The sequence below is a fragment of the Saccostrea cucullata genome, unplaced genomic scaffold, assembly GCF_032062105.1.
Source record: "Saccostrea cucullata isolate Sc308-1 unplaced genomic scaffold, CSIRO_AGI_Scuc_v1 ctg3434, whole genome shotgun sequence".
NCBI classification, from domain to species: domain Eukaryota; kingdom Metazoa; phylum Mollusca; class Bivalvia; order Ostreida; family Ostreidae; genus Saccostrea; species Saccostrea cuccullata.
The window spans coordinates 58,817-122,642 of record NW_026940491.1 but is presented as its reverse complement, the minus strand read 5'-3'; the positions used below and the strand labels follow the sequence as shown (position 1 = coordinate 122,642).

The 63,826-nt window shown below is 31.5% G+C and overlaps 1 protein-coding gene and 2 long non-coding RNA genes across 3 annotated transcripts; 1 reads left to right on the top strand and 2 right to left on the bottom strand.

Annotated features, from left to right (window-relative positions):
* The first annotated feature begins 7,487 nt into the window (after positions 1-7,487).
* LOC134255495 (uncharacterized) lies at positions 7,488-8,912 on the top strand. Its single transcript, XR_009989565.1, has 3 exons — positions 7,488-7,600; positions 7,943-8,014; positions 8,808-8,912. It is a non-coding gene; the product is annotated as an uncharacterized LOC134255495 (long non-coding RNA).
* A 12,066-nt stretch (positions 8,913-20,978) lies between these two features.
* LOC134255496 (uncharacterized) lies at positions 20,979-24,627 on the bottom strand. Its single transcript, XR_009989566.1, has 4 exons — positions 24,515-24,627; positions 24,105-24,176; positions 23,181-23,308; positions 20,979-21,608 (listed from the first exon to the last, which is right to left on the bottom strand). It is a non-coding gene; the product is annotated as an uncharacterized LOC134255496 (long non-coding RNA).
* A 4,043-nt stretch (positions 24,628-28,670) lies between these two features.
* LOC134255499 (uncharacterized) lies at positions 28,671-31,035 on the bottom strand. Its single transcript, XM_062738030.1, has one exon. The coding sequence runs from the start codon at positions 30,770-30,772 to the stop codon at positions 30,230-30,232; it is 543 nt and encodes a 180-aa protein (XP_062594014.1). The 5' UTR covers positions 30,773-31,035; the 3' UTR covers positions 28,671-30,229.
* Positions 31,036-63,826: the final 32,791 nt, after the last annotated feature.

The window sequence follows — 63,826 nt, the reverse complement described above, 5'->3', positions numbered from 1 at the left end:
GTCTCATGTCAACAACTTTTCGAGGTGAATTAAATGACGTTGTCGTTTTTACTTCTGATGAATGTTTTGTCAATAACAATACAATGTCTAATTTGCTTCATTGTAAGGCGTTTTCCATCGACATTCAAAATACTATATTGTTTACATGTTGCTACGTTTGTCCCAGAAATCCACAAGAATTTTACATTTTTTTCACTTTCTCGGGAAAAAATCCAATTACATAGGCCTCGGAAAGAAGGGGGGCTGAGGGGACTTTTTATGCAAATATATACATCATATAGGCATTGCAAATTGATTGAGAGATTGATTGAGAGATTTTATATTGTTTGACGTCCCTCTCGAGTATTTTTCACTCATATGGAGACGTCACCGTATGCCGGTGAAGGGCTTCAAATTTATACATGTACCTATATGTATATAGGGCCCTTGAGCAGCGAGGCTTATTTATCGTGCCAACGCCTACCGCGACACGGGACGTACGTTTTTTAAAGGTCATATCAGAAAGACCCGTGAATTTCACTTCTAATGCTGAGCGCTTGGCGAAGGAACAGTCACTACCTATTTTTACATCTTAGTTTTGATGCGGCGCCGCAAACGAGAATCGAACCCGGGTCTCCCGATCACTAAGCAAACGTTCTACAAATAGGCTACCGTGAACGGTATATTGAAAATTGAAGATAACCTCTTTTTGCTGGTTTAGCCCCCCCCCCCCCCCACACACACACTTGTAATTTGCTTCCGACACCTATGCACTAAGAACAATTACTTTTCCATGGTGGAAGTAGACAGTATTTTGTAGAAATTAAAAAAAGAAATTATGTAATAGTTCTGATTAGCAGAAGCACTTGAAAAATTTGATACATAGAAAAGAGACGTAAAGACGTAAAGGTATCAGAAAGTTTTCGCCATCATTACATATTACACTTTTAAGATATTGGCATAAAAATAAAGCATCTTTTGAAGGATTATCATTTAGCACAATCATACAAATGTAGAGAAAATATGCCGATGAGGCGATTTCTAAATTTCCACTTACTTTTTTAAAATAGAGCCCTTCATTTTCCATATGATGTAAAACGAAAGTTCTGGAAATTTGGAGGAAACAAAAATTACGTAACATATGCAGATTATTAAAATAGTGACAACAGGTGTTTCTCCTGATTATCTGTGCTGTTCCATATTTTAATCTTATTATGTTGACTCATAAAAGTACAACCATTATCTTTTCAACTGATAAAAACATTCAAACTGAAAGTATGTGATTATAACTGGGTCTGGCGAACATCACACGTAACATCAACATGTAATTAGCTTCATGATTATGTTTTATCTAAACCAACCACAATCTCCTCAAATGATGTTATATCTGAATATTGTTTTCCGTCACTTTGATTTACTCTTAATGATACTACATTGAAGTAGGTGATCAAAAAGTTCGCGAGCTATACTGTATATATACAAAACAACAATTCAAGTTAGAATACGATTTGGTACATACATAGTCATACACAAGTTCTATAAATAGCATATGCTTTATAAAGTTTTGTTGCCTGTTTGTAACGTCACGATATGAAAATGACGTCACTATGAAGATCATTTGTGACAAAAAATGGTTGTCTCAGTCGAACGCGTTCAAAGAACAACTCTAAAATTTATCATGTATTTTGGAAATTTTGATCACTCTTCGTATTTCTATTCTTAAGTACAAATTAAATATATATAATTAAAAGCACATTTTACAGACCATATAGTGAATAATATAATATAATATATATATACTTACACTTCATAGTGATAAAAATTGATTTAACTTTTAAAAAAAAAACAAACAGTAAGTTATTCTCTCCTCAATGTCATCTGACCCCAATTTTGATGTTGTAGAGGTCCGTGTTTGCTCTTTTCTTATATTAGAATTGTTTAATGGACTTTTGATCTTGAATACTATTGGTTATCTCTAAATGTTTCATCTTTGAGCAGTCTAGATTAACACAATCTATTTCTCTATGGCTCTGTAGCTAATGTTTAACATAACATGATGACGATAAACTCGTTTAATCTTTTAGGTTCCCTGATCATTTTAGGAATCTTATAAGATACTCTTCTCATTTTGATCCTTTAAGTAGAAATATGCATTAAGAAAGAATATATTAAATGAGCCGTCCCATTCAAAAAGGGCCCTTAAGGTTAAATTATCAAAATTGACTTTTCAATGGATTATGGTAGCACATAGTGTATAATACCCAAATATCAAGTTTCATTCAAATATTCCAACTAATGATTGAGATACAGGCATTCAAAGTTTCAGAAAATATTGAAAAGACGCTATAAATGACGTAGAAAAATGACGTTCTAAATGACGCTTAATCATTGAATCATTTTATATAGGTATCGGTTCCTGGATTTAAAGGTCTTAAGCGGTTACCTGAAAACATGAACACAAATGTTACAAAAATAATATTGCTTGTGTTTAACATGCAATATTTGAAATAAATGTTTTCGTAAAATTAATTCTTAATCATGCACTAGTTGTCAAAACCGATCAAATGATAAATTTTAAATAAATATGATTGTATACTCGTATAAAGCCATACAGGACTCAATATCAGACAAGACGTGTAAGTACATTTAGGAAGTGTCAGCATTTTTGCAAGTTAGAGAAATATTGTCACTCTGGTAATACAAAAAAAAAAAAAAAACAAAACATTAATTTGAAAAAGAAAATGATTAAAAAAACCTTTTAAATGAAGAATTTTTCATTGATAAAACACAGGTAATGATTTTGCACCGGTTAAAATGCTTTTGGTTTTTCCTAATAACGTTATAAGTTTTAAAAAATGTGACGTCATGTTTGGCATGAATATTTAAACAGGGAAAAAGAAATTAAAAAAAAAAATGAGGAAAAGCTATTTGTTAAATATTTTTGACATTCGATACATATTTTACATACTTGTATTTTACTTACATAAAAATATTTTCTTAAATAAATAATCAATTAAGATAGTACATATAATACTATTATATACGATAGCTATTCATTGTACACGTAATGGTTCATACGGCCATTATAAAAATATATCTAGATTCTCATCTCTGCCCAGCCAGATTTTTTTTTACTCGTGCCTCGACTTTTATACTTCCATTTTTCTGAATGATGATCGGGATCGGTATTCAACTATACCTGAACTCTTGTTTTAAATCCTGCAAATATCGGCATTAAGGTGGAATATCCTTCTGATAAGAGAGATAACTCTTCTGATAAGAGAGATAACTTTCTTGAGACATTTTGTCATGAAATCCAGTAAATTGTCATGTCAGAGTTTACAAGTTTCATTCATGAGTACCATTTTATAGTCAACTCAATCAAACCTTTACTATTGTACAAATGTTGATTTCTAGTTTCTATTGCTTGCATATTTATTAATTATTTATAATAGTTTACTTAAAACATTTATACCCAGTTCCTTTAAACAGAGTAAATTGAGAAATCTCTATCTCTTAAAGTATAATTCTTTTAAATGTACAGAAATTTTAGATGCACTATTGTTAATATACATTTAATTAATATTTTGTTTCGTTAAAAAAAAATCAAGGGCGATAATGGAACGATAACTCTTGTTTATGGATGCATGTTATTTTACATGCACAGAAAACAATTTGTTATTCTGATTTAAAAAGCAGCGCTTCAGTATGTTTTCTACTGGGAATTAGATAGGTATGAGAGTAAATATTATTTTTATATATACCTCATATTTCTAATTTAATTGTGAGATAAAAGATAATTAATCTTTCTATTTACCATATCAAATTTTCTTCACATCATGATTTGACATATTATTCATTTCTGAAAAAGTAAGCAACGCTTCATACTTCAAACTATTTTCCATTTGAATTTAATGCTGTAGTTGTTGCTGAAAATCAAGGTCTGGATTTAAAAAAAAAGTCTTGAAATACAGAGCAGAGAGATATTGTCCCTTAATGCATTTTACAACTGGGTCATTGAAAAATTGTTGATTATGTGAAGTAAGAAATAAATGTACATCTACTATGACTTTTATTCGGATTTTCTACTTAAATCTGCACCGATTGACCAGGTCAATAAAAAAATCTGCAAAGTTTAAAAAATATATATAGGATCTCCCATGATTTGTAGTTGGATTTTATTTAATATGGCTTAATCAGTATGATTATTTTTAATGTTTAATTTTTTTCAATTTTGTGATTTGAACTAATATCTGAAGGGATGCTTCTAGAGCGAAACAGAAAATTGATTGATGGGAGGGGGTCCATCTACATTCATTATGGATGGCGAATCCAGGAATTTTGTAAAGGGGGGCGCATCTGAAGGCAGCTGGTCTGCGGCACACTATACCATTATTGTCATACACTTAAAAAATGATGGAGATAAAACATGCAATATATGCCAAGAAAATCCTTCAGGTCACATTTTATGTATGTTTTTTTGTTTTTGATATTGTACACGTTATTAATTCTCTTCAATATTGTCGGCCCCATCCTTCACAATATTTGTACCGAGTATTTGAACTTTTTTCATCAATTTCAGCTCGAATATTCAGCAAAATTTAACCTGCAATTATGAGCGCGTCAAAATTAGATTCCTCCCAAATTTTCTGAATCGGAACTATAATTATTAGCGAACCGACTTATAATTGAGTATATTCGGTAAACAACAATTCAATTTTATTGAAGACGCTTCTTTGGGAGTTAAACATAAGAAATGAACATTCGTATATGTCTTGCAGAAACATGCAATCTATCGGATATTAAAGATGTAATATTAGATAAATTATCATCTTATCCTCGGACCGTCATAATGAGTTCACAATATATTTTGAAGTTTAAAAGTCACTGATTCATCAAGAGCCCCCCTTCTTTCCGCCTAATTTAGTTTGAACCCTTTTTACACGGGCGTATTCAGGCGTAAGTTTTTACGCACAAACGTCCACATCATTTTAAAAAAAAATGAGAGACGTAATTTCCATGTATGGCCTTAAAACGTACACATCATTTTGCTAAAATAAATGAATAAATAAATAATTAAAAAAAAAATACATGTACTTCGAAACAAATTCGAATTAAGATAAAAAATGAAAGAAAATTAACATAATCAATAAGACTGTCTTTTGTATCATAGAAAATCTTACATATCCATGCCTTTATATTGTGACTTTCTGATTTGTGCATGCCGTATTTATCTAAAATTATCTAAAATTTACTTAAAAAACATTTGAGGAAACCAGCTTAAAATAGCCATATATATATATTTAGGCATTGAAAATTGGGATTTACCTTTTTCTTTTTTTTTTGGGGGGGGGGGGGGGGTGGTTTAGCCCCCCACTTTCGATTAGCCCGACCCCCACCCCCCACCCCCACTTTCAATTTCCTTTCGTAGCCCATGACATGTACATTGTATCAAGTGAGTCATCTCTGGTGGTATCGCCGACATTAATGAACATCACTGCCGTCTTTGCTCATTACCGCTACATTTTCGAAATTTTCATGCATTTCGTATATACTACTTGTTAAATCTGCTGGAATTTATTTCTAAGAAACTGTGTGAGCATTTTTGTGAAAAATAAAAAAAAAATATTCAAACGATATTGTATTCAATCTCACAGATAAATTTTCCAGGATATAATGTTTGTTTAAAAATTTTTTTTTTGAATTAATTGTGTAATTAGAAGCAGGCATGCACATCATGTTGTACATGTGGTATTGTACGTCAGCAATGGGGGGAATTACTTCCAAATATAACATTTGTTAAATTAGTCTGAAGATGTTTTCTAAAGAACCAGTTGCCACAATCCCCTTTAGTAGTATAAGGCGCCTGGATGGCTGGGTCAACTGAGTGCACTTTTGGGGTTGGGGGGATAGGTGGGTCAAGGGAGTGCAGCCCCTGGGGGATAGGTGGGTCAAGGGAGTGCAGCCCCTGGGGGGGATAGGCGGGTCAAGGGAGTGCAGATTAGGGGGTTCTAGGGATAGCTGGGTCAATTCAGTACATATGTTGCATCATCTTTTAGATCTATTGCATCATCTTTATATATCTATTGCATCATCTTTATATATCTATTGCATCATCTTTTTGATATACCTGTTGCATCATCTTTATATATCTATTGCATCATCTTTATACTTGTTGCATCATCTTTATATATCTATTGCATCATCTTTTTGATACCTGTTGCATCATCTTGCAAAAATAGGTTGGACTTATCTTTCTGTAAACTATCTAGTCAGCGAGCTTACCTATGCATTGTGACGTCATAAACTTGGCAGCGACGTCATGTTAGTCCTTCACAAGCCGCGATGGCTGCTTATTTTGACACAATAACACAGACTTTCACAGCGCTTGAGACTTCATGTAATAACAGTATGGTCCTATGGATTTCAGTACCAAAACTGATTTTCTACCTTTTTTCTTCCAAGAAAGTTCTGAACAGCTGAATCCTGGATCAGCCTAGATGTTATTTCACTGGATTATTTAATGAATATTACTCTACTGAGTTACCTGGTTACATGGTAAGTTTTAACAAACTTTTCTTTATACATTTTCTATGAAGGTCGTCTTTGTATTTATTCATTATTACTGTGTTATATACCTTATGTTTAGAACATTCATATAAACACTGCCATTGTTTACCCTGAAATACACTAGGACACTAAAAGATCCTCAAAATGTTGATAAATCTTTTTTGCATGAGTTATGATCATATTGTCTCAGATTCCTTTTATTGGATCAGTATTCTAAATATTCTTATGAGGAGACTCCTAGCATATCTTATAAAATACTGATACATGCTTTTAAAACAACTAAAGTGATATTCTCAGTTGTCATTTCTAATATTTCTATGAATCTTTAATCACAGTGACCAAAAGAAGGATATGGAGATAATCAATCAGATCATATTATGCCAATGAATCTTTTGTCTCAAATCTTTTTTAATGAAATATACAGAATCTTTTGCCTTATTTGTCACTCATATTTTTACATTCTGGTGCAAAGTGGCCCAATGAAAGTGGGAAAAACTCAGTCTGAGCATCTCTGTAAATCTATAAACATGTGTGCCCCCCCTTTTTTTAAACCTTCATGTATATACATGTATGTATTTTATTTAGTCAGTGACTTCAAACATCAACATGTAAAATATATATTGAGTCCTTTAAAAGTGAATATACATGATTTGTACACCCTGAATATTCTGACATACTAATGGTGACATCAGTTAAAAGAGTAATTAGTTATGTAAAATTCAGTTTATATGAATGTAAATGGGGTATTTATTCTCAGTTCATGTAAGGTATAATTTGCATGTAACCCAGAGTGTATTTAATATTACTATGATGGGTCATTCTGTGATTAAATTTAAATCAGAAAAAATGTTTACTAAATTTTGGTAAAATACATATGGTATCTTTTACATTTCTGTCCTGTTTGTCTGTCAGTTGTTGCTTTACTTCCTTTGTAAAATGAGGTTAATTTGTGTATCACTGAATTGTATGATTTTTTCAGGATCAGCTGAGATGTTATTTCACTGGATTATTTAATGGATAGGCTTATTGGGCATATGGTTGGATATCTCTGGTAAGTTAGTTTTGTTTTAATTTTTACATTTACTATGAAGGTCATCTTTGCATTTAACTATTATTTATATGTAAAGTTCTATTTTGAATGGAAATGCTGTATTTATCCTCATTTCATGTGATTTACAGTTGTATAACCTGCATGTAACTCAGAGTGCATTTATTATTTCTATGATGGGTTATTCTATGATTGAATTTCAATCAGAAAAATATTCACTAAATGTTGGTAAAATACATGGTATCTTTTACATTTCTATCCCATTTGTCTGTAAATTATTGCTTTACTTACATTGTAAAATTAGGTTATTTAAATGTGTATCACTGAATTGTATGATTTTTTCAGGATCAGCTGAGATGTTATTTCACTGGATTATTTAATGGATAGGCTTATTGGGCATATAGTTGAATATCTCTGGTAAGTTAGTCTTGTTTTAATTTTTACATTTATATGATGGTCATCTTTGCATTTAACCATGATTATATGGTTACTTTAATTACTGTGTAATACTTATGTGATCTAATGTCTCTAACTTACATTCATATAAGCACACCCTTATTTAACCTAAAATGTATCAAGGGATCTTCAGAATATTAATAAGTCCTTTTGTATAGATTATGATTTAATTTCATAATTCATTATGTATGTTACCCATGGAATTCAGACTTACTAAATGGTGATCAAAGAGATATTGATTGGGAATGTAATGAGAGAAAAGGAGGAATTTACAAAAGATTAATCCTAAGTTATTTACTTTTTGTTTTGATTCTAAATATGTGGGATATATGACATACATATATTTTCATTTTCATTTGTTTCTTAGTAATGAGCTTTTCAAAAAATTAAGGACTACATGTTGTACTGTGATGAGGCTAAAAAAGATGTATTTTTCTGTATGCAGTACTGACAGATATTAATCAAAATTGAATCTGTTGTTAATAAAAAATCTTTTAGTGTCTAAATAATTAATTTGATAATCATTTTATTTGTGATATCAATACAGTAATTATGCTTTTTTTTTATTATCTAAAGATAACATGATGAACTTTTCTCATCTGGAGTTAATGTTAAAAACAATTTGTTTTGAGATTAAAAAACAAACATTTTCATGAACTTTTTTGGCATTGTACATGTTTGTTCAATTTTTAAACATGTATTGTTTCACACAGTACTCTGTCATATTAACAAAATGGTTTTATTTTCTATACAGTCCTCAACCTGGAAGATATGTTTTGTTCCTAACCATCTATAATCCATTCTCTATGAAGTTCAGACTGTCTGCTATTCCTTTGGAAATACACAGTTAGTCAAAAAATGATCAACATAGAAACACACAAACTTGAAGGTAAACTTTCAATGAGATACAATTGTAATTTTTATTTATTTATTTATTTATTTATTTATTTATTTACATATGCATTTTTATATTTTGGAATTGATAAGTAAATGATATATGATTTTTTTTTTAAAATAAAGAGGGCTTGGTGGTCATGGTCATGTTTAAACCATATTGATATCCTTCACAAGAAAAGGCATAAAAATCATGATCAAATTTTAAAACTAAAATGTATGAAGTTTTTCTTTCCAAATGATAGTCAACAGCTGAAGATAGCATATCTATAGAATAAGTTAAATATGGCTAATTTGTTAACCCCCAGCTTCCTTAATAGCATAGTTGGTAAAGATAAGAAGTTTTGACTCCAATTGCTAATAAAATTTCTGAATTTTTCATTTAATATTAACGTTATATCACAGGGTAAAAATACTATAATGTGGCCCATCAGGATGACCATAAAAGAAATCTTAATGACCCTCTTGATTATGCATAAAGACTGTAACCATATAACTGATGTAAGATGATCTGATTGTTTGGAAATAACATTCCCTGGTGTTTCTACTACCCAAGATCTTCTTATGAGTGTATGGGACTGCTGTAAACCTTCTCCTGTTTATAAAAATAATACTTTGGAGCATGACACTTTATTCATTTAAGGTACTTTCAATATCATTTCTATGAGTTTGTGTTCTTTCTTTTATAATAATCTAGTGTTATATCTCCTTTAACCTCATTAATATGTATGCTTCCAAAATCTTAGATCTGTCTGTATAGTTTCTTCAGCTCTTTGAACACAAATACCCTGATTCAAACTTTTGAGGTAGACATCATAGAGACATCATAAATGATAATATCAGAATGTATATATCACAATCTTGATCATAAGGTCAATTTAAATGGTCTTAAGCACAACAAATGAAAGTGAAAACTTTTTTTTTTTTTAAATTAGAATACATAATTTTGTAATAAACAAATACTGGAAAAGTTACTCTCATAATAAGCCTTAATGTCCTCCAAGAGTTCAGTTTGGACTTCCTCCATTAATCCTTATATCTTGTAATCCTTGTATCTCCAATGGTTTTGTGGGCTAAAAATCATGTGTCTTTAACAACATTTTTTTCTGACAACTGTTTTCTCTTATCATCTATAAACTAGACTTCTTCTCTAGTCAAAGGTCTTTCAGAGTAATCCAAGTAATTCTTACCCTCTTTTGGTAATAAATGGTTATATTCTTCATTTGCTTCTTCTGCAATCAAGGGTCTTTCTATGTAATCTCTGACAACATTAGGTACACCCTTTTCTGGACATAATTGATTATATTCTTCTTGAGAAATGATCTCAATAGTGCCATCTTTTTATTTTAACTGGTATACCTCTGTCTATATCTTTCTCTGAAAGAATTCTCTTTCCAAACTGAATTTTACTCATTCCTTTACTCTTTTCTTTACTGGAGGTGTTACCCATGGTTAATATGAAAAGTCAAAATCTGATATTACACCTTGTATTTATACCCTTTTTGTCTATATTTAGAATTCCATCAAGCTTATATTACATTAAAAAAAAAATTTAAATAAGACATTATTTTTTATTTTCCAGGATATTCTAGTGAGGGCTTATGGAAATGATCTATGTCTACTCTCAGAATGGTGAAAGACTATCAGATTATGCAAAGACTAACAGAATATCCTCTCTTGGAACACTGAAACAAGAAAATCAAACAGGAGGAGGATGGAGGATTTAAGAAGAACATAGATAAATATGATTTCCAACTAATTTAACCAGTACGATCATAGACTGTGGTTAACAGGATGACAAAGAAAGGACCCAGGATTGTATCTTTTACTGTCAGACACTGACTATGGATAAAGTGTAATCATTTATCAAACTGAGATCTAGTCAATCAAGTATTGAAAATATGATTTTCTGATAGCATGAGCTCTTTAAAAACTAATTCTCACTGACCTCAAAGTATGTGAATGTGACTTTTATTTTTTACCATTTCATATTGAAGACTGTTGTTATGTATGGGAATTACACATTAAAACCTTTTATTTTTCATCTAATTTTTACAACCCCCTAGAAATTAACACAGATATCCAGATGCTGGATTTAATGTTATTATTTAACTTTCCTGGAATTGTAAATATATTTTGTTTGTGTATGTATCATGTTTAATTTTGAATTTAAATTGGGTCTCAATAAGACCCCCAATAAAGATGCAAGTGTCCCATAATCTGTGTTTTAATAATATCTTGAATATCTTTATCATCCATCATACTAATTACATATAGAATGGTTGTAGGAATACACTTTGTTGTTAAGGACACTTTGTCAAGGTCAAAGCATAAGATTATTGAGATGACTTCTTTGACAATAATTTGTAACTTACAAACTTCACATCATAAGTACACACTCAGATTTAAGAATCAGTAAGATATTTCTATAGAGTTTTTGGATCATTTACTCCTGGGTAAAAGTTAATTACTGAGATTACTGATTTGAATCCTGTAATGCAATAACTTAAACATTGTGTAATAACTTATAGACTTTATAAAAATTAGGTGCAAATTCTTAGGAAAGGAATGAAATGTTAATCAAATGTACAATGTTCAAAGGTGTTTATATGACTATTACTATGTAATACCTTGGGTTTCTGTAAAATTCCTATATTCACTACATAGATAAAGACCTGTATAATATATATTTTAAACTATGCTGAAGGAAAAAAAAGTCAAAAGCTCTCCCCTTCATCTCTTTCATATTCTGTCATACACAACAATAGATAAATTGCAGTCTTATAACAAACTGATGTCTAATCAAATCCTAGAATTGATATTGTGATTTTCTGATAGTATGAGATCTTAAAAAAAATAATTCCCAGACTTCAAAGTATCTAAATGTGACTTTTATTTTTACTAATTCATATTGAAGACAGTTGTTATGTATGAGAAGTATACATTTAAACCTTTTATTTTTCATCTTATTTCTACAACCCCTAACAAATTACACAGATGTTTAAAAGCTAGCTTTGGTGTAATTATTACTTTCCTGGAACTGTAAATACATTTTGTTTGTGTATGTATGTTTCCTATTTTGAATTTAATAGGTCTCAATAGGACCCCCATAAAGATGTAAGTGTCCCCTGATCTGTGAATCTGATGTAATAATATCTTGAATATTTCTATCATCCCATAGACTTCATGCTTACTACACAGAACAGGTTAGAGTAATACACTTAGTTTTATAGGACACTTTGTCAGGGTCAAAGCATGAGATTATTGAGATAACTACCTTTGACAATAATTTGTAACCTGCAAACTTCACATCATAAGTAAAAGAAAGATTCGGAGATGATCTATAGATTTTTGGATCATTTTCTCCTGGGTAAAAGTCAGTTGGTAAGATTACTAATATGAGCTTTGTAATGTTGAAACTTTAACATTTTGTCATAACCTAGAGACTTTATATCTGTTATATTGGGTGACATGGCATATTCTTTGGAAAGAATTGGAAATGTAAATCAAATGCACAACAAGGATGTTTAAAGACTATTACTATGTAATACCTAAGAATTCTGTAAAAAATCTTATTATCACTGCATAGATAAAGACTGGTTGGAATAATATAAGTTTTGAACTAAGGTCAAGGGGAAAAACCCATTCATAAATAGATCTGCATGGGGAAGACTCCTCTAGATCTTCATTCAAAAGTAAAGAACTTTTTTTAAGTTTGAAAGATTAAATGGCAGCTTATCATTTGCTTGTGAATTAAAAAATAAATCCAAACATATACATCTTTGGATGATAATTGTAGAATTTTATCAGTCTTGATATCATCCTTTAATGTCCTTAAAATTTTAAGGACTGTCTTTTAGTTTTAGTTGAATTAGTTTCTTTTCTACATGTGAAAATGACATCATCCAAAGAAGTTCTTCATCTGCATGTTCTATGAAAAAGACAATTTTCATCACAGTGAAAGAGATTGTTTTGTTAAACATATTGCATTGATGCACAAATATACTTTTAGATTTTTAATAGCTAGGGTTCATATTTCTTAATATGGAATGCTAAGTACTGTTGATTTCAATTTTTTGTGAACAAAGAAAACTTGTAGAAAAAAAAATGTACATGATGTGTTATAAAAGCATGTGTAAACCTGATGACTTTATAATTGCTGGTTAAATCAATTAGGAATTTCATCTTTGTTACATTGTAAACATTTCTAAGTAGTGCACACATCAGAAACTCTTAAAATTCTGAGTATCAGGGTTTAACACAACATTTCCAAATGATTTTTGGACGCTTTTTATGTATCAATAAGACAAAACAGAATATCTGTTCACAGATGTTTCAAAAGGAAAACAACCACAAAGAAATGATTTGACATGTTCTTTATGTGATTCATGTAAAATGTATTTTAAAATTGTACCCTAACATTTATCTTTTGCATAAATACATTTTTTGTGGAGAATTTCTCATAACTTTGAAAAAGTAGTCTTATTGTATAATATGGTTAACTTAAAATTTTGTAGACTTAAAAGTTGTACATGATGTGTTACACATCTTAAATATGTAACCATTTTATTTCAGGGCATTCAGCATATATTGTGTTTTTATCTTAAATTTGTTTGTTCATGTAATCAATAATTTGAGAATACTCAACTCAAATTAGGTAATGCATGAGAGAATAGGCAAGAAAATCAGGTTTGAAAAATGGTTTTTACTATTCATAAGGGGTTCTTCTATATATTGAATCTATAAGTAAATTCAGTCTATACAATTAAGGTATTTCTGTATGAAATAAACTTGCATTTAAGCATTTTAAGTCAATTGTAAACATTACTTTAACCAGTTTTTAAAAATGATTAGATTCACTGTCAGCATGTTATTTCCTATAAAATAAATGAGAAAACAAACAATTTAATTTGAGTCAGTTACTTAATGTAAATACGAAGCATTGGAAATTGGGAATATTTCACAAAGTTGATTGAGCATAATTAATTTATACAAAATTTTATTCACATAAGTGAATGACATGGGCAGCAGGCAAAGCCTGTTTGAGCCCTCTCCCTAAAGAGAATAATTGAGCATAATTCTCACTAAGACAGTTGGAGTATTTTGATTTAAGCATTAAAGAAACCATTTCAATTTTCAATATACAAATCATGTTTAGTCATGCAGTATATAGTTTACACTTGCCAAAAAGTAAATGGTTATCTCAATTCAGGATCAATCCAAAGGTCAAAAAAAGGAATGAAAAAAATATATCTTTTTTATGTATCAAACATGTAGGTATTGCAATAAATTCACTGTATTCATTTTTTTTCTTTCTATGTATGAATAGCTCTGATTTAGGAAATCAAAATACAAGAAGTAAATGAATTATGTCAAATGATGAAGGTATACACCAGAAAATGACATGAACAGAGAATTTTGAGTTTCCCTCAAATATGGTTGCCAAGGGATGTGAAATAAAAACAAAATGTGGATTCATTTATTAGGATTGAGACTTGTACATATTATGAATGATGGATACCATGACATTAAGAATGACATGAAAGAAATAAGTTTGATTCAATTATATAAACAGTTCTTCATCCATACAGTCAAAATGGAGGGCATATATTTTTCTTTATAGGCATCAAGTGTAACAAACACTCACCCAATCCATTAAAATTTTACCCTTTGAAGAAAAGGAACCTTACTTGCTTTTTTAAGTTAACATTCATATTTTTGTGTTTGACAGGTAGAGCAATGGTTTCTAACTAGTATAGTGAGAACTTTTTATTTAAGAATCATCAGATTGTTCTGATAATTTGATTAAAATAACTGCATGACATCAATTAATTTGTTCATACAAAGGAATACAAGCTTTTTCAGGTTTCCTCTTTACTCAGATTAGATTGTGTTTTGCTAATATATCCAACATATAAGATACTCATCAAAGTTACACAAAGGTAAATAAATGACCTTATTAAGTTTTTAGTCAAAAGGTTAAAGAGATGTGGACATCTGCTAAATTTAATTGTTTAGTTAATATTCAATAAACATCATGGATAGGTTAATTAAACAAACTTCATATATTTTGCATTCTTAGGTCAAAGATCAGCACAATTTTTTTTTGCTATACCATTGTTGTCCATGAATTTTATAACACCTCTATTGACTTTTCAGGTTCAAGGTTAATGTATTCCTGCTACAGTAAAACTTCATTATAAGGATCTCATAGTGATATTTTTTTTATTGGTAAGGAATTAGATATAAAATCTCCCAACTCTTTCTATAATATGTCACTGAATGTGCTTCTTCATTTTAGAGAGTTTTACAAGCAAATCATATAATGACTTTCAATCCTTCAAAACACAATATGTATGATATGAATATGAATCTTGAGATTCAGACTTTCAGCCTTTTAGGCTTTCAGACTCTCAGACTTTCAATCTTTAAAAACTTTCAATCTTGAGGACTGAATATTTTAATATTCATTTTGTCTGTCTTGTCTTTTATGTCATTATGTTTAATCCTTAGTAATTTAAACTTTTTATGTTTGTAAAACCAGAGTGTGAAAGTACAGTGTTTGTGTAATCTTCTTAATGTTTATCTATAAATACTGATTTTAATACAATCAAATATAATTTTCTGATGATCAATATTTCCAACTGAATTCAAAGACAAACTGCCTGACTGACCTATACATATTTAGAATTTCAACATCATACACTCTTGAATATCCATAAATATCAAAATATAATGATTCAGCATTAGCTATCATCCATACACTTGTTAACCTAAGGAAGGCTCTTATCATAAGTTAAACCCATGAAATTCCTCATGCAATTTGAAGAATTTCTGTTATAAAAGATGCTAAAGACAAAAGGCCCATAAATTTCCAAAAAGTAATAATTTTTAAAACTATATATCCACAATAAATTGGGGAACATTTGAAGAACCCCTTTTCTTTATAACTCATGACATTTCATGCAGATAATGGCTATAATGTGTGAACAATCTTTATGAAAAAAGGATGGTGTAAAGTTAGTCTCACCCAACACCCAAGGGAGAGGGGAAGGGTGTTAAATAAAAAAAAAAAGAAAATTAAAATGTTAAATTAAAAAACTTTTAGAAAAATTAATCTTATCAATTTAATTCAATTTTATTATAATTTTTTAACTTTAAAATTCATGTTTCCTGGACAAAAGGGTTCAACCCCTTCCCCTCTCCCTTGGGTGTTGGGTGAGGCTAACTTTACACCATCCTCTTTTCATAAAGATTGTTCACACATTATAGCCATTATCTGCATGAAATGTCATGAGTTATAAAGAAAAGGGGTTCTTCAAATGTTCCCCAATTTATTGTGGATATATAGTTTTAAAAATTATTACTTTTTGGAAATTTATGGGCCTTTTGTCTTTAGCATCTTTTATAACAGAAATTCTTCAAAATTGCATGAGGAATTTCATGGGTTTAACTTATGATAAGAGCCTTCCTTAGGTTAACAAGTGTATGGATGATAGCTAATGCTGAATCATTATATTTTGATATTTATGGATATTCAAGAGTGTATGATGTTGAAATTCTAAATATGTATAGGTCAGTCAGGCAGTTTGTCTTTGAATTCAGTTGGAAATATTGATCATCAGAAAATTATATTTGATTGTATTAAAATCAGTATTTATAGATAAACATTAAGAAGATTACACAAACACTGTACTTTCACACTCTGGTTTTACAAACATAAAAAGTTTAAATTACTAAGGATTAAACATAATGACATAAAAGACAAGACAGACAAAATGAATATTAAAATATTCAGTCCTCAAGATTGAAAGTTTTTAAAGATTGAAAGTCTGAGAGTCTGAAAGCCTAAAAGGCTGAAAGTCTGAATCTCAAGATTCATATTCATATCATACATATTGTGTTTTGAAGGATTGAAAGTCATTATATGATTTGCTTGTAAAACTCTCTAAAATGAAGAAGCACATTCAGTGACATATTATAGAAAGAGTTGGGAGATTTTATATCTAATTCCTTACCAATAAAAAAAATATCACTATGAGATCCTTATAATGAAGTTTTACTGTAGCAGGAATACATTAACCTTGAACCTGAAAAGTCAATAGAGGTGTTATAAAATTCATGGACAACAATGGTATAGCAAAAAAAAATTGTGCTGATCTTTGACCTGAGAATGCAAAATATATGAAGTTTGTTTAATTAACCTATCCATGATGTTTATTGAATATTAACTAAACAATTAAATTTAGCAGATGTCCACATCTCTTTAACCTTTTGACTAAAAACTTAATAAGGTCATTTATTTACCTTTGTGTAACTTTGATGAGTATCTTATATGTTGGATATATTAGCAAAACACAATCTAATCTGAGTAAAGAGGAAACCTGAAAAAGCTTGTATTCCTTTGTATGAACAAATTAATTGATGTCATGCAGTTATTTTAATCAAATTATCAGAACAATCTGATGATTCTTAAATAAAAAGTTCTCACTATACTAGTTAGAAACCATTGCTCTACCTGTCAAACACAAAAATATGAATGTTAACTTAAAAAAGCAAGTAAGGTTCCTTTTCTTCAAAGGGTAAAATTTTAATGGATTGGGTGAGTGTTTGTTACTTTATGCCTATAAAGAAAAATATATGCCCTCCATTTTGACTGTATGGATGAAGAACTGTTTATATAATTGAATCAAACTTATTTCTTTCATGTCATTCTTAATGTCATGGTATCCATCATTCATAATATGTACAAGTCTCAATCCTAATAAATGAATCCACATTTTGTTTTTATTTCACATCCCTTGGCAACCATATTTGAGGGAAACTCAAAATTCTCTGTTCATGTCATTTTCTGGTGTATATCTTCATCATTTGACATAATTCATTTACTTCTTGTATTTTGATTTCCTAAATCAGAGCTATTCATACATAGAAAGAAAAAAAAATGAATACAGTGAATTTATTGCAATACCTACATGTTTGATACATAAAAAAGATATATTTTTTTCATTCCTTTTTTTGACCTTTGGATTGATCCTGAATTGAGATAACCATTTACTTTTTGGCAAGTGTAAACTATATACTGCATGACTAAACATGATTTGTATATTGAAAATTGAAATGGTTTCTTTAATGCTTAAATCAAAATACTCCAACTGTCTTAGTGAGAATTATGCTCAATTATTCTCTTTAGGGAGAGGGCTCAAACAGGCTTTGCCTGCTGCCCATGTCATTCACTTATGTGAATAAAATTTTGTATAAATTAATTATGCTCAATCAACTTTGTGAAATATTCCCAATTTCCAATGCTTCGTATTTACATTAAGTAACTGACTCAAATTAAATTGTTTGTTTTCTCATTTATTTTATAGGAAATAACATGCTGACAGTGAATCTAATCATTTTTAAAAACTGGTTAAAGTAATGTTTACAATTGACTTAAAATGCTTAAATGCAAGTTTATTTCATACAGAAATACCTTAATTGTATAGACTGAATTTACTTATAGATTCAATATATAGAAGAACCCCTTATGAATAGTAAAAACCATTTTTCAAACCTGATTTTCTTGCCTATTCTCTCATGCATTACCTAATTTGAGTTGAGTATTCTCAAATTATTGATTACATGAACAAACAAATTTAAGATAAAAACACAATATATGCTGAATGCCCTGAAATAAAATGGTTACATATTTAAGATGTGTAACACATCATGTACAACTTTTAAGTCTACAAAATTTTAAGTTAACCATATTATACAATAAGACTCCTTTTTCAAAGTTATGAGAAATTCTTCATAAAAAATGTATTTATGCAAAAGATAAATGTTAGAGTTCACTTTTTAAAATATATTTTACATGAATCACATAAAGAACATGTCAAATCATTTCTTTGTGGTTGTTTTCCTTTTGAAACATCTGTGAACAGATATTCTGTTTTGTCTTATTGATACATAAAAAGCGTCCAAAAATCATTTGGAAATGTTGTGTTAAACCCTGATACTCAGAATTTTAAGAGTTTCTGATGTGTGCACTACTTAGAAATGTTTACAATGTAACAAAGATGAAATTCCTAATTGATTTAACCAGCAATTATAAAGTCATCAGGTTTACACATGCTTTTATAACACATCATGTACATTTTTTTTTTCTACTAGTTTTCTTTGTTCACAAAAAATTGAAATCAACAGTACTTAGCATTCCATATTAAGAAATATGAACCCTAGCTATTAAAAATCTAAAAGTATATTTGTGCATCAATGCAATATGTTTAACAAAACAATCTCTTTCACTGTGATGAAAATTGTCTTTTTCATAGAACATGCAGATGAAGAACTTCTTTGGATGATGTCATTTTCACATGTAGAAAAGAAACTAATTCAACTAAAACTAAAAGACAGTCCTTAAAATTTTAAGGACATTAAAGGATGATATCAAGACTGATAAAATTCTACAATTATCATCCAAAGATGTATATGTTTGGATTTATTTTTTAATTCACAAGCAAATGATAAGCTGCCATTTAATCTTTCAAACTTAAAAAAAGTTCTTTACTTTTGAATGAAGATCTAGAGGAGTCTTCCCCATGCAGATCTATTTATGAATGGGTTTTTCCCCTTGACCTTAGTTCAAAACTTATATTATTCCAACCAGTCTTTATCTATGCAGTGATAATAAGATTTTTTACAGAATTCTTAGGTATTACATAGTAATAGTCTTTAAACATCCTTGTTGTGCATTTGATTTACATTTCCAATTCTTTCCAAAGAATATGCCATGTCACCCAATATAACAGATATAAAGTCTCTAGGTTATGACAAAATGTTAAAGTTTCAACATTACAAAGCTCATATTAGTAATCTTACCAACTGACTTTTACCCAGGAGAAAATGATCCAAAAATCTATAGATCATCTCCGAATCTTTCTTTTACTTATGATGTGAAGTTTGCAGGTTACAAATTATTGTCAAAGGTAGTTATCTCAATAATCTCATGCTTTGACCCTGACAAAGTGTCCTATAAAACTAAGTGTATTACTCTAACCTGTTCTGTGTAGTAAGCATGAAGTCTATGGGATGATAGAAATATTCAAGATATTATTACATCAGATTCACAGATCAGGGGACACTTACATCTTTATGGGGGTCCTATTGAGACCTATTAAATTCAAAATAGGAAACATACATACACAAACAAAATGTATTTACAGTTCCAGGAAAGTAATAATTACACCAAAGCTAGCTTTTAAACATCTGTGTAATTTGTTAGGGGTTGTAGAAATAAGATGAAAAATAAAAGGTTTAAATGTATACTTCTCATACATAACAACTGTCTTCAATATGAATTAGTAAAAATAAAAGTCACATTTAGATACTTTGAAGTCTGGGAATTATTTTTTTTAAGATCTCATACTATCAGAAAATCACAATATCAATTCTAGGATTTGATTAGACATCAGTTTGTTATAAGACTGCAATTTATCTATTGTTGTGTATGACAGAATATGAAAGAGATGAAGGGGAGAGCTTTTGACTTTTTTTTCCTTCAGCATAGTTTAAAATATATATTATACAGGTCTTTATCTATGTAGTGAATATAGGAATTTTACAGAAACCCAAGGTATTACATAGTAATAGTCATATAAACACCTTTGAACATTGTACATTTGATTAACATTTCATTCCTTTCCTAAGAATTTGCACCTAATTTTTATAAAGTCTATAAGTTATTACACAATGTTTAAGTTATTGCATTACAGGATTCAAATCAGTAATCTCAGTAATTAACTTTTACCCAGGAGTAAATGATCCAAAAACTCTATAGAAATATCTTATTGATTCTTAAATCTGAGTGTGTACTTATGATGTGAAGTTTGTAAGTTACAAATTATTGTCAAAGAAGTCATCTCAATAATCTTATGCTTTGACCTTGACAAAGTGTCCTTAACAACAAAGTGTATTCCTACAACCATTCTATATGTAATTAGTATGATGGATGATAAAGATATTCAAGATATTATTAAAACACAGATTATGGGACACTTGCATCTTTATTGGGGGTCTTATTGAGACCCAATTTAAATTCAAAATTAAACATGATACATACACAAACAAAATATATTTACAATTCCAGGAAAGTTAAATAATAACATTAAATCCAGCATCTGGATATCTGTGTTAATTTCTAGGGGGTTGTAAAAATTAGATGAAAAATAAAAGGTTTTAATGTGTAATTCCCATACATAACAACAGTCTTCAATATGAAATGGTAAAAAATAAAAGTCACATTCACATACTTTGAGGTCAGTGAGAATTAGTTTTTAAAGAGCTCATGCTATCAGAAAATCATATTTTCAATACTTGATTGACTAGATCTCAGTTTGATAAATGATTACACTTTATCCATAGTCAGTGTCTGACAGTAAAAGATACAATCCTGGGTCCTTTCTTTGTCATCCTGTTAACCACAGTCTATGATCGTACTGGTTAAATTAGTTGGAAATCATATTGTTCTTCTTAAATCCTCCATCCTCCTCCTGTTTGATTTTCTTGTTTCAGTGTTCCAAGAGAGGATATTCTGTTAGTCTTTGAATGATCTGATAGTCTTTCACCATTCTGAGAGTAGACATAGATCATTTCCACAAGCCTTCACTAGAATATCCTGGAAAATAAAAAAATAATGTCTTTGTTAAATTTTTTTTAATGTAATATAAGCTTGCTGGAATTCTAAATATAGACAAAAAGGGTATAAATACAAGGTGTAATATCAGATTTTGACTTTTCATATTAACCATGGGTAACACCTCCAGTAAAGAAAAGAGTAAAGGAATGAGTAAAATTCAGTTTGGAAAGAGAATTCTTTCAGAGAAAGATATAGACAGAGGTATACCAGTTAAAATAAAAAGATGGCACTATTGAGATCATTTCTCAAGAAGAATATAATCAATTATGTCCAGAAAAGGGTGTACCTAATGTTGTCAGAGATTACATAGAAAGACCCTTGATTGCAGAAGAAGCAAATGAAGAATATAACCATTTATTACCAAAAGAGGGTAAGAATTACTTGGATTACTCTGAAAGACCTTTGACTAGAGAAGAAGTCTAGTTTATAGATGATAAGAGAAAACAGTTGTCAGAAAAAAATGTTGTTAAAGACACATGATTTTTAGCCCACAAAACCATTGGAGATACAAGGATTACAAGATACAAGGATTAATGGAGGAAGTCCAAACTGAACTCTTGGAGGACATTAAGGCTTATTATGAGAGTAACTTTTCCAGTATTTGTTTATTACAAAATTATGTATTCTAATTTAAAAAAAAAAAAGTTTTCACTTTCATTTGTTGTGCTTAAGACCATTTAAATTGACCTTATGATCAAGATTGTGATATATACATTCTGATATTATCATTTATGATGTCTCTATGATGTCTACCTCAAAAGTTTGAATCAGGGTATTTGTGTTCAAAGAGCTGAAGAAACTATACAGACAGATCTAAGATTTTGGAAGCATACATATTAATGAGGTTAAAGGAGATATAACACTAGATTATTATAAAAGAAAGAACACAAACTCATAGAAATGATATTGAAAGTACCTTAAATGAATAAAGTGTCATGCTCCAAAGTATTATTTTTATAAACAGGAGAAGGTTTACAGCAGTCCCATACACTCATAAGAAGATCTTGGGTAGTAGAAACACCAGGGAATGTTATTTCCAAACAATCAGATCATCTTACATCAGTTATATGGTTACAGTCTTTATACATAATCAAGAGGGTCATTAAGATTTCTTTTATGGTCATCCTGATGGGCCACATTATAGTATTTTTACCCTGTGATATAATGTTAATATTAAATGAAAAATTCAGAAATTTTATTAGCAATTGGAGTCAAAACTTCTTATCTTTACCAACTATGCTATTAAGGAAGCTGGGGGTTAACAAATTAGCCATATTTAACTTATTCTATAGATATGCTATCTTCAGCTGTTGACTATCATTTGGAAAGAAAAACTTCATACATTTTAGTTTTAAAATTTGATCATGATTTTTATGCCTTTTCTTGTGAAGGATATCAATATGGTTTAAACATGACCATGACCACCAAGCCCTCTTTATTTTAAAAAAAAATCATATATCATTTACTTATCAATTCCAAAATATAAGAATGCATATGTAAATAAATAAATAAATAAATAAAAATTACAATTGTATCTCATTGAAAGTTTACCTTCAAGTTTGTGTGTTTCTATGTTGATTGACTAACTGTGTATTTCCAAAGGAAGAGCAGACAGTCTGAACTTCATAGAGAATGGATTATAGATGGTTAGGAACAAAACATATCTTCCAGGTTGAGGACTGTATAGAAAATAAAACCATTTTGTTAATATGACAGAGTACTGTGTGAAACAATACATGTTTAAAAATTGAACAAACATGTACAATGCCAAAAAAGTTCATGAAAATGTTTGTTTTTTAATCTCAAAACAAATTGTTTTTAACATTAACTCCAGATGAGAAAAGTTCATCATGTTATCTTTAGATAATAAAAAAAAAGCATAATTACTGTATTGATATCACAAATAAAATGATTATCAAATTAATTATTTAGACACTAAAAGATTTTTTATTAACAACAGATTCAATTTTGATTAATATCTGTCAGTACTGCATACAGAAAAATACATCTTTTTTTAGCCTCATCACAGTACAACATGTAGTCCTTAATTTTTTGAAAAGCTCATTACTAAGAAACAAAAGTGAAAATGAAAATATATGTATGTCATATATCCCACATATTTAGAATCAAAACAAAAAGTAAATAACTTAGGATTAATCTTTTGTAAATTCCTCCTTTTCTCTCATTACATTCCCAATCAATATCTCTTTGATCACCATTTAGTAAGTCTGAATTCCATGGGTAACATACATAATGAATTATGAAATTAAATCATAATCTATACAAAAGGACTTATTAATATTCTGAAGATCCCTTGATACATTTTAGGTTAAATAAGGGTGTGCTTATATGAATGTAAGTTAGAGACATTAGATCACATAAGTATTACACAGTAATTAAAGTAACCATATAATCATGGTTAAATGCAAAGATGACCATCATATAAATGTAAAAATTAAAACAAGACTAACTTACCAGAGATATTCAACTATATGCCCAATAAGCCTATCCATTAAATAATCCAGTGAAATAACATCTCAGCTGATCCTGAAAAAATCATACAATTCAGTGATACACATTTAACCTAATTTTACAATGTAAGTAAAGCAATAATTTACAGACAAATGGGATAGAAATGTAAAAGATACCATGTATTTTACCAACATTTAGTGAATATTTTTCTGATTGAAATTCAATCATAGAATAACCCATCATAGAAATAATAAATGCACTCTGAGTTACATGCAGGTTATACAACTGTAAATCACATGAAATGAGGATAAATACAGCATTTCCATTCAAAATAGAACTTTACATATAAATAATAGTTAAATGCAAAGATGACCTTCATAGTAAATGTAAAAATTAAAACAAAACTAACTTACCAGAGATATCCAACCATATGCCCAATAAGCCTATCCATTAAATAATCCAGTGAAATAACATCTCAGCTGATCCTGAAAAAATCATACAATTCAGTGATACACAAATTAACCTCATTTTACAAAGGAAGTAAAGCAACAACTGACAGACAAACAGGACAGAAATGTAAAAGATACCATATGTATTTTACCAAAATTTAGTAAACATTTTTTCTGATTTAAATTTAATCACAGAATGACCCATCATAGTAATATTAAATACACTCTGGGTTACATGCAAATTATACCTTACATGAACTGAGAATAAATACCCCATTTACATTCATATAAACTGAATTTTACATAACTAATTACTCTTTTAACTGATGTCACCATTAGTATGTCAGAATATTCAGGGTGTACAAATCATGTATATTCACTTTTAAAGGACTCAATATATATTTTACATGTTGATGTTTGAAGTCACTGACTAAATAAAATACATACATGTATATACATGAAGGTTTAAAAAAAGGGGGGGCACACATGTTTATAGATTTACAGAGATGCTCAGACTGAGTTTTTCCCACTTTCATTGGGCCACTTTGCACCAGAATGTAAAAATATGAGTGACAAATAAGGCAAAAGATTCTGTATATTTCATTAAAAAAGATTTGAGACAAAAGATTCATTGGCATAATATGATCTGATTGATTATCTCCATATCCTTCTTTTGGTCACTGTGATTAAAGATTCATAGAAATATTAGAAATGACAACTGAGAATATCACTTTAGTTGTTTTAAAAGCATGTATCAGTATTTTATAAGATATGCTAGGAGTCTCCTCATAAGAATATTTAGAATACTGATCCAATAAAAGGAATCTGAGACAATATGATCATAACTCATGCAAAAAAGATTTATCAACATTTTGAGGATCTTTTAGTGTCCTAGTGTATTTCAGGGTAAACAATGGCAGTGTTTAATGTTCTAAACATAAGGTATATAACACAGTAATAATGAATAAATACAAAGACGACCTTCATAGAAAATGTATAAAGAAAAGTTTGTTAAAACTTACCATGTAACCAGGTAACTCAGTAGAGTAATATTCATTAAATAATCCAGTGAAATAACATCTAGGCTGATCCAGGATTCAGCTGTTCAGAACTTTCTTGGAAGAAAAAAGGTAGAAAATCAGTTTTGGTACTGAAATCCATAGGACCATACTGTTATTACATGAAGTCTCAAGCGCTGTGAAAGTCTGTGTTATTGTGTCAAAATAAGCAGCCATCGCGGCTTGTGAAGGACTAACATGACGTCGCTGCCAAGTTTATGACGTCACAATGCATAGGTAAGCTCGCTGACTAGAGATAGTTTACAGAAAGATAAGTCCAACCTATTTTTGCAAGATGATGCAACAGGTATCAAAAAGATGATGCAATAGATATATAAAGATGATGCAACAGCTATAAAAAGATGATGCAATAGATATATAAAGATGATGCAACAGATATATAAAGATGATGCAATAGATATATAAAGATGATGCAATAGATATATAAAGATGATGCAATAGATCTAAAAGATGATGCAACATATGTACTGAATTGACCCAGCTATCCCTAGAACCCCCTAATCTGCACTCCCTTGACCCGCCTATCCCCCCCAGGGGCTGCACTCTGTTGACCCACCTATCCCCCAGGGGCTGCACTCCCTTGACCCACCTATCCCCCCAACCCCAAAAGTGCACTCAGTTGACCCAGCCATCCAGGCGCCTTATACTACTCCCTTTAATAGCATCAACGTCCCCATTAAAAAAATTATATGGCCTTTTTTTTTTAATTTGACGTATTATTTCTTTCTTTTTTTTGGGGGGGGGGGTCTCAAAGATTTTTTTTCATTTATTTTCCCGACTCTCCCCTAAACATTAAAAATTACACAATGTGTCTGTAATTTCAAATATTTCTGTACTTAAATAGAATTGACTCGTGTCATTATGGCTGTGACGGAGGCAAATCCTCATTTATGACGTTTATACAGACAATATATATAGATCTTAGTTCGCGTTGTAAAATCTTGTTACAAAATTCAGATATTTACCTTGATATGCATCTGCTTTACCAAGAATTGATCTGACACTAAACTTTTTCAAATTCCTTGACCTCGCTAGACCTCAGCAAAATTTTAATCGTGAATGTGAGCAAACCTGAACTTTATTTGTGGTAAAAGAATTTCTGTTGTAAAATTTTCACTTTGGTTATGATGTTTTAGCATTCAAAATGAAGTGTACATGATAAATACGGAATTACATGCAGGTATAACCTCTATCAAAACGTAAACATGGGATATTAAAAATCGTATGATCGGAATAAGTATCATCTTTCAGCAAAATTTATGCTCATTATTGGAAATGTCCAAGTGAAACTAAGCTCTGAGCTAAAAACAGATATTCTTTTAAAAAATATTTGAATGGCTTTAGATCGTATACACAATTATGAAAAAAAAATGATAACGTTCATGTTAAAAAATTGGGAAATGTCTCACTTGCAACTTGCATATTATGACGTTGTCTTTACCGTCGTTTTTCTCAATATGACGTCAAAGTACATAAGGGCCCTTTTCGCATCGGACGGCTCATTTGGTATTTTGTCCTTAACTATCATTTTATTCGTGGCACATATCATAAAGGTCACCGAAATGTTAGTTTCTATGATCAAAATTTTTCCCTTTGTCATACATAAGCATTTTTCCTAAATTCATTCATTAATGTCCTTTTTATGCCCCCGTTATCAGAGATTCGAGGGCATATAGGTTTTATCGTTTCCTGTCTGTCTGTCCTTTTGTTTGTCTGTCTGTATGTCTACCGTATGAAGTATTATTTCTGCCCCTTTTGCCCCGTTTTCAACTCACCCAGTCATAGTTCTTTCTAAGAAATTATGCTGTGTAATTTGAATTCGTCCTGTTTCTGATTTGCCTAAGAAGAGGACAAAAGGGGTGAAAATAAAACGGGGACGAAAATTTCCCTGAATACTGTATCCGTTTGTCTGCACAAATTTGTCTTGCCAATTACTTTTGATTTAGTGAATCTATGACTTTCATATTTCACATGTGTATTCCCTGTGACAAGACCAACACTTTTGACCTTTGGACCTTGGATTTGTACATACTTTTACATAAAAAATCAAACTTTTTTTTGGCCACAATTTTTGAACGGTAGATAATAATTGACTTTAACCTTGGCCACAGCCATAACGGCATGGGGGCAGGGGTTTAATACCTCAAATATGTAATTTTTGTGAGAAGTCAATCTTAAATACCACGAAGTTTAACCTTAACCTTAGAGTTTGACTTACTTTTGAAAAGCAAACATTTGATTATAACTTTTGAAGGATTAGGGCTATGGCCTTCATACTTAAATAATCCTTGTGACTAGACCGTTCTTCTGAAACCGATAACTTTTACAGTTTGACATGACGCCTGAATTTTAACCTACATGAATCTTTCAAAAGCTTATTCTTAGCCATACCTTTCGAACGAGAAGGGCTAGGACTTTCATATTTCACATACGTCATCCTTGTGACAAGACCTTTAATTTCTTCAGAAACCAACAACTTTGTAGTATTTTTAAGAGTTCTGTGATAATAAAACAAATTAATAAAAATAAATTCAGTTTTTAGTCCCCCTTTTTTTGCACGTCTATTTTCCGTTGATTTCTAATAGTAGGCCTTAAGAATGCTGCGCATCAATAAATTGTATTTTCTGACAATGTCATTGAATCGACAAGAGAACTTACGAAACGATTATTTCACAGGAGACTGCTGGTATTTCATCAACTTGCTTGTCAATAATTTCCTTGTTTTAGAAATTATTCATACCAAGAGCATGCTTTGTGCTTCGAATCAACTGAGATATATACACTCCGTAAGCATATGGTCAATGTATATTGCTGCAAAAAAAGGGAAGTTAACGATATAAAAGTTCGTCATTACGTTTATCATATAATTTGGTCGTTAGAATTCTATTAACGTCTTTTTCAAGTAAAATATCCAGATGTGGATTGTTTTATTTCAAGATCACCAGGATATTTCGTATCGACATAAAAATGGAAATTACTATAATTGACAATATAATAATCTAAATGTCGAGTTTAAGGCCACCAAAAGTTTTTTTCACGAAGAAGATTTTGCATTAGTTCTTCTTCAAATGAATAAAGAATAGGTCTGCTAATAAAGGAGCGCAATTGGCACCCATGGGAATTCCAAAAGATTTTTGAAAAATGTGGTGTCCAAAAACGACATAGATATTGTCAATCAGAAATTCAAGCATCTTTTGATGTCAACTTAAAAGGACTTTTGTGTACAATCAGAACGTTTTTTAACAAAATAACTTTGCAAGTGTCCAATGACAAGGTAAGTAAAACAACGAATTTCATTTTTATTGAAAAAGCTGCCGTCAATGATATCAAACGGCCTTGACTTTAAATCATCGTGAGGAATGGATGTGTATAAAGATGAAAAGTTTTTTTAAGATGTTGAATTTAAGAAATCTTGTGGTATTTGAAATCTGGAGATTTTGAAAAGATATTTTATGGACGATAAATACAGTGTACGTTCAAGAATTAATTGAGAGATGCGTATATTTACTGAGGATTCATCGTGAAAAAAATTGAAATTTCAAAGTTAAATTCAAAGCATAAATTATTGCATTGATCAATAATTTTTTACTTCTCAACTGCTTATGCTAAACCGCCGCTTAATGAAAGAATTATATCATTAACCGGATAACCATGTCAACTTGTTGTAGTGCAAAACTTAATGATATTTGTATCATAAACGGCGTTGTATCATTTGCGGTTGCTACAAAGCATTTTTCTTTTATACATTGATTGCAGAAGGGGAAAATCTAAACACTGGGGAAAATCTAAACACTGACCATTTTTACAACTAATTATGCAATTTTCATGCTTAAAATAGTTATTTGTCTTTTTTGCGGCAATTGGTTTTCGAAGCACAGTCCATGCATTTACGTCTAAATCACTTTGGAAGTTGCTCAGTCTGAAAATAAAATTTGCAAATCATCAAAAAGAAGGATATGAAGAACAGACAAGGAAATGAAGTCGAGACTCAAAAGTCTATGAGACAGATGCTTCGTCATCTGAGTCATCCGACCACAACGGATGAATTTGTCCTAACCCAACATACGTTCGTTTGTAGAAATTCAAGATAAAAATAACTGATAACTGTTTAGAAGAAGAGCATTTTATTTCAAACATTATTTATTTATTACAATCAACCATTTACATTTAATAAAAAGTTTAGTGTATCTCTGCCTTCTTTTTTATTTATATTGAATGCTAGACCCACGTGTTAATCTTTGTCGTCTTTGCCTTTTATAAGAACTTGAGTTTCTCTATTATTCAATTCTTTTAGATCCAGACCTCATAAAGAATGATTTAAATACTGCATACTGCTATAATAGCATTCAAATTATTTTGATAGAATTTGTTTTCCCATGAATCAATAGTTTTTTTAAAATGAAATTATGAAGATAACACCGCCAAATGATAGGATAAAGTTTGATTGACATTTATTATTTATTTTGTTAAGCTAACATTTTTTGAGGCTAAGAATTTTAATCTCTTCACAAAAAATGTTTTTGCAAAATAGTTGCGTACTGAAAAAAATTAATGTATTAGTATTCATGGCAACATTCTGTATATACAACTATACATAAATCTAAATACGTTTACCTATCTGATGATCATATTTTACTTCATCACATTTTCCTGTCATACAGTCATGTCTGGCTATGTATCTGTATTCACACACTTTATTGTCAGTCCTTAATCCAACCCAAAGAAGATGGGTTTTGTCATCATAACTTAGGCTCCATGGGTTATTTATCCTGTGCTGATGATGTATCTGAATCAGAGACAGAAAGTGACCGTCTTTGTCAACCATATGTACAGTCGCAGCGTTCCAATCACAAACCAGGATGTGTGACAGAACATCAGTGCAGATTCCAAGCGGCTGAAATCGTGATTCTGATGGATGTCCTGTGTAGGAGAAGCGATGACTTCCTCCACGTTCTGTCACCAGTAAAGTACCATGATCAATACCATTCCAGTCAGACACAATTACATCTCCATTTCGATTTTCTGTAATGTATCTAAGATCTCTATACAGTTTCTTACCCATGTTGTGAAGCCACATTGTCTGTATGTGGTGTCCCCTGTTACTGTAACGGTTCAACTTGCTTGTATTTCTGTAATCTGACATTCCAGCAAGTAGATCTCCATTGGAAGGGGAGCAGTAGACACAAAGTGGTTTCTATAGCTGTCTGTTTATTATCATTGTACACTTTGATATGTTATCTTTTGATAGATTGTTTATGTTAAAATCACTGTCTATGTAAATAAGATCACCTATAATGTTCACCGTATGTGCTGCATATAAATTTCCTATATCTGTTACATGATGTAGTTTTTCACCTTTTTCGTTTACCAAGAATAGATTTTCCCTATCACTCATCAAACCTCGGTTAGATGTTCTTACTTACCCATATCCTTGACATATGTCACTTGGATAAATCTATGCAATACAGGTGTAGACATGATTGTATGTAGAGTATGTACTAAGAATCAACAGAGTGGTGCTAAACGCATATGCAGGTGTTAAGGGTTTATTGCTAAATAAGTAGGGGAGCTGGCGACGATAAAATTAAAGGTTGTCACATTTATCATATGTAAGCCTTTGTAGTTAGTTCACTAATAACGTCTTTTTCTAGTAAAATAGTACGTTAGTGCGTTAATATCGACCATATTAACGCACTTTGAACAAAATATAAAGATTGATCAATATTCCTACAAATAATCGGTATGATAATAACAGATCCAGGTTGGATACCTATTTTATGATAAAGTCACTTCAGGATCTGAGATATTGACGCCTTAAATATTTGAGGTTTTGATAAAATAAAAGGGAAAAGGTTCTTGGAAAAAAAGAGTGACGATTGTTTAAGATCATTAATTCGTTTCTTTTTTTTTAATTCGAGTCTTTGATAAGAAGATGTAAAGGTGTAAAGGGGGCACTAACAGTGGACAGCTTTAAGCAACTTAGCATTTATCATTATAAAAAGAGGACAATTTGATTGTTCAAAACTATGAAAATTCTTTCTCTCTCATGCGTTTTACTGTACTCTAGTTTTCATCTGTTTTAATTAACTCATGTAATATTGAAAGTATTCAACGTCATACCAGTTAGGTAAGTACATAATTATATAAATGTTTTGAGTATAGCATAGAAATCGAGACCGGGCGAATGGCCAGGGGAGGGGTGGGGCTAATCCCCCATTATTTTGGAAAGATATATACATTGTATAAGCATTGAAAATGCAGCTTACCCTTTTGGGGTTTATTGCTCCCCTCCCCCGTTTGTTACCGACACCTATGTATTGGAAAGATAAAGATTTAGACTGAGGGATCTTATACCCGTCATCTCCTCTTTCCGACGTGAGTAAATCAGTTCTGTTGTTGAGTTTAGGATTAGGGTTAGTTTATTAAAAGAAAAATAACAAATAAAATCTTTCCATTACTAAAATAAGTTTTTTTTTTCAAAGTGCGTTAAAATGTGTCCATGGTAAGTAATTTGAAGTAGACTCTTAACGCACTTTGAAATTTTTTTTTTCAAAGTGCGTTGAGGTGGTCCCAAATTTAACGCACTTTGAGAATTTTTTTCAAAGTGCGTTGATTTTGTCCCAATTTTAACGCACTTGGAAAAATTTTTTCAAAGTGCGTTGCCACAAGGCTATTTAAGAAATAGCTATTTATTGTTCACTGGCAGTAAATCATCGATAAATCAAATGGCTTTGACAATTGTTTTTGTTTTCTTTTCATGTATATTTCTTTTTAATTAAATCACATAAAGTGAATACAGCAATAGGTCTGCTAATAACGTTATGCAATCGGTATACCCATTGGGATTCTAACGTATAATTTGAGGACCAGGCCCCAAGATCATGAAACAGACTCAGACTGAAGTCAAATTTTCAATCACCTGTAAAATGTTTATTAACTATTAAATCAATCTCAAAATTTAAAATATTTGCATTCAGTGAATCAATATTGAAACGTGTTTTAATTTTCATCTGCTTGACTTCAACAAAATTTAAGTACAACATGAAAATTTTGACTTAAGCTTAAGATGCTTCGTGATCCTTGGGCCAGGTCGATCTCCAAAAACTGGAAGTATTGTCCCTACGAGACTCAATAATGCTTTGAAAATCCACTTCAGTCTTTGTATAAACAACCAGAATTTATTTCACATAATAATTTTGCAAATGATTAATGACAGGCTAAATACCAGAGTCATTCGAAAAGTTCTAAGACAGATGCAAAAAATTTATAAAACTGTGAAGTTTATGCTAAAACAAGTTTTAAGGAACATAAAACAACAAAAATGTAAAAGAACCAATGTTAAAGCTAGAAAAATGTTAATAATTTTAGATTAATACCTTAACTATTTTCCAAATTATCTTAAAATTAAAAGACATTATTTGTTCACCCGACTCAGTCGCCATTCAGTTGCATTACATCATTATTGCATATAAGCAGCAACATATTTCGATTACCATGTGAATAATCACTATCTTGCTATGCACACAAAGAAAAACTAACCCCCAACAAGCCAGTTACATTATCTCTCGAGTCCTTCGTGAGAGGATAATGATTTCTACCACCAATTTGCACTATTATAATACTAGGCTGAAAAGTCTTTAATCCATTTACAAAGTTTATATTACTCTCCCTTCAGCCTCCGTAATGTTTCCTCGCTAACTCCATAGTAATATACGACACATTGGCTAAACCTCAGGCCAAAGTTCGCCTTTTAATCTGTTTTGTGTCCGAAGGCACGTCAAGACCGACTTATGAAACTATGTCCAATTAACAACACGTTCATTATGAAAAACTATAGAATCTACAAACTAAATCTAGTCTCAATCTTTATAAAGCTTGCACAGCCTCGCTGAAATATAAACAATGGCGCCTGTTCTCAATGTAACAACAAGTAAGACAAGGAACCAGTCCACACAAATATAACATAGATTTTTATTTTAAACTTTTATTATTATTCTGCCATAGAAAGGACGAATTCTTTCGCAGATAGCTAACCCTTTTATTTCAGATGAAATGCAGTAAAACACTACAAAAAATAAACAATCATAAATTCACAATCAAAGAAATATCCAATCACAAAACATACTATCTCAAATAATAATGGAAATTATATCCAGAATATTTAACAGATTTCATCCCAAAAGTTTATGACAAAACATAAAAGGAACACACTCCTCCGAATTAAAGACAATTATGACACTTACTTTAAACCATAGTAAACAAGTAAATCTAAGATATTAATTCAGATAACATTCAAGTGTAATTACTTTAACGATAGTACAATTAATTGTCATAATGAGTTAATCATGATCAAGTTCACACATTGACAAGTCACATGTAGTATGCATAAATTCCGAACGACTCATCACAAAGTAAATGACATGTAAATATTTGGTAATAATGGATAGAATTGAACTGCATATGCAACAGTATCATAAAAAACATAGTTATATAAAAGATGTAGATACTTACACCGTGGGGAACCAAAAGAAGAGAAGGTATAAACGTACAGGTCGGCGCCAAAAACGAAAAGCCTGCATGAAAAACAAAAGACTTCCAAAAAACCCCTTCACATTAACTCGTACCTAAGATACTCGTAAAAAAATGATAAAATCAAAACAAATGACACCACAATTATAACAAAGAAAAATATGGAAAAAATTATTGATGTAAAAATGTAATAAAAATGGTAAATATCTTTTTCTTATTTTTGACAAAATATCTGTGACTGTGTGCTATTTCTAGACGCAAAATGTCATGATGCAAAATATGGTAATCTTAAATGTATCAAAACAAGAAATCATTGATGTAACCACCAATTGTCGCCCGGGAAATATATAAAGTAAACAATGGAAATGACTCTTGATCATCAAACCTTTCGATGTGTGTGAAAAGGCATGCGTCTAATTGATGGAAACGATAGTCTCGAATATTTGGAAAACTTATGCTCGGATAAATGTGAAACAAAAACGATACAATTTTAAACTTCAATTCCTAGAGTAAACTTTGGCTGCATAAAATATAAATTGAAGTAAGGCACATGCATAACCTATATCTAAATATGTATTTAATTTTCAATTTTAGAATATAAAACACGAACTGTGCAGAGTACGTTTTATGCCAGAAGTAAAATTCGATGTTCTAAAAAAAGGACCTGTAATTTTTTATAGTAAATGATAAACAACTTTATATATTAAATATGGAAACCATATATATTTTTACAGATTCACTTTATGGAAGTAAATATATTATGTATCTCGTAATTTATAAAGTGAAAGAACATTCTGTTTAACAGTCTTTTCATTGTTCAGAAAACCTTTAATTCTGAATAACTTTTCCCACCCCAATCCCCATATACCAACACTAAAACTTATATGTATAGAGCAGCCCGGTCCTCTGGTCTGCAATAAAAGTAAGATTACCTTATATAGCGACCTACCGAGCAAAATGAAAACACGTCAAAGCATCCAGCTTGTCATCGCAACTTAGTTAGGTCAAAACTACGCAGCACAGTTAAGGTTACAAATGGAAATCGGCGATTTTTAAAGATAAAAAATACATACTTTATTAGGATGGGCGATTCTTGTTAGGAATTCACTGATATCAAAAAAAGTTAATGTGGTTTAAATCTACATGTTGGGGAAATTTAGATTTTTTATTAAGACTTGTCATGTGATGTCGACGTCACATGACTTGGGCAATTATAGCTGCAGTTTAGAGGTCATCTATAAATTTCAATATTGCAAGGGCATAACCAAGTTAAAAATCTTAGTTTATTTTATAATCCTTTTCAACACTATATGTAGTTTGTGAAAAGTGCTGCGAACCTATATAGATTCCCTTTTTTAATTGGTAAAATTTAATTTGTTGGACGGCAGGTTGAATATTTTGCTGGTCAACTACATTAAATATAGCTATAATTAATTTATATGCGAGATTTCAAGAGGTTCGCAGCACTTTTCAAATATCTTAATGCTTCTTGAGATTATGTGTAAAATCTTGAAAAGATATTTTGAGGGTATGCCCTTGCAATAAATCGATTTATTAGGGCCCTTCCTTTACTTTTTCAATGAGTCTGCAAACAAATACATGACAGTATCGCTTGTCTGGAGAATGCACGTACAGTTTATAAATAAAATACTAAAATAGACATCGCATCCAAGTTAACGGCTTTTTATTTTACAGCAAATAATATTTTATTTAAGGAACAAAAGACATTTTTCATTGTACAAAATGTGACCTGATCAGCCTCTCACTGTGTACAAACTGCGTCATTTTTGCGAGATGACGTCACATTGACAAGTGCATTGCGATCGATGTATCGTTTATACGTCGGATTTAACAAACGACAAAACTGCATGTAATAGTAAGTTTGAATGTAGTATACAGCTATCCAGCTGTTTGAAATAGCAAATAATGTCGTTTTGTGGTATTTTGAAGACCTTATGTTATGTGTGACGTCATAGTAAACATTTCCCGTACAAATTAGGCCCCGCCTCCTTACTGTAACCTTAACTGTGCTGCGTAGTCTTTTTGTCTTAGATTGGACAGGGTTACCAGAGTTAAAATCAATAAAAAATATATCAAAATACAGACTACTTCTTGTTAAAATGATGCCACAAAGGGCACGCAATCTATATCAACAAATGAGATTGCGCCAAGGGAGATTTCACGATTAAGGGGCTCCTGATAGGGAAAAATTACATGAAGTCTCCGAAAGGTTCAGTATTTTATGAAATAAAACATAATTATATGAATTTTTCAGTACATTCGTCTGCATAAAATCATTTATACATATAAATTGTATTCATGCATTAGCAAACATGTTTTCATTACTACATGTAGATCTATCGAAGTAGGATATTAAGCTTTTGCATACACTTAAAAAAAAAACGCAAGTAGGTTAAGGTTACAACCAAATATTCTACTTGCCTATATGTATGACGTCATAGTAAGCTATATAACGTGAGGTTTAGAGATAATAATTTCTAAGATTAATTTGAGGCCGTAAAAATGAATCAAAATATGCAAAGGCATAATATAAACGGAATTTTGTCGTTTCTGGGCCTCTGTAGTTATCTCAGGGGTTACATACCAAACCCGTGACGTCATAACTGTTGATCATGCAGTAGCAAAGTGAAAGTGAAATGTAACAAGAATTGATGTAAACAAACACAAGAAATCGGAGTTTAAAAGCATTTAGAATGAATATCATGTGTGATTTTTGTGGGATTAAAGCGTATGAATAAGGTATGGTAATATAATTTTGAAATTTCTTCGTGGTGTTTACTTCCCGATCAGCCTTTCCTCTGTCGTTCGTAACAATAAAGATGCAAAAGTTCAACACTACGCCGCATACATTGAAACATAATTTTTGTTTCTATCTAAAGTTCTTATTCTTTTGTTTTTGGAAAGTGCTGCTAGAATCATATGGTTTACGGGAATTGATGCTTTTTTTTCAATGTTAAGAACAAAATGTAAAAATTTTGGGAAGGTTTCGTCCGAAATTGTTGAATAATTATTTCAACAATAGGACAATACGATTCTAGCAGCACTTTTCATGGTACAGAGATGTTTTTACATAACTATTATTACAAATTGAAACTAATTATCCCCGGGGTAGTGTTAAACTTTTTACTTTTTCATTAAAGCATATTTTCTAATTATAGACGTCACTTGGTGACGTCATGGTGAAGTGCTTCCTGTAGTATAAGTCCCATTGAAGTCTATACAATGCATAATTATAGCAAAAGTTTTATCCTTGAATTTTCCGATTTATTAGTGTTACATAATTATAAAAAAGTGTTAATTCGCCGAATGTGATGCCTTAACATACCCGCGAAATTCAAGTACATGTACTTTAAAGCAGCATAGACTCTCTGGAAACACTCCTCTTATGCTTTAACGTCAGATGATACGTTTCTGTGGAATGGGTTTTCGTTGTACCCCCGTCTTGTATGCGAGGTTTAGAGGTGATGTCGCTTCTTTGCCAAGCATAATTAAAATAGTTCGGGGAGTAGTCAACTATGTTCCACAGATCTATATGTCATCATGACCTATCTGTTTCCAGATTCTGTCAATGGCAATTCCCCTATAATATCGGTTGCTAGTCTATCCGTTGGTAATTCATGCTGAAAAATTTTCAATGGGGATTTCTGGCTAGTAAAAAATTTTCTGGTACATATTTTACAGCCAATAATTTACCTATAAACATCTTTGTTAAAGCCCGGTCAATATAATTGACTTCCTTTTTTGTGATATCCTTGTTTATGCCCATGTGACCGACAGTATATTGTCGTTTTTTTTTCTCTAGAATGTGCCTTCTCTCAAACATGGGTACTATTATATGGAGATTTTCTGTCTTTAACTTCTATTCTATGGTTCTTCCAAAAACTAAATTGTTCTGATTAGTTAGTGAACCATAATGAGACGATAATGAATATAGAAATTCACTTTGATTGGCCACATTTTTAAATGACGGTTTCTTTTCCTGATCTTACAAAAATTTCTTTTGTTTTTTTTTATTTACACAACATACAGCATTATATACATATTTCAAAAGAAACAGAATTATGTTTTTTTATCATAAGAGAGCGAGAACAACGGAGAGAGAGAGAGAGAGAGAGAGAGAGAGAGAGAGAGAGAGAGAGAGAGAGAGAGAGAGAGAGAGAGAGAGAGAGAGAGAGAGAGAGAGAGAGAGAGAGAGAGAGAGAGAGAGAGAGAGAGAGAGAGAGAAGAATTAGAGAGAGAGAGAGAGCAAGAATTAGAGAGAGAGAGGAAGAGAGAGTGAGAGAGTGTTGGTAAAGGTTCAAGTTAAGACAATAACAGATTCCATCTGTTCCACTGGGTATCAAACTTTTCCTTTTTACCATTTTTATAAGAGATAATTTTTGTGTTTCATAGTGAAATTTCATTTGTGATTTTGCATTTTGTACATTGATAGGTTTCTTTGTGCGCCTTGCAGTATAAATCCTGAAATAAAAGATTTCTTAGTAACATTTATCATAAGACTAGTTATATCTTCAAAAATATGCACAAATTCGTCAAGAAAAAATGTGTATTATCGCATTCCCATAGACGGTGTTCTTTTGTTTCATCTTCAGTATGAAAAAAACTGCGTAATTTACAGTCATTTTTTTCTAATTTTGAATAAAAATGAATTTATTGCTAAGATTTTTGTTTATAATCCTATATTGAAATCATTGGAGTTTACAGTCTTTTGTTACCCTACAGGGTATCCTGTGAATTTTTTTTTCCATTCTCGAGTTCCAACTTCTAAAATATCATTCCAACACATTTTACCTGCTGCGACAGAAGAATTTTAAATAAGGATTTCATAATAGCATTTGATTTTTTACATTTCATTACTTTGTAGATATTAGACATAATTGTGGCATAAGTGAGCTTTTTTATTGTTTTTCCTGACCAGAATCTTTCATCCAATCCTTTATCACATGAACAATACTACTGAATTCTAAGAAATTAACCTTTATATTTGGATAGGTGCTGCAGAAATGCTCATAAGAAAATAGTGAACCATTCTTAATAATGATAGCATTAATTTGTCTAATGTTGCTGTCAAACATTTGTTTATCATGAAATGGTTTTTCACCAATATGCAAATTTGGATTGTAAAATAGTGTTGAGTCACCAGCAACATCGAACAAAGTTTTTGTAACATTATCCAGGACTTATAAACATCTATCCAAAATTTATTGGGAGTTGATCTATGTTCAATCTCCCATGGTCGCAACGCGATTTCTAGCGCAGTAATTTTACAATGAATTATATAGCGGCTATCGTGGTGCCTCTGTGTCGGCCGATTTACTCCCCTGTGATATTTAATATAAACTCGCACCATTCTATTTAAACTCACAGAAACGTCCGCAATAAAAATAGTCCATCTCATTTTTCTGAATTAATCTAATGTTCATAAATGATTTGAAAGTAAATTAAATTGAATTTATTTAACTTAACGTGAATAGCATAGTTTTGTCATATCTCCTAGAAATGACTCATTAATTTACTTTACGGATTAAAAAATAGTCCCTGTTTTTCGTCATTTATCAATTGACAATCCTCGGCTGACTTCACTACACCCCAGTGCTTTTAAAAGTTTATTCTGAATAGTAAACTTTTTGCTACTTAAGTTTAGTTCATTCTCTCCTTTATACATGTATACCAAGTGGTTCGATGGCCATGCCATTTAAAGGAAAGACAAGATTTAGGAAAATCTTTGGAAATGGTCGGAATGATTTAAAAGAGAGCTTTTGTCTGCTGTCAGGGTAAGAAGCTGTGAAATACATGTAATGTCAAAAGAAATTTAAACGCTGAGGTTTTACACAACTTCTTTCAATTTGTTTCAACAATGGAGAGACAGAACAACGCTTCGTTTAAAAAATAGTTCGGAAAAAAAATCACGGTCATTCATTTTTTGTTCTGACAAGTAAAATGATCTGTTAGACTAGAAAACGTTTTGTCAGACCTGATACATGCAACTCATTTTTTTACGTAGGTAAAGGGAAAAAATAATAGTACTTAAATGCTATTCAAGTTTTTTGATATTCGATATCACGATTTCAAATGACATTAATTTTTAATGTCATGAATTTATCAGCATTTAGTTGGTCACGTGTTCATCACTAGAACTGAACTTGAAAAATGTGCGTGGCTTTTATTAATAATTAATAAAACAATTAAAATGAATGAATACATATGAATACATACACAATGGTATAATAATAACAATGATCGATGTGTGAAAACATATCGTTCCTCATGTTTTTTTTCTTGTAGTAGCTCGTTAAACTATGTCTGATTTTTAATTAGATTTGAGTCAAATCAAAATCACAAAAACTTAGAGTCACTCGCGTGGCGCAGTTGTTAAAATAATTTGCTCTAGAGATTCAAAGTAAGGTGTTGATTCCTTGCGTCGCACGTTCCTGCGGAATGCATTTTGAGATGAACTCTTTTGATGAGGCCATTATAAACCGAAATCCCATTTTGCTGTAGGTTCTTGCACAAAACGACCCCTTACTGCTCAATGGTTCTGCGTGCTGTGTATGGCTAAAAATTTATAGACCTACATGTAGCTAGCTTCATCGGCAAGTGGTAGTGTCTCAATATGAGTGAAAAATTATCGAACGTAAAACAAACAAAATGTAAAGTATTTAGACATACTTACTTCTATATATATATAACATGAAATAAAATTTAAAATTATTGAATATAAAGATAAATACATTTGATAAAAAAGATAAACACAGGATTCTATAAAAATTAATTACTGTGTCCGAAAAGAACCATTCATACCCAAAAGAGAAAAGCAAATGCTTGTTTTAATCAGAGAAAGAAAAATGACAATCTAGCGTCTGTTGATGGTAACATCGAATACAAAGAGTGTTTGTTTCTTTGTTGGGGCCAAATATCTTGTACATATTCAAATGAGGGAAGGGGGCGTTTTGATTTATATGTTTCATAAGTATGAGGACAGTGTTTGGGTAAAAAATGGTACTGAAAGAAGTTTGAATTCTACCTGCACTAACTGACCTGTATCTAAAAGTAGCTACAGAACTGTAGCTAGTCTAGTCCGATTTATAGAAAAAAATACTTCTAAAGGCAAATTATTATTTGGTCCAGCATAGTTTTTAACCTATTTCGAGTATGCTGAATCCGAAAAAATATGCTGGCCTTCATGAAAATGGCGTTAAAGAGGTCAAAATGGCGATTCAAAATGGCGGACATCCAATTTCTCTAATTTTCTTTTAATTTCGTTCAAAATGGAGAATTAATGAGTGAATATCTAACTGAGTGTAATACAAGTATAAAAATGATAATAGAATGCTAACAATATTAGTTAAACTCAGAAAATTTAGTCGTTTTTACACTTAATTCGAATTTTCTCTGATTTTTTTGTCTATTGTTACCATATTCCGCTTTGCTTAGGATTTTACATGTGCAAATATCCATACACTGCAGATTAGTATTTTTCACTCTACATCTCACTATTCTACAACTGAATGATAGCGCAGCTGTAAGTTAAAAGTCAAAATGGCGATTCAAAATGGCGGATATTCATCTTTTCTTTCAAATTATTTAATTCTTAATGTCGTTTACATAGGAGAAAGGATTTGTGAATATCATACTGAGCGTAATACAATTATGTAAAATGCCAACAGAACACTAATTTGATCACTTTAAATCGAAAATTTAGTCGTTTAAATTTGAAATGTGTTATTTAGCTCAAAATGGCGATTCAAAGTGACGTCTGATACACTCGAATATCATAGAAACTGCTTAATTCTGGTTAGTTTTGCAGAAAATAAATTACAGTTTGTTTTTTATATACATAGTATGTATAGTATATTGATTAGTCCATTAGATATGAACAAAAAGTTCTTAAAAAGATTCATTTTTTTCTGGAAATAGTTAAAACAAACTTAAGAGTTTCCAAATTTGACCGTATGTATTTCAAAGCCTTTGAGCCCCTGTCCACCTAAAATCACTCCCGAAACCTGTCATTATCAACTCGCACTTCTACCTCAACATCCCTCGGCACACCATCAAATATAATTGAAGAAATCCTTGTTCGATTTCTAGCTTTTTAGCACTTATAAGAACTTAGTGTTATCCCCTAACATGTTCTATTCCAGCTTTATTTGCTATATGTTTCAGTCTGTTTTCGGAATTTTGGTATTTTCAACATTCAAGTAACATGGTGCCCCGTGTCAAGGATGGCAACCCCCTTGGCATGTAAAAGATCGCTTCTCTGGAGTTCGAAAACGAGTAAGCTCACTGGGGGCCACCAGAGAAACTAAAATCCTTCAAAAACCGATTGTCTAAACTGATAGTCCGCCGAAACATGGCTGAAAAATTGCCAACTCGGCGTTTAGCAATATACAATCAATCAACCAACATTCAAGAACAACACATTTATGTTCAAATGTGAAAAGTCTATTTTGTTTTACAAAACCATATGCAAAATGAACTAGAGATACTGTGAGCAATTAGCTCATTAAATGATACCCCGGTCTCCCATTTGAATATAATGACAATGTCCATGTTTTGCTATGGGAAACCCAAAATATGTGTCGGATCAAAAAGTAAAATAGGAGGAGCACAATGGCAATATGTAATACAGATTCAAATTTCATTCAGTGGTATGAGAGGAGTTGCGGATAAGAGATAGGTACCCCAAAGCGTAACAGACGGACGGACGGACATACCGATTACTCTATACCCTCCCACTTTTCAAGCGGGGGTTATAAAAATAATCTCTGATATTCAAGACATGTAGCTCTTTATTTTGTGACATCGTATAGATTTGTTATCTTTTAGGGTAGAAAGGTCATTCTATCTTCAAAATCTTCAAACTTGATCATCTGAATTCACATTGTGTGCATATTTTGGTGAGAAAAGTTGTAAAATAATACAATTTAAGAGCGCCGGCAGATTCCTCGTGATTCCTGTAACCTACAAGCTTTCGTACCAATAGGCCTAAGCCATTCCTGATTTCGATCTAGTCAACACTTCTCTTGACAACAACATTTTCTTGAACACTTCAAGAACGTTACAAGGCAACTTGATCCACACTTCTTTGTTAGAATAGTGTAAGGTTGTATCAAGAAATGAGGGGAATTGAACACAAATATTTTCTTCTTTCAGATTTTATAAATTTCAATTTTTTAAAATTTATATACACTGTTCAATACAAAATTATCCATTCACAGCATGAAATATTTGAGAATGCAGATGGATTTTTGACTGAAAATAACAAAATGCAAATGTCGGGACACAAAATCAGAGCTGGATAATCAAGAAAATTTATGGTTTACGTATATTATATTGATAATTCTTAATATATATGTTTATATTTTGATGTATTATAATGTATTCAGATTTATATGCCCCCGAAACATGGCTGAAATATTGCCGACTCGGCGTAAAAAAACAATAATCAATCAATCAGATTTATATGATGTAACAATTACTAGCCCTATAAATGGTCGTGGTCAATCATTTTAAAAATCATACTAAGTTATGTTGCACTAGACCTTCCACGTGAACATAAACATTTATATTTTTTCTATACTGGACTAAAAATAGATCAATAATTTCCAACAACCGAATGTTCACTCGCCTTAATGCTCGGGGGATACTGCTCTTGGGGTAGCTTAACTTTCATATTGTACTCAAAACAGCAATAATTGTTTGATATTATTAACTTTTTATATGAAGAAGTATGGTGAGACAGGTAAAAGGTAAAATGACTTCGGAGTTGTCGTCAAAAAATTATCTTAACAATAGAAGTAATTAAACAAAGATGCGTGTTATAAAAATCGTAAGTCATTAACAAAAATATCCTCCAACTTTCATTGCATATCTTAACATTATTTTATGAATAATAAAAAAAACTGTAATTTATTTTCTGCAAAACGAACTAGAATTAAGCAGTTTGGGTATTTTTCGAAATTCGAGTGATAAGACGTCATATGAATTGCCATTTTAAACTATTTAACACATTTCAAATTTAAACGACTAAATTTTCCGATTTAAAGTGATCAAATTAGTGTTTAATTGTTAATTTACATAATTGTACTACGCTCAGTAAAATATTCACAAATCCTTCCTCCTGTGTAAACGACATTAAGAATTAAATAATTTGAAGAAAAAGATGAATATCCGCCATTTTGAACCGCCATTTTGACTTTTAACTGACAGCTGCACTATCATTCAATTGTACAATAGTGAGATGTAGAGGGAAAAATACAAATCTGCAGTGTAAGGATATTTGCACATGTAAAATCCTAAGCAAAACGGAATATAGAAACAATAGACAAAAAATCAGAGAAAATTCGAATTAAGTGAAAGAAAGACTAAATTTTCTGAGTTTAACTAATAATGTTAGCATCATATTATAATTTTTATAGTTTTATTACACTCAGTTAGATATTCACTCATTAATTCTCCATTTTGAACGACATTAAAAGAAAATTAGAAAAATTGGATGTCCGCCATTTTGAATCGCCATTTTGATCTCTTTAATGCCATTTTCATTAAGGCCAGCGTATTTTTTCGGATTCAGCATAGTTGAAATAGGTTAAAAAACTATGCTGGACCAAAAAATTATTATTTGCCGTTAGAAGTTATTTCTAGCCTTCTTTTTAAAAATCAGGACCAGACTAAGCTCTCCGAAAAAATATTTTGACAGGCCCCAGAGCTACAGCGCCACCCATTGTTAAAACAGTACATTTATTGAGCACGAAAAGTTGAGTTTAGTTCAGGAATAATTCTTTCTAATTCTTACCTCAAACGTGAAAAAGATTTATAAAAATCCTTTCCTCCTCTATGAAGTTCGCTTATATTTGACATTGCACGAAGTGCGTTGGACCAAATTATCTTGCAAACCAAAATTGTAGTGCAGCATAAATAGACGGCATTTTATATGATCTCAATTTTGAGGCCAGAAGGGGCTGAAGGGCTATTAACAACAATTATATAGAATGTTTTTAATGGAAACAGTGAAAGATTATTTTAGAACATGTTTGTAATATTTTGATGTGACAAGTTAAAAACATGGAAAAATAAATCGAGAACCAGCGCACGCATTTTTTTGTGTGCAGTATATATATATATATATATATATATATATATATATATATATATATATATATATATATATATATATATATATATATATATATATATATATATATATATATATATATATATATTTTCTTTTTCAGTGGGTGCCACTGTAGCTCTCCGGTCTATCAAAATATCTTTTGTTCGGAAAGCAACAGTTCTACAGCTAATTTAAAAGCAGTCCCATGATCTTCGCAATTCAAATGCAATTGAAATTATTTTTAATGTTTCGTGTTGTATTTCTAACAAACTAATTCTAGCTGACTTAAATCTGAAAGCATGAAAAGTTTCCTCTACTCACTGTGAGATCTTTCAGATTACCAACTCAACTCCCATGAGTACTGATTTTTAATGGTTTTTAAAAAGTTATTCAATTCCACAACTTATAAATTGTTTCAAATTAAATTTAGGAATGAGGTTTTCCAACCCCCTATTTGTAAAAATTAGATCTTTTATCCAAAATAATTTCATGGAGGCTAGAAAAGATGACAGATTGAACATTTTCACACACCCCCTTTCATATTTTTTTTCACAATTACTTCTTTATTTACCCTGTGGGTTGAATTATTTCATAAACGAGGGTTTTCCGGTAAAATTGTGGAAAAAGCGTTTTTCCCGAAAAATAATGGGGGCATTAAGCAGAAGTTTTCAGTAAATGTTTATATGTATCATATTTAAGTGTATAATAATGTTTTTGATAAAATTTAAACAAGAATATTTTTATAATTCTGGAAAATGCACAGGGTAGGGTCCTTCGGCGCACAGTAAAAAATCAGTGTTTTCATACAGAATACACAGGTATTAATTCGAAATAAAAGTTTTAAATATATATATTTGGGGTAAAATTATCCTTATTTTATTTCACAGTCTATATTTTGTCGTCTTTCTAAAAAAAAAAAAATCAAGGCATTTGATTATTTTTTGGCAGTTTTCTAAGCATTCCAAATAGGAAAGTGGTATACACAACACACGAAAAATGGCGACGTTTGATGACGTTACTGAGCACCAGAGAGCAGTTCATTTGATTGAGATGTTGTAAATACACTTTTAGAGACTTACAATAAATACAAAAAGAAAAAAAATATATTTAAAAATATCACCAGATCTTCAGTATAATAATGAAATGAGAGTTTTATTAAAGAAGTTTTTTATCGAGTTTATGGGTAGTACAAAACAAAAGACAGAATGCTATTTGTAATTGCAAAGACGCTGTCACTGTCGCCCTCTGATATAAGATTTTCAGTAAAAGTAGTTTTAATAAAGGTGAGAATTAATGTCCATAACTTACTATTTATCTTCCGAAGATCGCTTATGTGAGCCAATTTAATTCGTAAACTGTTTATGGAGTCTCAAGTATGTGCATCAATGAATTTCCTAAATTTTAGTGGGACTTATGCAACTTAATGTTTAGCAAAGATGGACTGTGACTTTGTTTTAGAAACGTTGACGTCATCATCCGTGCGTCGTAGGGCGATACAATACAGTATATTATATAAAATTTCATAGTTTGTTTATTTATGTGTATATCTATTTGAAATTCGCTCTGTATATTCATAAAATATCTACTAAAGAGTAGTAAAAATTTCACAACGCAGTGATGATTAATTTTCACACCAGACAATTTGTCGACGATTTTACCAGACAACCCTCATAAATGAGAAAAACATTTTTCCATTTATTTACAGAATGATTCAGAGGGATTTGGGACGGACATTAAAATGTGATTTAGTATTGGTCGAACTAATGTTTTTATAACTGTTATTTTCCCTATGGGAGTTAAATACCCTTTCTCCCATTGATTAAGTATTGATTTAATATGTACCAGTTTTGGTTCATAATTCAATGGTAGTGTCTTATCCAATTCTACTTCAAAATGTATTCCCAGAAGATTAAATATGGTTACCGTAGTTCCCCAGTTTAGTTTGTAATTTGGCAGCAAAAAAGCAAGAGCCACTTTGGGCCTTAATCGTCCCTGAAATTTTCTGAAAAATCAAAACCGATCAGTTTATGTTGTAAATACAGTATTTATCACTTAGAGTGTTGGTGATCACGTATCTATTAATCGTGACGTAATTTCCCATCTAGTCCATGCATTATGGCGTCATAAAATGCGTCATTTTCCTCATTTCCTGTAAATTCCTTTGAAAATGACCTAAAGTTGAAGTTTTTTTTTCAATATTTCATTAACAGCACAACAATTGATTCAAAATTTGTAAAAACATAATGAAAACTTTCTTTCTGAAGAACAAAAAATATGTTTTATTTTTTTGATCGCGGGCTGTGTTCATATCTTAATTCTCTGCTGAAGGTAGTTAAATACGCAGGTTTACTGCAAATTTCAAGAACATTGCAATTTCTCTAACCTGTTTTATAATATCTAGATTCTCAGAGCCAGGCTTTTAAAGAAATTCTAAAATTGTTATACATATAATGTACTTAAATTCTTTCATTTACTTCGATCATTTTACAATGCAAAATGTTTAAAGATTCTCCTGTCATTGCAAAGCTCCATAAATCATTTTTAATTTCATATCATGTTGATAAACATTAGTATCTATGGTTAGATTAAATGTACATTAATTTCTTGATATATATATATATATATATATATATATATATATATATATATATATATATATATATATATATATATATATATATATTTTAAAATGCTTTTACGAGGTAAAAAAATTCGACGTTTAATTAGACCTGTCTGAGAACTTCAAAGAACCATGAAGCACATTGAGAGGTATATAATGAAAATTATTGCATGCAAAAAGTTTGTTTTCAAGCTTCATTTTGATACTTTTTGAATTAAATTATAAATCAAAGAGTTGTCCTTCCTGGCTGAGAATCGGAGTCCCTTAATCTAAAATGGATTGCTAAGATTTCTGCAGATATAATAACTATATATGGTGACAAAGGACCACCTTGCCTACAGCCCTACTGAATGTTAATTCTATCAGAGATATTACATATTTGGTTTATTGCAGCTGTAATATCTGTATTAGAAAAAGGATACCCACTTCTTAATTGAGGGACCAAAGTTTAAAAAAGTGAAGTGTCCCTTTGTATAAAGCTCCATGAAAATGATCAAAAGCTTTTTCAGTAGATCCAGATGCAAAGTTATATACCGTATTTAATAAAGTAATAGGTCGCGAATTCTTTAAGTATTGTCTTGGCTTGTCACCTTTTTGTAACAAAGGAATGATACCGTGTTTTTGTGTAAAAGGTAGACTGTTATACTTATATCCATGATTAATAGATCTAACTACAAAACCCCCAATGTATTTCCAAAAATCTGATTCACGGAATTTATTTGGTTTCATTTTGTAAAGTGTAGAAGAGGCTTCTTCCATAGTAATCTCGCCTTCTATAGCTTCTGATTCTTTGCATGAAAACTTAGGATTTTCTTAATTTCTTAACACATTCAATAGATCAGTATTTGTAGTAACTGTACATTTTGTATATAACTATTCATTAAAACATTTTGCTTCTCTTAAAATTTCTGTTGGGTCATAAATAACATTTCCATTATTATCTTCTAATTTTGGTATGATCTTACTACTAAAGTTTCTAGATTCTAATGAACAAAAGTAATTTGATGATTTTTCACCATCTTCAACCCATTTTGCTCTACTTCTGATATATGAACCCTGTAATTTATGTTTTCGAATGTTTTCTAATTCTTGAATTTTACTACATATTGATCAATATTATTTTCACAAACATTTTCTTCCAATATCCTGATATTTTCTATTAATTCCTTTTCCTTATTTTCCTTTTTCTTTTTGATGTAAGTTTCATAGGATATAGTATTACCCCTTATTTCAAAAATCATGGTTTCAAGAAATAATTGATCATTTTTAGTGAAGGAAAAATCTGAATTTTGGATATTATTTATGCTATCCATATTGTATACTGGAGTTGCATATTTTTTTCCCAAATAATTTTCATCATGAAGTAAAGAGTTATTTAACTTCCATAAATCCCTTTCTTTCTTAAAATCATTAAAAGCTATAGACAGTGATATTATGGAATGATCTATAGTGCATTTTTCTAAACCTGACAAGAGTGACTCAGATATTAAAAAGAAATCTAAACGACTTTGTTTCAATGGATTTTTTCTTCTCCAAGTGTTTCTACGAGCATTTTCGGGTAGTTGTTGAAAAGGATCAATATAAGAAGAATTTTCTATTATTTCCAACACATCACCTCTAGCCTTCGGATTATGAATAGATTTATAATTGTAATAATCTAAGTCTGGGTTTAATACTATATTAAAATCGCCACACCAGATAATATGACTACACTGTATATCATTAATGTGGTTTTGAATGTTCTCAGAGAAGAGTGGTGTAATTTTACGCATTAGGACCATACATAGTATATAATAATACTTCAGTGCCCTCTATACATGCTTAAAGTAAAATATAGTTTCCATCAACATTGCCCTTTTCAGCAATAGGTTTTAATACCAAAAATCTTTTTCTTCACTTAGGACCCCACGGCAAGTGGTGGCGTCTTATAATCAGTGAAAAATTCTCGAGAGGGACGTTAAACAATATACAATCAATCATGCAATCTTACTACTGTGGGACGTGGAAACCGGTCATTTGGATGATACCGTATAAACTGAGGCCCCGTGTTGCAGTAGGTGCTGGCACAAGAAAGATCCCTTCCTGCTTCATTACCCCGAGTGCCGAGTATAAAACGAAATTTGCAGCTCTCCATCGGCAAAGGATGGTGTCTCCTTATGATAGAAAAATTCTCGAGAGGGACGTCAATCAAAATACGACCAATCAATCAATCAATCTTAGCTAATACAATACCCGAGGCTCACCGACTAGACGAAGTTTCAGTTACATTTCTTTCAGGTATCGTCCGTCATCCTAGCTTCCTCTTCTCGTATGTTTACTGGAACATGTAAGTATGTAATAAACATGATAAAACATACCCTTTTCCACATCACATCCTGTATGAGCCCTCGTCCAATATCAACCCTTGGACCTTCGGCCCTCTGGCTGATATCCTTATCTCAGTCTGATACAGAATATGATATAGAAAAGTGAATGTATTATTCAATTTATATCGGATGATTCACTTGCACGCAGATAAACGGAACTTATTTCATTAATAACTTCATAACCAATTGGTACCGATCACTGTAGGAAAGTGGTAGAGCGTTTGCTTCATGATCGGGAGGCTCGGGTTCGATTCTCGTTCCCGGCGCCGCGTCAAACCTAAGACGTAAAAATAGGTAGTGACTTTTCCTACTCCTAGCACTCTGCACTAGAAGTGAAAGTCACGGGTCTTTCGGATATAACCTCAAAAACGTAAGGGACCCTTTACTGCTCAAAGGCCCTGAGTATAGGTCTAAATTTGAAGTTCCTTTACCGGCATACGGTGACGTCTCCATATGAGTGAAAAATTTTCGAGAAGGATGTTTAACAATATTCAATCAATCAATCGTAATCAATTGGGATCTAACACTGGAGTGATATCCTGAATCACTCCCAGGGACAATCGAAGATCCGGCTAGTCACTTCTACCAGAAGCGACTGGTTCCTTCTACTCAAACAAAGACGGCATTATTTTTATGCAACGCTCATCAACATTGTTGAACAGGTAAAATAATGTTCTGCAAATCGCTGGCCAATGTTGACTTGGAAAAGACTTAACGATATCTCGATTTCCGTCTTCTTCTTCTGCTTATCTACAACAGTGGCATTATAACAGTAACTGACTTAAACGAGTACCGAAAGCCTCACTCGTGGTATGTCACATAATACGCCCATTTGTACTACATACGAACTCGGAGTTTCTCGAACCCAGGATCATTTCTTTCTTCCCCTTTTTCATATATTTCGGTGCATTTTAATTATGGCCAAATTGATCTTTAGTATGAAAAGTATAAACCAGATATATACACTTATGTACACTTTAGGAATGCCAGTGATTTTACATTAGCAATATACAGAATTTGAAAACAAAATAAGTTACTAGACTTTAATGGTCTACCACTTTTCAAGATTATGGAAGGAGACTCATAAAGATGTCCTCTCAAAATTTGATTTATTCATGCTTGTACTTTATTCCTTTACAAGTGTTTGATTTTTGGTAATAAATCAGATGAAGACATCGTATTAAATACAACTTTAAAATGAGATAAGAAAGATTTACATCCACCGTGAGGTTTTTAACCAAGTATTTATCAACTTTCAGCAGTATTGAAAATATGTATAGATAAAATGTTCAAGCCATCAATGACATCATGTATTTTCTTATTGTGATTTAGATCGGGATTGGTCATCAGTATTGTAAACTAAAAGGTATGTATCTTATTTTGATTCTACATTTCTTTACAATTACTGAGACTTCTTTAAGTTCAAAACATTATTAATGTCAAGGAATGCTGTCATCAATAGAGAGATAGAGATTATTGTGTATTGATCAATTTTCTTGTGGTTTTAGTACATGTATCATTGCTTTTCTTTATATGAAGAGACTCTAAAATATATGTCCTTCACGAATTTTAAAACACAATATGAAACTCTACCATTTGATTAACTGAATGGGGCCTTAATGAAAAAACTCTGTCATTCAGTGACAATTCAGTTCACTGTGAGGGGCATATTTATTCTGTGAAATTTCAAATACAACGCTACTCTATACTTTGAAAAATTTTACAGTATGGATGCCTGGAAACTGAGAGTGTTAGGCAGAATATCCTTAAATAGTTTTAATACACTGCTGAAAAAGGCACCGTATTCAGAAATTGATTATAAAAAAAAATCAAAGTAAACAAAAAATATTTCAACTTTTTTTTTGGTATTGAATTTTTGGAGATCCCTTAAATGCTCTTATCTCGAAGTACGTTTTCGTTTAGGTGAATAACAAAAAAAAAAAAGAAAAACAGAAAAAAAAGAATAGGACGACGTTTGACCAAAGTAAAGTTTATGAGCAAACTTGTAATTGGAAAACATAAAAATAAGAATTGAATATGGAAAAGTCGCCATCGAATTTTACACTTTAAAATTTAAAAGGAATATACTATCATTTTTGCATTGTAGTAAATTCTGAAGGATGAAAGACGTAAACTAAAACCGTCATGCAAAGGCTGAAATTCAGTGTCCTGTGTAAAGTACGACAGTGCTCTCAATGCCAGAAGAACACTGAATTCTACTGTTACACGTGTGAACATGACCTCTGTCTACACTGTAAAGAGAAACATGTTATTGATCTAGATACCATGTACCATCAAATTTTGATTTACCGTGAAAAATATGTTAACTCTCTTAAACGAGAGAGTTGTCTGAAACACCCAGAAGAAAAATATGAATATTACTGCCATTCATGTACTATTCCTAAGTGTGTTAAATATAAAGAACAAAACAAAAAATGCAAATTACTTTTTTTTCTTCCAAAATGGATGAGAAAAAGCGAATGCGAAATGCAGGACATAAGAGACGCCTATTATATGAACCGTCGACAGTACAGAAATATAATTCACAACATCAGACGTATAACCCTTTATAAATGCTGTTTATTCTTTACAAAATTCAAAGCTGACATTAAAACGTCTCATACAAAAATTGCAAAGCAGCAACCACAGATGATAAGAAAAGCCCAAAATCTTAGGAACCTTATTGATAAGGTGGTATTTGAAGAAATAAATGATCTTAAATTGGCCTGTAATAAAGGATTCTATCGATTTCGAGAACAGAAAAGAATTTTGAAAAAATACGTTCATTATCAAGAGAGCTATGCACTGAACTCTGAACATTCTGATACAAGAACGTCGGTAAATTTCATTTTATTCTTTAAGAAAAACCGTGCATCTGAGATAAAGAATTTTCGATTAAAACTTTCTGCATTGTCTGAGAAAATTGTCTTGGAGGATTTGGTAAGGATTCTAAATAATATACAAATCATCGGGAAAAAAGTAAGATATAATGATCTTACTATGTCGTCAACTGAGTTACATGGATCTCTGACAGTGAAAAGTGTTAGTTGTGTAAGAAACATTTCCTGTGTGAGATCAGACAGGATATGGATCAGTGACTGGAACAATCTCTTCTTTATAAACAAAGAAGGCGACATATTACATCATCGATCTGATATAAAACAGTTTCGTGAGGGGGTACACACTACGGACGTAAAAGGTAATCTCATTTTTTTAGATAAGGATTTGAACATCAAAAGGTTGTCTAAAGATAACAGATCAGTGTCAACAATTATAAAGAAAATAGAAATCTGGAGACCACGTTGTATCTATTGCTCCCCCTCTAACGGAAACCTACTAGTCGGAATGGTAAATGCTTGCACAACGGTTGCCAGAATAAGCCGTTATAATGATAAAGGACAGTCCATACAAATAATGCAGTACATAAATTATCAGAAAATGAACAGTGATCCCGTGTATATAACTGAAAACAAAAATGGAGATGTAATAGTATCTGACTCTGTCTCTAATGTTTTAATTGTAACAGAGCGTGGAGGAGGTTTTCGTTTTTCCTACACAGGAGCTCAACCAGAAAATACACACGATCCTTCAGATTACCCGTATAAAAAAGCACCAAGGGACTTTAAATTTGAATTTTCTCCTGAAAGTATCAGAAAAAATCCAAGGGAGAAAGAAAGGGAGGAAGAAAACACTTTTACTAACTCAGGAGGAAAACCAGAACTATCCATCGAAGATACTCCGTCACATCTGGGTCTTGGAAAAAATAGCTTCCACATCGGAATCCACTCAAAAGGTTTGCCAATATTACGATGCGAGTTTACTAAAAAAAAAGTTTTACGTCCACAGGGAGGAGGAATAAGAGTTTTGGAATGTAAACCAATACCAGAAATGCCATTTATTCCACAAGGAATCTGTACAGACGCGTTTGCAAACATCCTTGTTTGTGATGGTTTCACCGGCAGAGTACATATGCTTGACAAGAATGGGTACTTCTTATGCATAGTAATAGGAATTGACGGAACTTGCATAAGTTATGACGATAAAACGCATATTGTTTGGGTTGGGTCATCTGGAGACAACAGAGTGGATGCATATAGATACATAAAGAGACAAGAATCTCTGTAATTTGTTTAATGTATACATAAGTAAAGACAATAGACTATCTGACGGAAGCAAAAATTGTGTATGTTCATGAAATATATTTCTTCTTAGCAATCTTTTTGACTGGTCATTATAATAACTTTGTTCTTATTATCAATAAGGTCTTTCGTCTTCACTTCAAGGAAGACCTTACACTGATTTAACTGTTTCTTCTTATTATTGTTTTTTCGGCCAACTAATTTTGTCCACGCGACTACTAGATGGATTTTAAGGATATTTGCAGTAACAATGCGTTGAGTAATCTGAAGTTATTTTATGCTTGAGAATGTTTTTAAATTCCTTTCCGGTACCAAGTACCATTTTCTGAATTTTAAAGGACATATTGTCCATGGATAGTTTAACCAAAAAAATGTATCTTGTTTAAATTTTCAAGAATTACAGATCGTGTAAAAAACCCATCCAGGACGTGACATTTTGTTCGTTGTCAGTGATTTATCATGCTACCGGATTTAACCGAAGATATAAGATAACACACCATTCCAGGTTCCATTTCTTCATCTAATAAACTCGTACATGAAATAGTCCATTTCGATACAATACATTTACAATAGTAAGACACTACAGTCAGTACCTCTGGTCAATACCAGATTCGTATTTTAAAGTTATCAAGTCGGTATTTTTTCTAATCGATCTGATGCAAATTATTATACATAAAAGGTATATGATTCCGTGTCCGTCGTAGGGCGAGACACGTTTTTCGGCGAAAAATTCCAGTCTCTTCATGAATGTATAACTAATGGGGAAAGTCCCCTTTGGGGATAAACTGCAAAATTGACAAAATGTTTAATTCAATTTAATTCAAATTTTTTAGCCATTTCACTGCTTTCGTGTTACTTGCTTATAACGAAATGTTGCGAGGGTTTGGCGTCAAGTTCAGTCCTGCTAAAATTGAAATAATTAGATACTATCATGAGGAAGTAAATCCCGCACTTAGGTGTTTGCCTCTAAATATATACGCATTTCTTCATATTGGGTTTCCAAGGAAACAGTCAAAATAATTCTATAATCTACGCGGAACATGTATTCCTCAAATCGAGCATCAAGTTTGGCGTCAAGTTCAGTCCTGCTAAAATTGAAATAATTAGATACTGTCATGAGGAAGTAAAACCCGCACTTAGGTGTTTGCCTCTAAATATATACGCATTTCTTCATATTGGGTTTCCAAGGAAACAGTCAAAATAATTCTATAATTTACGCGGAACATGTATTCCTCAAATCGAGCATAGAATTACCAGGTGACCAAAGAGCCTCTTATATGTATACCCTATACTGAATTGATTACCTATTTTTGTCATGATAATATTAAAACTTTTTAATTTATTATCTATTTTCTCAACAACAAATAATATTATTTTAGTACAAAACCTTTATAATGAATTAATTAGTGCAATTTTTCTCAGGAAAAAAAAATCCTTGAAAATCCAAGTGAACTCAATCAATTTTGTCACCCACCCCCCAACACACACACGTTTTCTAAAACGTTTTCTAGATGGCAAAGTTATGTTAAAAGATCATTTGTTATTATGAATTAAAACTTGTACTATTCATGCATGTGAACACCTTTTGGAAAATTTCAACATTACATTGGGTTTGCATCACCCATTATCTTTTTTAGATAGCATCCATCGGCACACCTCGGCCTATTCATACTTCAACTGACGAAGGGAAGGAATCAGCCAAGGTCTGCCGAATGAGATAGAACTGATGGTGCAATATGGTGTGTATATTAGTTGAAATAATACATTTTGTGTTTTCATTGGATTTATGTTTATGTTTTTTTATTCAGGCAAAGAGTCAACATCATTACAAATCCTAATACAAATTATATACATAAATCAATTAGGGATCGCTTAAAAGTTCTAGCACCTACATGTAGCTATCACATTAAAAAAAATATCACTCCAGGTAGTATCACAGTTATCATTATCACAGGTTTAGACTGATCTCAGAACCAGATCTTATCACATGCAACACAAATTAACATAATTATTTTTAATCAATCTTTGCCTAGGATAACCCATGAAAGCAATATATAAAACATGCTTATTTCTAATGGGGTTCTAAAATTATTATATCTCATGAAGTTGACAGGACGCATGACAGTCGCTAAGTACAAGTTTATGCATATATTGGAGTAAAATAAACCGAAATGCAAATGGTTTGGTTAAAGTTACAAAGGGTCAACGATCATTGCATGCCATAGTAAACGAATTAACATTGTGAAGATATCTTCCATTGTCAACATGACATATAGTTACAGGCGCAGATCCAGAATTTTTTCTAGCCCAGAATTTTCTGAGAAGCAAAGAAAAAACAAACAAAAAAACATCCACAATGATGGGGCTTTATCTTTTCTGGGGGGGGGGGGGGAGGCGTCAAATTTCAGACTAAAGGGGGGGGGTAGGGTCTGATATTCCTAGCCACTTCCTGTCTCATAAATGACAAATGATCTTGTTACTCCAAAGTAGTAGAACATTTATTCATTTGACTCTACATATTTTAATCGTTTGTTTTGTTTATGTTATTTCCATTTCTTCTAAGTTGGGCTTTACACATTGCTTCCACATTTAATAGGTAAATTCCTTGTGACAAGAAATTTTACCTCTTGACCTTAGAGTTTGACCCACTTTAACAAAAAGATACCAAATTTTAAACTTGGCCTAAGTTTTGAACAGTTGGTGCTAGGGCTTTCATTCTTAACATGTGTATTCATTGTGAACTTCCAACAGGTATAAACATTTTGACCTTGACCCTAGAGTTTGACCCACTTTAAATAAAAACGTTTACCTTAGCAATAACTTTTGAACAAGTGAGTTAGTACTAGAGAGTTTTCTTTTATTTCACATGTGTATTCCATGTGACAAGACTTTTCTTTTGATACCAACAATTCTTGCGCTTTGACCTTGGAGTTTGACTTCAACCTTCGCCAAAAGCTGCGATCTGGGGCATCAGTATTTCACAAACACATCTTAATTGTCTTCGTTATTTTTAAGTGTTGGTTTCTCCATATGAGTGAACATTTCCGAGAGATGTTTTTTTTTACAAACAAACAAATTACAAAAAACACAGTATACATGTACAAAAAAAAAATAAAAAAAATAAAAAAAAAATCCCCCCCCACCCAAAAAAAGAAACCAAGTATATATTTCATATTCAACAGATATACTTCAGGTAACATCTCCATTTCTCCCTTGAATCAGACATGATGATATGAATATTTATAAATTAATCATTATAAGAGTTAAAAAAGTTGTGCAAATTAAAATTGAATAAACCTGCGGTTGAATTAGCTTTACCAGTTCAGCTTTATTTTGCTACTCAAATCACCTTGATTAACTATTTTCAATCATGTTGCTTTCAGAACGTACAGTTTTTTCAACACGGATAAATGTCATACATTTTCACCCTCTCAAAAAAATGCATAAATAAAAGCTTTTCAAAGACTGTAATCCTTTGCAAATGCTCAAACATTTTTGGCTCATTTAAGTTTTTCTGGTTTCATGATCATTTTGTCTGTTGTCCGTCTGTTTATCTGCAAACTTTTTACATTTTTAATTTCTTCTTTAGAATCACTAGGCTGATTTCAACCACTTTACATAGAAATATACAGGGGGGATTTTTCCATCATAAATCTTCTTCTCAAGAACATCAAGGACATTTATTGTCCCCAATTTTGAGAAAGGTAGGGGACATTTAATCTCATTTGTTTGTCAGTCTGTCCGTCTTTCACAATAAATGAACCTTGATCATCATGGTAATAGATTTTGAATGAGAAAAGGCAGGACTTTCATATTAAACATGTGTATTAGTACTTAACTCGGATTATACCATTCCGAATACCTATAATTGTTTGACCCATGACCTTGAATTTTGACCTACCTTCAAAAAATAAATTGTTTAAAGAGAAAGGTTAAGACATTCATATTATACATGCACGTGATATGACCTTTCAAAATGTATCATGACTTTTGAATCTGTGACCTTAACTTACTTTTCAAAAATGTTTTATTTCCGTATAACTTTTGATTGAGAAAAGATATGATTTGAAAATTTGAAGTGTACATTACGCATAAGATGCTTTTCAAAATCCTATGATTTTTTTACCCATTGACCTTGGTGTTTTACCTAAATTTCAAAAGATTGAACTCTCCGTTCAGGTAACGCTTGGAAATTGGGGTTAGTACTATTAAGGCAAGATCAGCATTGTTAAAAAAATAGAACCTTTTCTGAAAAGGTGGAGCAAAGAGTATTGATACAATTCTGCGTAGAATACGAAAAAAACACCAACAGATTTACTCGTGACGTTTGGAACAAAATGAACAAGAACTATCCAAACGGGACAAAATACCCCCCGCTGGATCTTTCAGAAGTAAGTTTTTCCATAATAAAGATATGTATCAAACACGAATTATGAAATTTTTATTCCAGTGACTTTCAACTTCCCCAAATAACCTTGGGTCAAGGTCATGACACATCCCTAGGTCATGGGCAATCTTTCAGTGAAATGAGAACCTACCAAGTTTATCCATAGAAGGATATGGACCAGACACAAATAATGATATTTTTTTCCAGTGACATTGAACTTCCCCAAATGACCTTGGGTCGAGGTCATGACACACCCTTAGGTCATGTGCAATCTTAGTGTGGAGTAGTAGATTCTAATGTCCCTCTGTAAGAAAGATATGGACCGGACACGATTGCACAGACAGAAAGACGGACGGACAGACGGACGGACGGACAGCTAGACAGACAGACGGACAGACGGACAAGGTGATTCCTATATACCCCCCAAACTTCGTTTGCGGGGGTATAATTATTAGTGGCCAACATTTCATATTTCAAAGACAGATAGGCTGGTGCAGAAGTATTTAGACGTGCAGAAGAAGGTTAGGCGGGTGTGACCGGTCAGCAGGGGATGCTCACTCCTCCATGGCACCTGATCATACCTCTGATGTTTGGAGGTCCGTTTTTGCTCTGCTCCTATTTTGTATTGTTTTGTATACTTTTATATTGAATACTGTTCGTTTTCTCAATTTCCTTCATCTATTTTGCATTGTTTCACGGACTTTGAGACTGAATATTGAGATTGAAATTTGTTCGTTATCTTCACATCCCTCTTCAAGTAAGCATATTGTTGAATTGTGTATATAATGTACTTATATATTCAGTTGTCATGATGCGTCGTAAGCATTGTAGTAAGTAGGTATTAATACTGTTTGTTCAAAGTAGTAATGTTCAATGCGTGTTTAACATTGTACATGAAATGCGTTTTTGTACAGTAGTAATTGTATACTGGCCATGCTCTAGTTCGATGAGTATGTTTAGTAAAAAGTATGCGTAAAATATGCATAGGAAAATAGGAAAAGATTTAGTATTGTATATAAAAGAAGAAGTATACATTGATTAAAGACGTTCCAGGGTTCTCCACATTTGAAATTTAACCATGGAGAAAGCTGGGCGAAGGCGAAATGTGACCCAAAACACAAATGCGTGTTAAACTTCCTACTCTTCATTAAGCAATGATTGGTTTTACAATTTTTAAACTTAACCACTGCAAGACAAAACAATGGAATAACTAACACTTTTAAAAGTAAAAAAAAAACTAAATTGAAAAGGATTTATCCTGTATCGAACTTCACAAATGCACTAAAATTTTCCCAAAACTGTAGTACCTTCTTAGGAATTTAAAGAAAAATTGTTGATAGAGAAAATCTGAAATGCAATGAAACTTAATCATGGCGGCTGCTGATTTTAACTATCATGGCGGGCCGCCATGGTAAAACCCCTTGTGGAAAACCCTGCTGTATATACAGGATTATATCTGATTTTTCGCTAGCAAAATATTCGAAAGGAAAAAAAAATACTGCGTAAATTTTTGAGTGATTTAAATTTATTTCTAGTTTTTTTTTCTCAGATATCCTATCTTGTTTTTTAAATCATCTTTAAAGAATATGTTAACAAAATCCCATTTGATTTTTTCTAATAATTTATTGAAATTACGTTATTGAAACTGATATAAAAAAGTGAAAAAAACCCTCTTTATCTTTAGAGTCTCACCTGCGCATCTGTCACAGCCTTGGTCCTCCTTTGCAGGAAAGATCTTTATCAGAATGTTTATCTTTTTAATCCTGGATATATTGGGCATGACTAACCACGCGACGCGCACATGCACCAGTGTGAGGAACACAAAAGTAAGTTGACCGCTCAAAAACCCAAATTGCGCAATTGTTTTTTTTGTTTTTTTTTTTTAGTTTGCGGTTGAATTTAATGATTCTTTTATTTTACTGCATTAATAGCGATTGTGATAGTAAGGTGTTGATAAAAGAGGTCGCAGGTCAAATAACCTGCTCACAATATATGACTCTGTTTCGCGGTAACGTCATCTTCACGATTGGTTGGAAACAATTTCTAGTGCTCTCTGACAACGGATAAGGCTTTCTATGGGGGACTTACAAGAAACTGCTCAGTAATCCGTTGTTGTATTTTCCTTACGTAGGCACTTCGAACATTCGACCCAATTGAACTTCCGTAAACTGTACCAGGATTGCAAGAAATTCATATTGTCTATAAATACTTAAAAACAATGTGTACAGCTGTATACCGGGCAAACTCGTCGTCATCACTATAGGGCTTATTGGTGTATTCCCTACTTATTTCACATTTGAGTAATTCTGAACACGGATTTCTGTTCATAAAAACTAAAATCTCCATCTGACCAATTTTCGAATTTTCGGTCATGGAGTCAAAACATTCACGCAATCAAAACATTTGCGAATATAATCGCAGGAATGTTAAGGTATGAACCAAATATTCTACTTGCCTACTGTGGTTTCGTCAATATTCGTTGAGCACCAATTTTCAAGGCTTTCGTTGTTGAGCAGATCAATAAATTCAAATGTTCATTGAATTAAAAAATATGCTATTCTTTTGCATACGAAATGCTTAATTCCACGAAATTACGTATCCATATGCTATTCCTTTGTATACGAAATGCTTAAGTCCACGACATTACGTATCTTTGAAAACGTCTGTTTATTAAAATCAACGAAATTTGATGCCCATGAAAATTGATGAATCCACAGTATATGATATGCCTTCATAGTAAGCTGTATGACGTGAAGTTAAGAGATAACAATTTCTTAAAATCGATATCTAAGATTGATTTGAGGTCGTAAAAATGAATCAAAATATGCATAGGCAAAATACAAATGGAAAATTGTCGTTTCTGGGTCTCTGTATTTATCACAGGGTTGAATACCAAACCCGTGACGTCATAACTGTTGATCATGAAGTAGCAGAGTGAAAAGTAACGAGAATTCATGTAAACAAACACAAGAAATCGGAGTTTAAAAGCATTTAGAATGAATATCATGTGTGATTCTTGTGGGAATAAAGCTCATGAATAAGGTATACTCATATATTTCTACTATTTCTTCGTAAAATAAAAGCAAACAGGGTGTTTACTTGTCGATTAGCCTTTCTTCTGTCGTTCGTAACAAAAGAGATGCAAAAGTTCAACACCACGCCGCACACTTTGGATCATAATTTTTGTTTCTATATAAAGTTCTCAGTCTATTGACTTTGGAAAGTGCTGCTAGAATCGAATGGTTTACGGGAATTGGTGCATTTTTTTTCGATCTTATGAACAAAATGTAAAAATTTTGGAAAGGTTTCGTCCGAAAGTGTTCAATAATTATTTCTGTGATAGGACAGTAGGATTCTAGCAGCACTATTCATGGCACAAAGATGTTTTTAAATAACTATTATTACAAATTTAAATTAATTATCCCTGGGGTAGTGTTGAACTTTTCACTTTTTCAATAAGGCATTTTTTCTTATTATAGATTTCACGTGGTGACGTCGTGATGCAGTGCTTCCTGTAGTATAAGTCCCTTTGAAGCCTTTAGAATGCATCTTGATAGCAAAAGTTTTATCCATGACGTTTCCGATTTATAAGTGTTACATATAAAAAAAAAAGTCTTATTTCGCCGAATTCTGATCTGTGTGCTGCCTTAACTAACCTGCGATGCTACCCGGTGTTTCTTTTTTTCCTTTCAGTATATATTACTCTAGCAATTCTTTGTAAGACTAATTTTTAGCTCTACTGGTCAGAGACCAGAAAAGCTTATACAATAGTAATGCGTCCGGCGTCCGTCCGTCTGTCCGTCTGTCTGTCTGTCTGTCCGTCTATCTGTAAACAATTTTTCAAAATACTACTCCCCCTACAGTTTTGGTCTAATTTCAATATGACTTTGCACACAAGTAGAATACACTAAGATACATAATTCTGTGTATCGGTTTTTGATTTCGATGAACGGTGTTGCCGTGGTTACTAAAAATAGAAATTTCTATGAAATTCTTTCAAAATGATACTTCTCCTACAGTTTTAATCTGATTTCAGTATAACTTGGCACACAAGTAGAATACACTAAGATACATAATTCTGTATATCGGTTTTTGATTTTGATGAACGGTGTTGCCGTGGTTACTAAAAATAGAAATATCTGTAAAATTGTTTCAAAATGCTACTCCTCCCACAGTTTTGGTCTGATTTCAATATAACTTGACACACAAATAGACTACACTAAGAACATAAAGAGACTTTATCAACAATCATTATTCTATTTTTTGCTGTTGTAAAGTTTCAAATCCCAGCTGCTTAAGTACTTTTCTCTTCATTTGCTATAAGTTCAAACAGTAGAGCTTCAGTCTCGACAGAGACTTCTGGTTAAATTTTACAATGATGTCACTGGTTTTGAGCTGCTGTCTTATGATGTGGCTTATCTTTTCCCTATTTCATCCATGCATTTAATTAAAGGTATTTAACACCAAAAATAAAATTGATGCATGGATTGCTATACATTTTTTGAATGATTTTAATTGAAATGATGTAAATAATAAATCCCTGAAATATAAAATAATCATATGTTTTCCTTGTTGCTTAGGTATGAGATTTTGTTTTGCTTTCATGTAATTCCATACAAAATTTTGCACAAAATTTTAACCTAATGACAAAATCTTATACAATTCTCTCTTTGATTTAGGTGGTAAAAATTATTAAGGTTAACGATTGCAAAGTAAATCTGTAAGAATATTGCTGGTTTCTGAATAAAATTTGTTTGTTATTTAACCTTAAATGCCTTGTTTTGAAATCTATCTACTTATTTGCTTCACCGATAAGACCTTCAGTAAAGAAACACACTAATTGTATGTTAACACTGTTTTTATGTACATGTACATTGAAACTCATTCTTCATTTTTTCTACAATGTTCAGACCACCTATCCTCAGCTACAAATTACTTTTTTACTTTTAATCACTCATAATTACATTTAGCTAGTAACTGCAAATGTCATTGTCGTTATAATAACTATGCATCACTATCCTT

Excerpts from the sequence above, each read along its gene's own strand:
- LOC134255499 (XM_062738030.1), bottom strand. The coding sequence starts at position 30,772 with ATGTCAGATTACAGAAATACAAGCAAGTTGAACCGTTACAGTAACAGG.